Source organism: Juglans regia, chromosome 6, assembly GCF_001411555.2.
Source record: "Juglans regia cultivar Chandler chromosome 6, Walnut 2.0, whole genome shotgun sequence".
In the NCBI taxonomy this organism is placed as follows: Eukaryota; Viridiplantae; Streptophyta; class Magnoliopsida; order Fagales; family Juglandaceae; genus Juglans; species Juglans regia.
In genome coordinates, this window is record NC_049906.1 from 12,311,497 (window position 1) to 12,383,585 (window position 72,089).

Below are 72,089 nucleotides of genomic sequence, written 5' to 3' on the forward strand. Positions count from 1 at the left end.
GTCATATAGACAAACCTGGCCATTGGTCTAGAATGAAAGCAAGGGACATATATAGCAACGAAAGCGATGCCCTTTTGTTTGAAGAAAAATTTTACTCATCATTCTCACATCATATATCATATTTTTTTTCTCTTATTAAATGTGTGGTATACAAAATGATGAATAGAATAACTCAATTAGTTTAAAAAGAATAAAAAATAAAATAAAATAAAATAAAAATAAATGTAATGTGATGTATGGAAATAATGAGTAGAAAAACTCTTTTTTTAACATTTTTAACCATTAAGAAAAAAAAATACACAATTTTATTAATAATCACTTCATTAACCATTTAAGTGAAGGAAAAAAAAATACGAGGGGTCAAACCAACGATACAAATTGGTTGTCTGCCTATTATTTTCCTTCATTGAAACCAGAAGATCACTTTGAAGTTGCAGCTAACATGCGCCCCAAAGTAAATGTTATCTTACATAAAAAATTTATCTCATCTGTATAACCAAACAAGATCTAAATATTACCGATAGATAATTTGAACCCGGCCTTATTTACAACAAAGTCTATATATTGTGTAAAATTGAAGAAAATCCTCATCCTTGAGTCTTACATTATCGATTACAAATTTATGAGTGGCAATATATGACACGATCTGTAAACCAAATACGAACACGACATAAAATTAGCGAATTTGAGTTTGATGTTAAATGATTTTTGTCAAAATGAGTTGACCAGTTAAGACACGATTTATAAACAGGTCATTCCACTTAACCCAAAATCAATCCGTTTAGATTTACTTCAAAATTACAATTTTATTATTGTTGAGTTGTAATATTAATAATTTCAGTATGCTTATATTTTTATTATTAAGATTGTAATTTTAAACCTATACTCATATTTATTATTATAGAATTTGTAATATTGATTTTTTATTATATATTAAAACTTGAAAAATGTTGATATTTCTTATTAGAGGTGTAGTCTTGTTTTTTTTTAAGATATTGTAGTTACTCATAAATATAGATTTTCAGTTTTATGTAAAATTATGTTAATAACATCAAATGAGTTATGTGTTAGTTTTAGGGGTGGGCAGCAGGCCCCGCCCCGCCCCACCTCCGTATGGGCGGGCGGGCTACTCCGCTCCGCCCATGCGGGGGCGGAGTCCCCCGTCCCGCATAGAGAGGGCCTAACAGGGCCCGCCCTGCCCCCCGCCCCACATATAAAAAACTTTTTTATTTATATATATATAAATAAATATATTGTATATAAATATAGATATATACAATTTATTAAAGACTTAAAATTATATTCAAGTCATTGGATCTACTAAGTCCCACATTGCTTAAGGATGACTATTGTATTGCCTTAACCTCCTATATAAAGATTGGTCTAGGAGGCCAAATCAATCCAAAATCTAACTCTAATGAGTTTAAGTTTTTTTTATATTTATAAATTTTAATTTATTATTTAAATTATATTATAATTTGAATCTAAAAAAATATTTTTAGACCAAAAAAATTTTTTTTAAACACAATATGGCGCCTAGGCGGGAGGCGGGGCGGAATTGAATTTTTTCCCCCACCCCGCACCATGTGGATATCAACCCTAGTTAGTTCAACCAATTTACATTAAACAAGTTTAAATGAGTCATATTGTATTGACATATTTCTAATTCATTATTAAACATATCAAAATGAGTGACACGACCCATTATCTAAATATATTAGATTAAAATTTAAAAATTTGACACATTTATCTTAACGAGTTGATTTTGAATTGACTTATATAGTCAGATATTCATGACTTGACCCGACATGAACACAATCCGAAATAACGATTTGCCGCTCCTAAGTACAATCCATGAAGAAAGCCTTGTGAGACAAAGGATGCAAATGGCAAGACATCTATATAAATGCAAAGCGCAATAACAGTTGGAAATATATATACATTTCAAAAACCCACTTCCCAGAGTCAGCAATACATTCAACCAACTTTAGAAAGAAAGCCACAAGGGCTTCTTTAGAGGTCCGGTCACCGTTATACATATATCTACATATATAACTAAGCTACCAAAAAGTAAGAACCTCTATAACTTGGAACAAAGTAAATACTAACCTACTAGAGGAAATGAAAGACATAGACAAGCCAGTGATAAATAATATGTTACAGAAATCACTAAAGAGGGAAGTGGACATTTAGGTTCCAGTAGTATCTGTTAGCATAGAAAAGCATATTCATAGCTCTCCATCTCTTCCCCCCCTTCATTTGCATACAGTCTTGAGTCTCTTTGCAGCCTGGACAAACCCGACAATGACTTGCAACTCGTCCATTTGCTTCACAACAGGAAAAAAGTCATTGCATTTGTCAGAGCAGGATAATGCTATCTAATATCCAAAATCTACTAAATAAACAATGCTCAACCAAAAGAATCAAAGGAAACAGGAAACAAATTTGCAAGCACCTGTGACATGAAATGCCTCTGAACAAGATCTACCAGTTGCTCTTTTGATGGATTGGGGATAGCATCCACCTATAAATCAAATATGTTAGTAAAAACAAAATGTATCCCACAGCTGGTAATGGAACAATATAAATATCTCCCCTTTAAAGAACTCACAAGATTAAAGTGTCGCCAATATCTCCTCAAAGCAGCCATCTCCAGTTTGCTCAAGTCAACCTTCTGTGAAGAAGATGTTTCAATAAATAAAAAACTTAGCAGTACATATGTTAAATAAAGAAAAAACAAAAGATATTTATTTGTCACTTTTTTTGGTATGAAAGCTAGACAGGAGTACGAAAGGGTAACAATAAAAGCTAGCAAAGGTCACATACCATGGACCCACGAGGAGTAGAAACAGATCCCTTAGATTGTGAGTCGCAGGAGAGTGATCTGCTCATAGTCCTATGTGATGAGCCGGATGATTTATGCATTCTGTGCCTTGATCTGTGGGACTTTTGAGTGTCATCAGACGCTGGATAACCAGAAAAGCACTACCAAGTTTAAAAAGTGTTGCGGGTCCAATGAAAGGATAAAGACATAAGCAACAAAGCTTTTGAAAATAGGAAAAGTAAAAGCTGAAGGCACAATGGATCCTATGTATAATGCTCATTCACTTTTCTCTAGAAAGCATTCTGTTCCTAATCCACAATTACAGAGGCCCAAACACATAATCACATTGAACATAAAAAGATCAATGTTCACCCTATCCAAGGCCATGGGCATGCACTGAAGGTGATCAGTGGCAGTTACTGGTGGATAGCACTGCCACTAAAAGAAATCTCTGTTTATGTTCCATACCAACGCATTCAAAGACAATCATGTCTTTACAAAACCCATGGTCGTGAAATCATTCTATCTTTTCCAAACAATTCTCAGGAGTCACATAACAAAAATTTGCTGACCACAGCACATAAGTTACCATCCAGAACGCATTATGCAAACATACCCATATCCGAACCATTCCATGGCACATTTTCGAATTCAAGGTCATCATCTTCCTCATTACCAGTAGGAGCTTCAATCACACTGAGGGCATTTCTCTGTAGCTTTACTTCTATGCCATTTGTGAGAACCTGCAAATTGTACGGTCAAGTACCAAAATCAAGGGCGTTAAGATACATTACTTTGGATGATAGGAAGTGAACAGAAAAGAATAAAACTTGCAGGAGATAGGGAAGTAAATAAAAATTGCAAGAAAGGAAAGAATAAAATTCAAATCAATTCAATCAGGTTGCATCCATATTTGAGGATTTAGAAAAAAAAATAAAATAAGTGACTCAGAGAAGTTGTAGTATAAATCGCAAGATATGAATTTTAAACACAATGGATTTGAACTTTGCAGATTTAGCTCCAATAAAAACACATGTTATGAATTTGAAATAACACCGTCCAAATTTAGAGCCAACAATATATCTCACCCGAAAAAAATATCACTTTCGAATTTTTTTGCAAGTAAAATATCAAAATTAAAATTTCTTTAATGGGTGAGATTCATTGATAAAACTTCTGATATTTGCTGAAGCAATAAAGCTAAAAAACTAAAAACCAAATCTTTGTGTTGAAAGACTTCCATGCAAATGAACCACAAAGTAATTTATATGGTGACAATCAGTCAAAGGATAACTCGATCAGATATTAAAAAGTGAACAATGAATTCGAAAGCAGGCCAGAATTACAAAGAAATCAAACAAAAAATCTAACCAGTTACCCGCAAAACAATTGCACTTTAAAATCACATAATTGACTACTAGAGAAGTAAATAAGCAAAACAACAGTAACAATCAGAATATCTTTCAAAAAAAAATTAGCAAAAATATTATTAGACCGATTGGGCAAAACAAGTGGTAGACAAATCATAATGTGATAATTTCTGAGGGTATCAACCTCAAGGATAAACATGGAAGTACTTCAATCAATCCAATCACGAAAACGTGAATAATACCAACATCCAAAAACATCAGCTAACCATCTCCAATCTATCCATCCTAACAATTCCAGAAATATCCTCTCCCATTAGCCAATTATGAAAAACTGCTAATCAATCTAAATGTAAGGAAAAATTCCCAAAGCCGTGACCAAAGGTCCAAAACCCTGAAAGCACGCATATAAAAATGGAAAGTAGAGATGAAAGAAAAACACTTAATAGTTATACAGCCTAGGCAATAACGCAAATTGTAAACCCACATTATTAAAAAAGCAATCAAATCTCCAGATCGATTGATAAAACCAAACATGCAACCAAAACCCATATCCAAAAGCTCAATTTTGAAACTTTCCATCCTCATATATCATCAAATTCAGCCAAAATTGCATCAGAGAAACCGAAATTTTGAAAATTTGTATCCAAAAATAACATGCTAGACCAAGTCAAAAAATGTATTCGTAACTGAAAAATGGATTTTACTTAATAGTATCAACGAACAGAGTCAAAGAATGGCTGAGTTCATATAAGTAACCAGTATGGTCAAATAATGGTGTAAATAATCAAATTGACCCACATTGAATTATTTCATATGAAATCCCCCAGCACACAAAATTCTAATCCAAAAATTGCAAACAAAGCAAATTACAAACCGAACTCAATCTCGGAAAACCCTGCACAACCCAAATCATTTCCCCAAAATCCGAAATTGACGAAGACAATTACCAGCCAATGCCAGCCGCCTAGCCCAACGGCCTTCTTGACCACACCTTGAAGACCCACAAGCACCGATTTGGTCCTGTTATTTCCGGTTACCACCACCTTGGTGTGACGCGGCAGCACGGAGAGCTCTTCCTCGCTACTGTCTCCACAGCTCTGCAAGTGAGAGAACCCGCCATTGACGGAATTCTCAACTGCCTCGAGCATTTCCGGTCCAACTCAGTGAGTTTCAGGATCGAAAAAACTCTGAAGAAACCCGGGAATCAGGACTCGAAACTACATTAATTGGAAAGATCATGCATTGCTCATCACTTATTCGTGGGTTTCGGAGGCAAACGAGAGAGAAACGGAAGAGAAATTTGGGAGTTTGCAGAGAGAACAAAACACAGAGTTGGAGAGAGAAAGAGAGACAGATGGGGAGAGAGAGGGAGAGAGAGTGTGTTTGTGTGTGTACGAAAGAGAGAGAGAGGGTGGGAGTGAGAGTGACTGGTATTGATAATTGGCGTGTCGGTGACTCGGTATGGATCCCGAAGAAGCAGAACAGACCAACGACAGAATGCCACGCCAACAATAGTACACTTAGGTTTTGGGCAATGTTATGCTAAATACCTCCAGCGGTTTTAATTTTGAGGAGCCGTTACCGTGGGTTGACCGTTTGACCAGTGATAAGAGAGAGAGCGGGGACTGTGAGTTGACCATACAGCCCTTGAATTTCTTACATATATAATCACAATTTCTTGAATTTCTTACATATATAATCACAATTTCTTTTTTCTTTAAAGTCACATTACTTATTATTATGAAATATTATTAAATATCATTCATATGGGTTTTCTAATATATTAAATATTTAAAATTTGTTATGTTCTACTTATTTTATTTAATTATCTATATTATTTTAAATTTTAAATTTAGATAAAATTACTAAAATAAAAAAAAACCTTAAGAGCAATGGGCAGGTTGGTAATTTAAGGCAAAGGAAGGAAAGCAGAAAAAGACGAAAGAAGAAAAAGAAAAGTAACGGAGAGGAATGGAGGAAGTAACGGACACCGGAAATTCATCGGAGGGGTCCACGTGTGTGGGGGGAGGCTCTACCTGCCGTCTGTGTTGTCTTATCCAGCATGGGATACCTTCCTACCCCCACTCCCATGTTTACCACTAACAAAACATCCTTAAAAAAACATTTTTATTTTTTATTTTTTATTTTTATTTATTTATTTATGTTTTTCTTTCCCGCCACAGCCTGGAAACATGGGCCGTGGATATAGCCTCAGCAGCATCTCTTCCGTCGGATCTTTCCAGCGTAAATGTAGCCGTCGGATTTAAGATATCGGCAGTTGTGGAAAGGAGGAGACATGTTTACAGTTCACGTATACACTGTTCACATTGAAGTGACATCCTCCTTATGTCACAAAATGAGTGTTTTTTCTTTTCTTTAAAGTTGATGGCCGAGAAGAAATCATTTATATGGTTGACATTCTAAAATTTGATTTACAAGAAGATTTTGTTTTTATTTTTTTTTTCTTTTTTAAATAAACATGTTAGATTTGTAACCACGAATTTTAGAGAACTTACATTTAAATAATAAAATTTTATAAAAATAAATTTACAAATTAACGTAATTTGATATTGTACGTAAATGAATCCATATCAATTTATAAGTTAACTTTTTATAACTGTAGCATTTCTAAAAAAAAAATATATTATTTGATTTGACTTGCTAAGAAAAACTTTTGATTCAAAACATATATTTGAAAATAAATGCTTTGATCACAAAAAAAATTTATAAAAATATATTTTTATACACCGGCATAATTTAATATAGTATACCAAATTTTAAAATATATTTATTATATTATATAAAATTATATCTGTGTTTATTTTTATGAAATATTTTTCTTGTTACAATTGATTGTTGCTTATTTATTTAATTGACATGACACATTTAATGATTTGTCCATTTATTTATGTAGAATTAGAACTAAAATTCATTTAAATAGTTGATAGAAGAAACTATTTTAAATATGACGCATTGATTTAAGACGTAGAGCATAACTTCTCTAAATTGGAAATCTCATTAAGAATCATTCAACTTAAATGAAAAAAAAAATCAATATTAAAATTTTTGATAGAATATATCTTTTTAAAGAAAAATACTTTAGTTATAAAACATTATATAAAAATAAATTTTTAAAAAAATATAATTTGATGCGGTAAGTCAATTATCAAATTATTATAAATATAATAAATCATAAATTTATAAATTTATTTTTATTTAATTTATTTATGTCGGTAATACTTTATTTTTAAAATTAATATAATTCAAAATAAAAATAAAATGATGTCCGTCTTTAATGATGAAAAAGTTGAAAGAGTGCGCGTACCTTTTGGACGCCTCGGCCCTAAAGCAAAAGGATAGGGATGATAAAATAAATATTAATAACTTTTTTCAAAAGAATTTAAGTGGTGGATTTTATCTGGTGTACAGCACACGCATCGTAAATGGTGGTCCAGCGGTTCATCTCAGCCGTCCATTTATCAACGACTACGTGGTGCTGTCAAGTGATATGGGGCACCGAAGAGGTGTTCCACTGTTTCTTTCTTAAGACCCTTAAAAATGAAAAAAAACAAAAACAAAAACAAAAAATCTATTTTCATATTTATTTTTTGACAATATTAATCAAATGAATCTCATAAGTACGAAAAAACATTAATATTTTATTTTCTTATAATTATAATTATAATAAAGTATGCACACTAGAGTTACAAATAGTAAAATTAAAAAATCACAATCGGATCACAAATAAATTTTATAAAAAAAAAATTTATAAACTAACATGGGCAAAGGAGTAGGGACTCAATGATAAACCACCATTTTTGTTTATTGAGTCATTATTAAATATTTTGAAAAAATGGATGTATGATATTCTTATTCTAAATATTGTATGGTTAATCATTGATATTTATATATAAGAAGAGTGTTACAGATACAAAAAAAAAAAAAAAAAATTATAAAAAAATAATCTCACAAACTAACTTGATTTCACGATCATCATCTGGCTCTCGCTCTTTCTCCCTACCCTGCTCTCCAAATCGACTATTCAGTCACTCTCACGAAACTTGTTTGATATGAAGTTGTGGCCTTTTGCTAAATCTAGGCAAACATAAGGACTACTTTCTATATACACCATTGACTTGTGGGTGCTGATGATCGGATCAAAGTGGGTGTGATCAATAAGAACCCTAATGATCTCCAATAAATACTAAAGAAAGTATTGGGATAATCACGTAGAAATGCATTCGGATCTAGTACTTTTTGAGTTTGAATGTCCTGCCTAAATTGGGTGGTCTAATTCGAAAAGAAAGTCGTGTCATTTGGGCCGTATAATATTCAGTATAGTCTAGGTAAAATCAAAACTAAATTTATTAAATATAAAATTTGATGAGATTATTAAATATCAAAACCAAATTTATTAAATATAAAATTTGAATCTTATAAATCAAATTTTATTATTTAAGGTCTCATTTGGATTCAGAAAGTATCTCATCTCATGATCTCATAATTATAACTTTTCCAAATCTCCACATAAAATATAATACACAATTCAATTTTTTCAAATTTCAATTCAACATTTTTAAATCTCAAAATAATAATAATATTAAAAAATAATATTCAAATAATATTTTATTCAACTTTTATCTTGTATCTAAAATTATCTCCTCTCATTTCTGAATCCAAACCAGCCCTTAAGTAATGTGAATGATATTCACTACACACCAACTTAAGAATAGAATAATTATTTTTTACGAGTTCTTCTACTTGGAAATTGATGTGCAAAACACACCCTTCATTTTATTGATGTTGCAAGACTTGATTTATAAGAAATTTTAATTTTAAAATTTTCTAGCAAATCAAATTTTACCATATCAATGACGTGGAGGGTGTAAATAATTTTTCTTTTATAATAGATGTACATGATTTACACAACTCATCCTGTTTGGATAATAAGATAATCTATAAATAGTAGTTAAATAATTTTTAAATAGTAATAAAATAGTAGTGAATAACTTTTAAATAATAGTGAATAATAATAAATTAATATGAAAATATCTGACAACAGTTTAGTTTCCAAACATATCCTAAAATTATATTTATAGTAATTCTTTTATTTAAATACAGTAGAAAAGACTATGGTTCTTATCTAATATATTTTTTTTCTCATAAAGTAGCATGAGAATGTTGGACTCATATCAGTATTTATTTTGGCGGGAAAGCGATGATCCTTGTGGGGCCACCAAGCAAGAGAAAGTCCCGAAAATTTTCAGGTGGGCCATGATAATTAAAATTAGGGCGGTAAATAATTCGGTCTGGACCGGCAAAATTGATTGGATAGAGATTTTCGGTCCGGATCGAATCTAATCGGATCGAGCTTTTATATATATATTTTAATAATTTAATATATTATTTTTATATATTAATTATATAAGTTAAAAATATAATTTTTATTTAATTTATTATTATTGATCATATAAAATATAAAATAATATATGCTATTAATTAATAATAAATAATAAATCCTGTGATTACTTTTGTTATTATATATAAATAATTAATACATCATATATTCATACATATTTTACTATTTACACTTAATTAAAATAATTAGGTATTTTTTTTAATACCTAAATTGCAAGCAAGCATGAATAATTTATATACAATGAAATTATTTGATATTCATTAATCATATATAAAATGTATGACATTATTAATAACTATACATACTAAAGAGTAAAGTCTAAGTTAGTAAGTAATAACTATCAACATCATAAATTAATTATAGTAAAATATTTTTTAATGAGTTAGTTATATAATTTACATTAATAATTCACTTAATTTTAATTTAGTAATTTAAATAATTTTTTTAATTTATTTGAAAAAATAATGAAATAATTCGCCCAAACTGGCTGGACCGGACCGATAGCTACCAATCCGGATTGGTCCCTATGGATCTTCGGTTCGGTTCGGTATGGAGAAAATAAATTTTCAATCCATCACTAAACCAGACCGAACCAATTTACACCCTTAATTGAAATTGCCAATTGCATTACCATTCCAACTTATTGGTCACCTGTACTCAAAAAAAAAAAAAAAACTTATTGGTCACCTCTGTCTTTCTCCATCCTCCTTTTTTTACTTATTTATTTTCTTCTTCTTCTTTTGTCTAATTAAAATCTTAAGAGGTGGGATGAGTCATTAATTAATATTTTAGACTTTTTGCCTGAATTCTAGATTTTGAATTTGAATTTAAATTTGTAAATATACAAAATAAGTTTTATAGTGTTTATTGAACATTAAAACATTGTTCAAAAAATTAAAAAAAAAAAAAAAGATCTATAAATATTATATAAGTTATTTATGTGATTATTTCTCTAACTCCGAAAGTTGGCATGTAAGTTCTAAAATGTCCTAATTCCTAGTTTGCAATTGTAACAAATGCCATATCATCATACTTTTATGATTGATTACAAACAAGTCAATATATTTTTTTAACAGCTTATTTTTTTTTATATGAGAAACGTTTATATACTTGTTTTTTTCTACGAGTTAAATTAGGCTAAATATACAAAAATGTACATGAATTTTGAGAGTAATGTTAGATATAGTTTAAAGTGTGCAAGTTTCACGCATTTTCTTTAAAAAATAATAGAGATCACTATTAAAAAATGAGATTTTTCATGCAAGTTTCGTATTTATCCACTATTTTTCAAAGGGAATGTGTAAGGCTTGAATATATTAGGACTGTACAAATCATTTTCCTAGTATACACTTGAACATTAAATGAGAAAAAATGATGCTTAAATTTGTATTCAACTCATACAAGTGATAGCATTGAAAGAGAGAGAGCGATGATTTTATAACTGGAAATTAAGTCACCTAATTAATTTGGTTAGCATCAATTTCAGTTATAATGGAAGTATCCAAACATGAAATATTATACTCTAATAGATCTAGAAATTTCGAGGGTTTCTATTTCTAGAATTGAAATAGATGTTTTTAGATGAAAGATAAAAGTTAAAAAAAATATTATTAGAATATTATTTTTTAATATTATTATATATTATTTTAGGATTTGAAAAAGTTGAATTATTTATTATATTTTATGTAAAAATTTAAAAAAATTATAATGATGAGATGAGATGAATAGAAAGACTTTTTATATCCAAATGAAGCCTAAAAGGCACATAAATCCCTCCATTTAGAAGAATATAACATCCTAAATTAATTCTTATAGATCGAGATAGATGCGTCATTAAATTATATTTTAACTAGAGGACCTCTATTTAGAAGAATATAACATCCTAAATTTTATTTATTATATGTTGATCACCCAAACATGAAAATAAGGGATAAATTAGGTATTTGCTCCATTCATATATATATATATATATATGTATGTATGTATGTATGGTAGTGCATTAAAAAACTGATATTCTATCATGTCAAAAAAGAACAAAAACAAATAATTTGATGTGACCAAATAAAGTAATAGTACTATTGATAAAAGGAAAATTAATTTATATAATTTTAGAACGTGTAAATCTCGATATTTAAAAAAAATTAATAGATAAAAGTGAAATTAATATAAAAATAAAAAAATAAAAGCTTTTATATTTTTTTAAAAAAGTGCACTAGACTTGAATATACTATAATTATTCTTAGGATCTGTGAATAGTAATAAAAATATAATGATTAAATATCTTTAAGAGTATGTTTAGATATTGATGTGATTTTAGATGATCTGTAAATAATTATAAAAATATAATAATAAAATATTAAATAATAGTAAATAATAAAAAAAAATATTAAATAATAGTGAAGTATATTCAAACATAGAATAGGTCAAGATTGGCGGATCCAACTGTTGAGGTTTCCCACCACAAATCTAACAAATTGGTCATTATAATATATATATAATATATATATATAAATATAAGCATGTTAGATGCTCCTGAGTAGGGAGCTTGACTTTCAACGACAAAGTTTGGCAAACAACATTAGAGTACTAGGGATTATTTAGGTCAATGGCCACTTCTGTTCTCCAATTATCTTCTTTCTTAGTGTATATTGTCGATCGTTTGTTGGGAATTTCATATATTTTATTCTCGAGAAGATAATGGATGATAAATAGACCCTTTACCTTTTTTTATTTTTTTATTTTTATTTTTTTAAATTTTTTTGTCATACCCCAAAAGTAATATAGTTTCCAATTTTGTATTGCTAAATTTTAATCATACTATAATTCATCTAAAATTAGCAAAACTGACAAATTTCATCCTATATTTTCTAAAATAAATTAATAGATAATACGTCATTACAGATATAATTGATAATCTAATTTAACATATTGCAAAAAATTGCAACTTTTTGGTAATATATATAATTATATAATATATTAGTTTTGATAATTGAAGGGGAAAAGTACAAAATACTGATAATTTTTTTATTTTAGGCTCCGTTTAAAACTTGGAGAGTTTAGTCTAATTTTAGATTTCAAACACTCAATTCTCAAATCATTAAATCCATCTCAACTAAAAACCTATTTATACGTAGGACTCATAATCTTTTTCAACTCAATACCTCTTACCCATGAGACTCATAACTTTTTTTAATTTTTTATAAATATATATAAATTCATTTTAGCATTTAAATATATTTAAACTCATTTTAAATGGGGTTCATAAAATTCACTATTATTCATAAAAAATTCAACTAATCTCAATTTAACTCATCATCTAAACAAGTGGTTTTTATGGAGAATATTATGAATTTTTTTTTCTTTTTTTAAGTTCATTAAATCATATAAACAGGGTCAGCTAACATGGGATAGCAGAATTTGGCCCAGTGGGCCTCTCTTTCTAATCATTATGGGCCCATTCATAACTTTTTCTCTGCGGAGTTGTCTCTGTTCAGCAACCAACTGAGGGACAATGCTGGCCTCAATACTACGAGGAAAGACTCCAAACAATATAGAACACAACACTACCTGAATATCTTTCCAAAAAATTAAATACAAAAGAAAAAATTATAAGTAAAAGGGATGCTGATTATCTGACTTTGAAACTCTTCAGGGTTGTGTTACATAAAACTAAGAAAAATTCTTCACATAAATCAATATTTATTATCTCACATCCCACACTCTATGAAAAATATCTCCATGCTCTATGAAAATAAAAAATTATAAGTGTGGAGTATAGGAGTGAATAGTAGTTGATGAATGAGTAGAATTCCTATAAAACTAAACTTTGAAAGTTCCTAAACTTGTGTAAATATTATTTTAAGAGTAATGCGAAGTACAGTTATGAGTTTTACAAGCGTCGCGCACTCCTTTTGAAAATGAGTAAGGTCCACCATTAAAAAAATTAATTTTTTCATTTACATCTCATATTTATTCATTTTTTCAAAAATGAGTGTATGGTGCGGCACTTGTGCTGTTGCGCATTTTATGAATGTAAATATCATTTCTGTTATTTTTAGTATCCTCTTTAAATGTATATGCTTGTTTAAAAAAATGTGTATGCTTGAATAGATAATGTAGGAAAGGAGATTAGATCGGGGAAAGATAATGCATGTTAACGATTAAGGTGGGGTTTGAATAGTAAGCTGAGATGAGATGGTTTTAGATAAAAGTTGAGAGTTGAATAAAATATTATTATTATTTTAAAATTTGAAAAAGTTAAATTATTTATTGTATTTTATGTATAAATTTATAAAATTATAATGATAAAATGAGATGAGATAGGTAGAGATGGTTTTGGTATCCAAACTAAGCCTAAATGTAACAAGCAAAGTTATCATACAGCCTACAATTGAGACTTGTGGTAGTTGTCACAACAATTGAGATATGGCATACAAGCCAATAAAGTGGAAAAATTATAATCACAAGTGAGTAGAAATTTAGACTGCATTTGGATGTTGAGTTAATTTCAAATGATCTCAATTAATATGTAAATAGTAATATTTTGTGAATTTTATTGAAATATGTTTGAATATAAATAAGTTGAGATATGTGTTTGAATATATGAAGCAGGTTGAGATGAGCTTAAACTTGTTATGAGAAGTTGTAAAAGAGTTGAGTCTCATCAATTATTAGTTTGAGATGGATTGAGATGATCTTGACATCCAAACATAACCGGGCTTGTTTGGGGCCTCAGATGAGACAGAAAATTCTCATTTGATCTTATCTCATCTTATTCTCAACATAATTTAAATACAAGATTTTCAAACTAATCATTACAACTTTTTCAAACTTTCAAATAAAAAATAAAAAACAATTCCAACTTTTTCAAATCACTAAACAAAAATAATATTAGAGCATTAGCCTTGGATTGACCATCCTATTCTTCAAACTTTGAAGAATATGTGGCTTTTTTTACTTTTAGCTAATCATTTAAAACTTGAAGTTTATATTGAATTAGTTATCACACTCTCTATAATAATAAAATATTATTTATTTTTTATTTTTAATTAATTAATTTTTTCATAATCTCCTATAATCTCTAACAATCATATTCATTTTCATTTTCACAATCTAATAAGCAAAGGAATATTATTATATACACGAAATGCTTTAATGAAAAATGAGAACAATATGAAGAACAATTTATACCATATCAATATCCAAATATAAAAGTTTCATCACTGTCCATAGTACGACATTCATATATAGTTGCTGCCCACATTTACAAACACTCATATTTGTGATTCAAAAAAATAAAAAACCACAAAATAGCATAGGCTACAACCCCAAAACAAATACAACCCCAAGATAAAAACAGTCTCAAATCACTACACCAACAAAAGGCTACACATCTTCAAAAGATGAATATAGAGATGAAGATGAAAATCGCTTCATTGATTTCTCGCAAAACCTCTTTTTGAAGGTTCAAGAAATACTTTTGTTGCATTTCATTCATGCCAGCAAGATCCATCTTCATAGAGTGGTAAAGAATGGATCTTCATCAAATGTGGTGTTCATCCTTGATTCAAGTATAATTGTAGAAAATCATGACTAGACTCATAAACAGTGCTACTGAACAAACACCACAATCTCAAGTATTCACACATAATCTCATGCAAGCAGGTCTAATATTGCATTGCTTAAAGACAATACTTCATTTAAAAAAAAAAAAAAGGTCTATTAAACATTACAAGCAGGTCTAATGAATAGTGCTATTGAACAACAACCATAATCTCAAATATTCACACATAATCTCATGCAAGCCTCTAACCAGAAAGTAAAAAGAAAAAAAAAAAGAGTAATATCAGACAAACTCAAATTGATGCCAAGTCATTCTTGATCCTTGGTTAATCTAGGCAACAAATTAAAACCAACACCAAAATTCACATCATTCTAGGTGCAAAAGACTTACTACGGTGTTGTTCTCTAGGAGATCCACAAAAATGATCTTACCAAAAAAGTCCCAATGGAAATAGTGCAGAGAAGATTTAACTTCTAAAAATGAAATATAACATGTTTAGTTTGATGCCACAAGAAGGGCAAGCTTGCCTTTGGACACATTAGGTTTTAAAAGGAAGAGAGGAACATAATCTCAAATGATTGGAGTTTCATAGAATTCTTAATTGAAAGACTCATTTACCATAAAGTATTTGAAAAGGAGTAAAGCTCACATTAGATGTAGGATAATAGTATATCTTGCTTAAGGGGCAGCACAAGAAGTTTGTAAAGGGCAAACAAAATTTTTCATCCTCGTCCCAATCAATCTTGTACTTGTTTCTCTGGCAATGATGTCTCCTCATACTTTAATCACGACCATGACAATCAATACAACATTAGAGGTTACACTAGTAGTTGGAAATTTGTTGGTGAATCATTTAGGAGTTCCATCGTATAACTTTGTAGGACACATGTAACATCCAAAAAGACTAGTCAGTATTATAATTGGAGCCCATTGGAATAATTACAAAGAGCAAAAACTTTCCCCCTCCCAAGTAATATGGGATCTCATATACCACCTCTACTCCTCACTCTTCAGTATGGGATATCAAAACACATATTACATAAATGTAACCTACCTATAAGATGCTTGTGTTTTGGTTGAAAGAGATAGACAACTATACAAAAGGTATCAAAGGCATTGATTATCTTTCTCCACAAGTTATTAATATGCAATTATTAGTGTGTCTATTTGCCCTTCCTTTGTTCTTATTCGTTCCTCCATGCCTCATACTAGGTTTCAAATTTCCAATATGACAAACAAACAAGGGAAAAAAATGAATAACATGATTGCTCTGCTCTACCTTGGCAAAATTTTCAAAATTCCCTATGTTGGGATTGTACTGGCCTCTCATCCTCATGAACAACCCAACAAAGGTGTCTTCTAGTACAATAACAATTAAAGTTACATAGTGAGTGAGACACTTGATCTAGGATTTCCATGTCAAATAACAGATGAAAATGAGACAGAGATACGGTAGCTACACGAGTCAAATAAAGAGCAATACAATAAAATCAAGAGTAAAATCAAGGCTAGGGTTTCGAATCAAATCCAAATAACATCAACAAAATCAAACCCAAACAATAAAATCAAGAGTAAAATCAAGGCTATGGTTTCAAATCTTACCGTATTATTGCTTGTCATGCTGGAGAGAAGCTGCCGCGGTGCTGTGCTGGAGAGAATAGTCGTGGGAGAGAAAGATGGAAACTTTTTTAACCGTGGGAGAGAAAGAGGGAAGAAAAAGAGAAAGAAAAAAAAAACTAGAAGAAGAGAAAGAAGGAAGAGACGCGAGAGAGAAAGAGGGAAGAAGAGAAGGAGAGAAAAAGAAAAGGAAGAAGAGAAGAAGAGACGCGGGAGAGGAAGAGGGAAGAAGAAAGAGAAAAAAATCGCGGGAGAGAGAGAGCCGAAATTAATAAATAATGCATTTGGACTTGATACAGTTTTTTTCATCTTTGAAAAGAAGATGAAATTGCTTTAGATCATATTTTGGATGAAAAGGGTTTGGCTAATTCAATGTGGGCCAACTATTGATAAAATTAGTTAAATTTGGATATGAAATGTTGTTTGAAGAAGCCGATGCGGATGCTCTTATAAAATTATATTTTTACAATATTTTAATTTTATAATATGTTTATTCAATTTTTTTTCTCTCATTTCTCAAAATCTAAAAAATACTCAACTCAAACTATCTCATCACTATTCACAAACTATCTTACTATTATTTACAAAATTTTTATCTCATCTCGCTTCTCAAATCTAGAATGGATGGGTGTAGAAATGAAAATGAGTCCTAGAATGTAAAAAGAAAAAGAAAAAAAAAAAATCTTAAGATCATCATCATCATCATCTTTCTTCTTCCTCACTTTGTAATTGAGAAAAAGCAAAAAAGCCTCTATTGTAAACTATATATTTTCATTGTGGAATCTGGATTTACATCCCTAAATCCTGTCGATTTCCCCTTTATATGCTCATTTATATGATTCCTCCGTTGCCACTATTTACGAGCCATCCAGCCACCATTGAACACATGATAAAAGTATGGTTTTAATGGACAACAACTAATAAAACTAGATAAACATAAATTCAGACGTCTTTTTTTTTTTTTGCTCTTGTTTGTGAAGAGAGAGTAATGCAACTTTTGGAAATAAATTGACTATATATACATTGTAGAAGGATGTTTAGAGGTTTGGTAGATTTTAAATAAGAGGAATTCTATGCATCGGTCACTATTCATTTTCATACTTTATACTTGTAATTTTTTTTTTTTATTCTATATTTGTAATTTTTTTTTTTTTTATAGAGTGTGAGGATATTTTTTATAATGTGTGAGGTATAAGATAGTAAATAGTGGCTGATAAAAATAATTTTTCTTCTAAATTATGGATTGAAGAGGGAAAAGATGCTTCTTTCAAAGGATGCAACTTGGGGTAAGTTAGGCCCAAGCCAACGAGGACTTCTAGAGAAGTTGGGCCACAATTTTAAAGCATGAGTTTGGTTTGAACTTTAGAATCAAAGTTCTTACAGCCCAAATTGAATCTATAATTTGAACCATCCTGCTTGGGTCCACAGAGAAGGAAGGGGAGAAGGAGGGGGAAAGAAGCAGGACAAACGAGGGAGGCTGGGGATGAAATTCATGTCACCTCTAATCTCATTGCAAAACCCATGCAACTTTGAAAATCATCATGCATGAGCCATAGAGAGAGTGGATCGGAAAAGAAAAGATGAAGAGCTACTCGAGAAAGAGCAACTAAGAAATTAGAAACTATTCTAGATGAAATTAGGAAGTGCAATTCATGCATAAACCATCCCTTCTATGCTCCACATTCGGTTACACAAATGAGATGAAATAAAATGAGAAGTATGTAAATAATAGTGAGATAGTTTGTGAATAGTAATGAAATTGTTTGAGTTAAGATGTTTTATAGAGTTTTGAAAAATGTGAGTGAAAAAATTAAATATAAATATTATAAAGTTAAAATATTGTTAGAATATTATTTTTTAATATTATTTTTAGTTTAGGATTTGAAAAAATAAAATTATTTTTTGCGTTTTGTTTAGCAGTTTGAGAAAATTATAATGATTAGGTAATGATTAGATGAAAAAGTTCTAAAGTAAAAAATTTAAAATTGAAAAATATTTATTTTTTAATGATATTTAAATGTTCAGATGAGATGAGATAAGATAAAATGGAGCGGTGCTACTCTGCCGCCTGTAGGTGCCAGTTCGTTGTGCCGCCTAGTGCAAATTGCATTTTTTTGTTTTTCATTTGCTTTTAAGTTCAAACATTTTTAAAACATGTTTAAATATTTTTAAAAAATAAAAAAAATACAAATACACTAATAGTCACTTTTTTAACTATTAAGAAAAAAATTTAAATATATGAACAGTTAAAATGAAGAGGTAGATTGAGAAGACATAGTAACATTATTCATCAGTGAAACCAAATGGGAACAACACTCAAAACAAGTCAAAACCATATTACCCAATTTTACCAATTACGAGCATAAGAGAACAAAGAAACTCACAAAGCTGAAAACTACAGCAATAAAGATCGATGTGCTTCTTTCCTTCTCCACGAACCTAAAATATGGAGCATAAACCATCTCTTTCCCCTCATTTATTACACCCACAGACACACTCTCTTTCTTCCTCTTTAATGCTCAAAGGTGGCGGCCCATGGAGGAGGGACGATTACAGGAAGGATTAGAGTTTGAGGAGCGGCAACAGAGTCTGCAAAAATGAGAAAGCATGGCTGAGTGAGAGATGAGAATCTGAGGTTGGAAAGCAGAAAAACTCTAAACTAACAGAACAAAGAGATGGTATCTTTGTTTTACCCAATATTGTTTTTTTTTTTCCCCTTTTTAGTATTAAATATATTTTATTTTATTTATTGTTTCCCAACGTGATTAGAAAATTAAATAAAATTAAAAAATCATTCCTTGTTTTATGCTAAATGGAATCTCCATTTTAAGTGAAATTAAGTAAGATAATTTTTTTAATTGGGCGGGGTGGACCGAACCTCGTGATTCGTTATAAATGAATAATGCTAAATACAAATTTTAAATATACATGTTTCGTGCAAATCTTTTATAAAAAAAATGAATTTTACTAATAAATAATAATTTTTTTTATAATTTTTTAATATGAGATCTACTTTTTTTTTTATATAAATATTTGCGTGAGACTTATCTATATAAAATTTATACAAATTATTTCTTTTATAAAATTGAGTTGAGCTTAAAATTATAAATTGGCTTGGGCCGTGAGGTTGTATACAATATATATATATATATATATATATATATATATATATATATATATATCTACAGATACATTCATATATTTTGCTCAATATTATATGTATACAGAATATCAATTTGTCAGGTGGTTGCGAATTGATATTATCCAGTTCTCAATACACGACTCGAAGACCATGACTAAGCAGTTCAAAAAAAGAAAGCGAAATTCTATTATCAAGCTAGTATATAGAATATATTTAATAAAATATTTATGTGACATAATTTGATTTAAAAGATAAATTTTAAAATTTAAATCTTACAAATTAAATCTTATTATTTAAGTGATATGAAGATGTGTTCTACACACCAGATTAAGAATAGAATAACTCAAAAAGAAAAATTATTTGATTTTCGCTGACTTCAATCTATCCCAATCATAACATTAGATTGTGTTTGGATAGTGAGATATTCTCAAGTATTCTGTGAATAGTAATAAAAAAATAATAATATAATATTAAATTATAATGAATAATGATAAAAATTAGATAAAAATAATTATAAAATAATAAATAATAATAAGATATTTTTAGATTTTCAGTACACAAACTAGGCTGGCCCATGTCTGGGGCATTTGGCAAGGCTGGAAGTACTCACTCCAATGCTTTTGTCAGCAAGGCATGAGATTTGCCCTCTCCCCTCCCTCTCTTTTTTCCCTCTTTCTTTCTTTCTTGTAAGTAGGTTTGTGTTTGTTTTCTTTTCTTTTATCTTCCTTGCAAACAGGCACCTTTGAATAATGGAGTTAAGGCCGCATACGGACTCCTCAACAAGAGAGTAGAAGCTGTGAGCAAGGTTAGGCAGCTAACCAAAGCTGACATGAAGCTCAACAATGCTCTTCTTATAATGTTCATATTTTTATACTCAAAACAACACCGCCTAAAAATAAAAACTCAACCGTTCAAATTTATCTGTAATGAGTAATACTACTCATCATCTCTTTCACCATCGTTCCCCATGATGTAGTATTAAATAATTGTAGACTATTTATTATGTTTTACTTGTGAGCTTATTATTTAATACCACATTAAAGGATCTTAAGAGCATAATGATAAAAAGGATGAGAAATAGATTTTATCCATCTACAAAACGGGCACAAATATCTCTCCCTGATGTTTTCATGTGTCATTTTTACAGGTTATGTTTTCCCTAACTTGGCCAATTCTGAAGGAGAACACAAGAAACAATGTACATTTTTTCCCCTACTTTATAGCAATAAACAATATTCAAGTACAGAGAAATTAATTCCTTGCCCCTAATAAAAAAGTACAAAAAAAAAATAAAAATAAAAATAAAAATACATAAACCCTTTACATTCAAATGCAACGAGTTCAGAAGAAATAACAGCTAGCTTACAAGAAGAAAACGGCAGGAAAAGCCTCTCCATTGCCCTTGAATAATGGAGATGATGAGTATAATCAGCTTCATACCTTTGGTTTTCCTTAAATTAGTCTCTTATTCCTCTGCCTCAGTATCAATTTCAACCTATATGCGTGTTTCTACCTTTATCTTGTCGCCTAACTCACTCATGGTCCATGGTGTTCCTGATCTTGGAACCTACTGCTTACAAATGCATAACTTGCTACTACAATGGGGGTTATTATTATACACAAATGCTATCTGTGTTTACCTGTAAGGAGGCTCTAAAATTACATAAAGAAGCACAGATACTTCTTAAACCTTTTCTTTCTAGCAGCGGCCGCTTTTTCTCCATTTGGTGCTGCCGGACGGGTTTTGGATGATTGGGACACATTGTGAGAACTTGACGATGGACCTTCATTTCTGATGTTTGTCCTCAGATTTCTGCTGGCATGCTTTAAATTGTTGCTATCTAGGACACGACCACGTGCAGCTGATTTGGGAATGGAGCAATCCGTTTTGATGATTTCTTCAGGTGCCAAGGTTTTTCTTCCACTCCTAACAAGAGATCCTGCAGAGTACATATAAAATAAATTGACTTGCGTATATGTGCACCAAAATTGTAGAGATCACAAGAAGCAACGAATGTGAGTAGAAGAATTCTGTGTGTACAGCAATAAAGGAAAACTTCATAAATGCAGAGATGTGAGCATGGGGTGTCAACAGACCAGAGTGGTATGATAATAGAAGACAAGAAATTCAGCACTTAGTAATAGATAGTTTGCACTGCAATAGATCACACTCGCCTACTGAGCATGTGTAAAAGCAACTGATGGGACTTAAAATCCTCATGTTACTTTAAAAAAATAAAAATAAAATAAAATAATAATTATAATAAACAAGAGAACAAATAATGTGAAGAAACAGTGAACTGTTTAAAATGTTTACAGACCTGAAGTGGGTAAAGATATGAACCCCTCATCCGCTTTGGCTGATGCAGATACACTCAACTTAAAATCTACATCCTCCTGATTCTTTACGGGCTCCTCTAGTATTTTCAAAAAAGCCTCTGAATCAAAGTATGCATCTGATGACATGCTCGTGCAACCAGAGTTTTCTGAACTTGAAGACAATGCTGGATTATCAAGTTCCCATAGTCCCAAGCCATCATCTCGAGAGGGGTAATCTGGCCAATGATCTGGAAATGTATCTGCCAAGTTCAATCTGCTCGTGTTGTTATCCGCACTTACCTGCAAGACATAATTATGCTTCATCATACAGAGAGAACCTCCAACCCAAAAAGAAAACGCCAACTCCGACAAACAGAAACAAAAGAAGGGATAGACTCTTTATCAAATTCCAGTAATAACCAACAGATAAGATTGTTCTAGACTAATTTTCTATATGTCAAACAATGCCTTATGTTCTACACTTTATCAACCAGAATTCTCCTTGTCATGAGAAAGACCTAGTAGAGAAATATACTCACTAAGTTGACACCTAGCAATCAAGAATATTTTACCTGGTATAAATTTTAGGCTGTAGAAGGCCCAACATAAATTCAGCTTAGATATGTCTGATTCTGAGGAATGAAACTCATATAATCTCCCAATTTACTATAAGAAAAAGTCCCTAACCAACAATTTCATTGCTTAATTGGTTAGCCATTCTGGTATTGAGAAATCTCAGAAATGCATTCAAGATCATATGAAGGCAAACAGCAAAACTATTAGGCCCCAATATAGAAGCCATATTTTTTTATAGAGAATGGCTAGGTCTTCACAAATTTTACACAAGAAAGTTTAGAAACTGACATGGGTTAGGTCCCGTTTGGATGTTGATAGGGTCCCAATCCATCTCATCCCATCTCAATATCCATAAAATCACTCAAATATAGACACTTTTCAATTTCAATTTTTCAACTTTTTCATCTAATCATTATTTAATCACTACAATTTTCTCAAACTTCCAAACAAAACATAAAAAACAATTCAACTTTTTCAAATTCCAAAACAAAAATTATATTAAAAAATTATATTCTAACAATATTTTAACTTGATAATTTTTCTATTCAATTTTTTATCTCCTTTCCCAAAATCTCATAAAACATCTTAACTCAAACTATTCCACTACTATTCATATAATATTTCACAACTATTCACAGGTTTCTCATCTCACATCATCTCAATATCCAAACGAGACCTTAATGTGATATGTCATATCTACTTTACAATAAAAAAAAATTTACAATTTAATGGATCGCATTAAGCCAAGTCAGTTTGTAAATTTCCTTGTGTAAGATTTCTGTGTAGACCAAGCATTTCTCGTTTTTATAAATATATATAAAAGCCAAATGACTCAAAAGATTATTAAAATGAATAATAACAATTATATATAATGCAAAATCGGCTGCTCATCAACTAGTGTCAAATAAATATATAAATATCAATGTTTTCTACGAGTTATAAAACTGAGAAAACCATACCTGTGGCTTGCTTGTGGAACCTTTTCCAATAAAATTGTCGGCAACAACTGATTTAGTTGGGTGAATGCGGTTTTCACTGGCAATATCAGTGCCAGCTGGTTTCTGCTGCTTTTCACAGTTTTGGCTTTGCTTACAGCCACGAAAGAGTCTACAAAGGGAGCTCACTTCCTGCACATCATCCAACCAACTGGCAGTTGAATGACAGGTTTGGTTCAAAATTGTACGAAAAGACAATACATTAATAGTACTAATGAATTCCATAGAATACCTGGGCCTTGTTGCTTTCATAAGGTTTTCCCTGAACCATCCTGTATTCCTGAATCATCCAATCAGTTTTATGCCCATAAGTGTGGTCTTCAAAGAATTCAAATGTAGTGCTCCAACCAGTGATCACAGAGTTCGAGTATATTTTACAGGCCTCCCCTTTGGCCTTCCAGAACCCAAAGTTGTTGGTATCTTTGTTTTCCTCAGAGGGTATGAAGTACCATCCTTCTGCATATATACCCAATTACCAACTAACTTCGTAAGCTTCTTTCATGTTATTGTTTATACACAAAGACGATATGGAAATTCCCAAAAGAAATCTAACAGCATGCTACAAACAGTATCTTCAAGACAAAGTAGCATGCTCAATTTCTTATTAATTATAAAAAAAAAGTAGCATGATCGATTTAAGTGGCAGTCTATCATCTAAAAGACTGGTTGAAATGGGGGCCATACAACATCAAAGATCATTATTGCAGCGAAGCCAAAGTCATGATTACAAATAATATAGTAATAAAACATAAAATATAAAACTAGAAATTAACTTCTCGGACATAGAGATTGACACTATGAGCACATATGCATAGGATTGGATTACTCAACTTCTTACAAAAGAAGTAAACACTCTATTAACTAATATATCCAGAAATTCTTCTTGTCCAACAAGTACATGTGTACCAATACACAGAAAGTAGCAGAAAGTCACGTCTTACATACACTTTTCATAAATTAGACATCAAGGTCGGTCTGTAAAATCTGTCTTCAAAAGCTCAAGATGCTGTTTTGGTTGTGTATTTTCAAAAACTTTTGCCACTTCAAAACATACACATTGCAATACAAGCATTTATAAAGAGTTTATGCCTGCTGATACCTCAGACCAACTAAAATTTATTATATTAAATATGAGAGAGCTCAAATAGGCATTCAACAATGGGTCATCTCGTGGAGAGGAAGGGGTATCTTTTAAGGTACCAATAGTTCACACATCATTCGGAGATATGATAATCTTAAAGTACATAACACTTACCAGGCAGATTTGAGGGTTCCCAAAGGAAAGGATTCACTTCTGTTATCACATTGCCTGGGAACTGGGATCTAGTCATTTTCAGAAAAGAAGAAAAGATCTCCTTGTGGGTACAATCTAATCTTAAATCTCCAAGGGCGGTAGCTGCTGAAGGAAACATTGTGAAAGTCCAAAAGAATATAAAACAAAATCGGGACCAAAATCTGCCTCTGAGTAGATTGCAGAAGAAGTGTTCGTCAAGCTGGCAAAGAGAAAACTAATTAGATGCGGTGGTCAGATATCAAGAACCAAGTTACCAATTACTAATAGCAAAAGAAGGAAGTGAAATATTGTGAAGCTGGGAAAACATCTGTTAGTTTCAGTGGGCAAGTAAACCTCAAGATTCACTACAGAGAAGATGTGGAATCCATGAAGATTTTCCATGTGGGGTCAATATTGAATGAAAGAGAGAAAATAGCAAAACATCAAACGACAATACCTGAAATTTTTTCAGAATAGAATTTGAAATAAAACATCAAGTATTGATTTTTCATCAAACTTATTTTTAGCTACTATTTTTTTATTTTTTATTTTTTTGATATGCAGTTTTTAGCTACTAAATAACAGCACCTGACCTGGATAGGCCAAAAATAGCAATATGCAGTGAAGATTTACATTTGTAAGCAATAGGCAAAGATGAGTCATTGAGAAAAATTTATAACATCTCAACTAAACAGCAGACATAAAGCCCGAAAGGCCTTTTTTTTTGGTATTCAAGAAATGTCATAAAGGTCAAGAACATAGGCTATAAAATAAAAATCAACAACTGAATGAGTAATGAATTAACTCAACACGTTTACATTCAGATAATAATCAGGAACCAAAGTACATGACCTGGTACTCTAACATGATTGTTAGATAACAAAAAACAAAGCCTTTTGGGCTTTATGTCTGCTGTTTATTTGAGATGTTATTAACTTATCTCAATGACGGATTAACGGATTGATTAAATGAAAAATTCTAACCCACTGAATTTGCAAACAGGAAAAAAACAACCTTCCGCTTCCACAATATGTAAAAAATTAGAAATTCATTAAAATCAAGTGAAAATCGACTATAACATGCCCAGGAAAAATAAAACAAAAAAAGAGAGAAAGAAAACAACGGATCCGAACAACGAATCGCAGTTCTAATGAAGAAATCAATGAAAACACAGAAGATGATGGAGTTTTATCGCAATCAATAAACAATGAATCATAATTAACAAAGAATAATTGTAATTAAAAGCTACATCGTCCACAATATGTAGAAAATTAGAAATTCATTAAAATCAAATGATAATCGACTATAACATGCCCAGGAAAAATACAGAAGAAGAGAGAACGAAAACAACGGATCCGAACAACAAATCGCAGTTCTAATGAAGAAATCAATGAAAACACAGAAGATGATGGAGTTTTATCGCAATCAATAAACAATGAATCATAATTAACAAAGAATAATCGTAATTAAAAGCTCCATCGTACTATCCTTTTCTTTCTTTCTTTCCGCCTTTTCTCATCAAACAGATGGATTTTTCCCGAAAAAGGAAAAAAACACGGATTAAAGAACAACGGAAACTTTAGGACAATAGATAAAATAAAGATCCGAATCGAACCTGCAAGAGAACTTTCAACGGATGGGCGTAAGTCGATCAGTGACTGCTACTACCAGCAGTCAGCTTCTGCGCCCCTCCGTTTACGCGCACACTGAGGAACCACGATCGAGGAAGGTTGTCTTGGCTGTATTTATAGGCGTTGATTGTGGTTAAGATCCAAGGTTACAAAACCATGGTTAGGTTGTCTCTTTTGCACAGAAAATGATAAATAATCTCTCAAAATAAAAATAAAAAATCTTAAATAATATGAGTAATTCTACATACAACCGTGAAGTGCGTAACCGCCGCGTAATCGCTTTGAAAAAGAGTGGAGTCCACTATTAAAAAATTAAATTTTTTCATGTGGATCCCATGTTTTATTTATTTTTTTCAAAGCGATTACGCGGCGGTTACGCAATTCACGATTGTAAGTATATTTTCTCAAATAATATAGGGCTGCGCAACTCTCGTTTACTTTTTTTTTTTTAAATAAATTTATGACTCATATAAAAAAAAATTATATTTTAATAGTAAATTTAATTTTTTTAAAAAAAATAATTTTAAATTAAAATATTATATCAAATCACGTTAATTTATAAATTTATATTTATGAAATATTTTTATGTTTAAAATGTTTTTCTAAAATATATATATATATAGCTGATATACTTGATAAATTATTAAAAGTGTTTATAAATTATTTTTGTCGAATTATAATAAACGAGAATATTAAATATTCATATTTTAAAATTATTAAATAATGAAAAAAACCCTCAGTATTATTAATATGATTAGAATTTTTCTTTGAATAATTAATTAACCATGGCCACCAGTTTTATCCGCGTCATCGTTGGATCTCGTCATCCCTTCGGCAACTTGTGTTCCCTACAGCCTTTTGCCACGAAGCTTCCTTTGTAAGACTCTTTCTTTGAAGGATTCCTTTGTAAGACTTAAATGTGAAGAGCTGATCATTTGCTTCGGGGAATAGTGACGTGGCATGTTTAGGTTGGTCGTGGTTAGTGTTCTAGTAACAGTTTGTTACTCCATCCACCCTTCTTTATTTTGAATTGAACACAAATCATTTCTTCTTCGGGAAGCAACCTTAGCCTTGTTTGTTTGTTTGATGTTTGTTTTTACGGATTAAATAAAATGAATTGAGATTAAAATTTAAATTAAAAATTAAATAAAATATTATTAAAATATATATTTTTAATATTATTTTTATTTTGAGATTTGAAAAAATTAAATTATTTATTTTATTTTATTTAAAAATTTTAAAAAAATATAATAATTAGATTAGATGAGTTGAGTTGATAGAAATTATAAAAATAAACTAGACATGAAATGTAAAATACATAACTTTCGTGGAATTATTTGAAAAAAAGTAGAAATTATTATAATAAATAAATTCTTTTATATGGATATAATTTTTTTTTTCTTCAAAGAACTTGCACGGAGTTCCCATACTTTAAAACTATATAAATAATTATATTTTTAATTTATAACATCAACTATCACTTACGCATAGATCAAGAGTTTAAAGGTTTATTAAATTAATATTTCTATATAAGAGATGTTATCTCAATTTATGATTGCTCATACATTCAAGTGATAAACACAATATGAATTATATTATATACTTTATTAGAATTTACTCATATTTTATTGTGTTAATATGGCCTTATTTATCAATCCTTAAATTAACTCTTATTTTTAAAAAATTTCAAAAGTGGTGGACAGTATTACCACATTAAAACAAGATAAAAGTATAAGAAAATTTTTATTATCAAGTCAGTGTATAGAGCACACTACACATTGGTAAAGTGCTTGCATGATATAATTTGATTTGAAACATAGATTTTAAAATTTGAATATTACAAATCAAAGTCTTACAATTAAGTGATGTAAATGATGTGCTTTACAAATCGGCTTGAGAATGGAATAATTCAAAATACGATGAGAGTTTAATATAGAACACTTTCCATACTATGATTTGCTTCTAAATTACTTACATTAATTATAGAATGTTAGCTAATAAACTCTAGTACACCTACACATGATACACCAATGATATTTTAAACCATGACATGCTTTAAAGGTCACGCTCTATAGCTTGTCGACGTATTATTAAAAAAAAGGTTGTGGCTAATAGGGCTATGATCTCGTACACTGCTTGCCTGCAACGACGATGGCATTGAAAAGGGAAGACCTCGATGCACGACGGTACAGGTTAGTTAGTGTTAACTCCCTAAAAAAGACTTGTTGATGTATGTTCTTCCTTTGGTATTTTTACTTTTGGATATACAAAAAGGGTTAAATCCCAAGATGGTTTTCTATTTGATGTGGCGGTGCTTTCAGCAGAAGTTGAGGCTGAGGTTTAGCCTTGCCGATAGCAATGAGGGTTCTTAGCTGGAACTCCCTTAGGCTTGGGGTTCGAGTCCTTCGGGACTTAATTCGAAAAGAAGATCCTGATTTTGTTTTTGTGATGGAAACTAAATTATTAGCTTGTAATTTAAAGGTTGAAATTTGGGTTGGGATTTTTTTGGATGTTTAGTAGTTAGTTGTGATGGTCGTAGTGGTGGGTTGGGACTATTTTGGCGTCGGGATACTGATCTAGATCGGGTGTCTTATTCAAAGCATCACTTAGATGCTTGGGTGATTGATGGGATATCGGGACTAAAGTGGTGACTGACATCAGTTTATGGGCATTCTGAAGTTGCAAAGCGATGTGAGGTGTGGAAATTATTGAACTTTATTTATGCTTCTGTTACAGGTCCAAGATTGTGTTTTGGGGACTTTAATAAAATTTTGGTTCAATCTAAAAAGCAAGGAGGTCGTAATCGTGTAGCTAGACAGTTGACTGCTTTTAGAGAGGTTGTTGATTATTGTGGTTTTAAAGGCCTCGACACTGATGGATCTTTGTTTACCTGGTCTAATATGCGGGATGGGGTAGCTCATATTCAAGAAAGACTGAATCGATTCCTGGCTAATGCAAATTGGTTGTCTTTATTCCCAGGATTTCGATTAGAAATTTTACTACTTATTCTGACCATATTGTTTGATTCTCAATACCATTAGCTCAGTTCAATCTCGGAGACGAGATTCTAAACCTTTTCGGTTTGAGGCTATGTGGGTGGGGGCTAAGGGTTTGAGGATATTATTAAGAAGTCTTGGAAATCAATAGAACATGCTAATGCAGTTTCAAAATTGATGAGTGCTATCTCTTCATGTAATCAAAATTTGAAGCTTTGGCAAGGTAATCAATTTGGTAATCTGCAATCTTAGCTACGATCTAAGCAAAAGGAATTAACTCGCTTAGTAGAGGGCCCTCCATCTTTATTTTCCAAATCTAGCTTGAACTCCCTTAGACATGACCTTAATCTTTTGCTGAAACATGAAGAGTTAATGTTGAAACAAAGGTCTAAGGCTTTATGGTCATACTCAGGGCCATAATTCTAAGTTCTTTCATTGGAAGGCTTCTTAACTGCGTTCAAGAAATTTTATTTCTTAGCTTAAAAATGACTCTGGTTGCTAGACTAAGGGTAGTGCATTGGATTCTCTAGTGTTATTATATTTCCAACACTTATTTTGCACTTCTAATCCAACATGTATGGAGATTGTGCTTGAGGTTGTCAATCCAAAGGTCACAACAACAATGAATGATGATCTTTTGAAGTCCTATTCAACTGATGAGGCATGATATGCTTTATTTTAGATGCACCCTCTAAAGGCACCATGATTGATGGTTTGTGTCCAATGTTTTTCTAAAAATATTGGCATATTGTAAGGAGTTTGGTTATATGGATAGTCTTAAACTCTTTAAATCGTGGTCTAATTCCATATACTCTAAATGAGACTTTTATTGTTCTTGGACTAAAGAAGAAGAGGCTTGAAAAAATTCAAGAATTTAGGCCTATTAACTTATGCAATGTGATCTACAAAATAATTGCAAAAGTTATTGTTAATAGGCTAAAAACTATTTTACCCCTAGTGGTGTCAGATAGTCAAAGTGCTTTTGTTTCGGGTAGACTTATAACGGATAATGTTCTTGTAGTATTTGAAACTATGCATTGTATTTGTGAAAGGATGAGAGTGCATAGTGGTGTGATGTCATTGAAGTTGGATATGAGTAAAGCCTATGATTGGGTCGATTGGAGTTTTCTTGAGAACATCATGTTGAAACTTGGTTTCAATCAAAGATGAGTGACTCTTGTATTATTATCTTGCATTAATTCAATCTTTTATAAGATGCTTATTAATAGGGTGCCTACTTCTTCATTTGCTACAACTCGGGGTTTGCGTTAGGGTGATCATTTATCTCCTTACTTGTTTGTTCTATGTGCTGAGGGGTTGTCATCTCTACTTCAAGTTGCTAAACAAAGGAAATTGATCAATGATGTCCGGATTTGTCCTATAGCTCCCGATGTTACTCATTTATTTTTTTACAGACGACAATTTATTATTTTACCAGGCTACTCATTCTCAAAATGAAGATTTGAAACAATTATTACAAGTTTATGGGTTGGCTTCGGGGCAGCAGATAAATATGGACAAGTCTAAACTTTTGATTAGTCCTAACACAAAAGCTAAGGAAGTTGATAGAACTATGGCCATTTGGGATGTGCATTCTTTACAATCTCATGATTGCTATTTGAGTCTTCCTTCTTTAATGGGATGGTCAGAATGTAATACTTTCAAGGATTTAAAAGATAAGGTATGGAACAAGTTACAAGGTTGGAAGGAACAATTGCTTTCATTGGCGGGTAGATAAGTATTAATAAAGGCGGTTGTGCAGGCATTACCTAGCTACACCATAAGTTGTTTTTTTTTTTTAATTTTATTATTACCAAAGTCTTTTTGTAAAGACTTAGACGGATTGTTTGCTAAATTTTGGTGGGGACAATGCCAATCTAAATAGAAGATACATTGGCTTAGTTGGTCAAAAATGTGCTCTTCAAAAATGCGAGATGATATGAATTTTAAGAATCTTGAGCTTTTTAATTTGGCTTTGTTTGCAAAATAAGGTTAGCGGTTGGTTCAAATCCTAATTCTTTGTTGTCTCGGTCTATAAAGCTAAGTATTCCTTTCCATAGATTTTTTCATTCACATTTGGGTAATAAGCCTTCATATGTATGGAGGAGTATTTGTATTGCTAAATTTCTTTTTCTAGCTGGGGGTATTTGGAGGATAGGGAATGATGCTGATGTTAGGATAAATCAAGATAAATGGCTCCCAATTTTTTGGTTACCTGAGTCTCTTCCACCTAATCATATCATTCATGATGATTCAAAAGTTAATATGCTTATACATCAACCTAATGATTATTGGGATGTGGGTTTGATTCAATCTATATTTTCTCCTTTTGTTGCTAATGCTATTGTACAACTTCCTTTATTGCCAAGGGGTTGAGATGATAAGTTTGTATTGACAGACACTAAAAATGGCTTGTATTCACTAAAGTCAAAATGGCTTGTATTCACTAAAGTCTAGATATCATCTTGTTGTGACATTATTTGAATGGGTGGTTCTGATTTTCAAGGTTCTCATCCTTTTGGTGTCAATTCTGGAATTTAAACCTTCCTAATAAAGTTAAGAACTTTGGGCGACGAATTTGTAAGAATTGTCTTTCTACAAAAATGAATTTGCTAAAGAGGGGCGCTATTTCTAATGTGGATTGTTCTATTTGCTCATTAGTAGTGGAAGATTGTTGTCATATTTTTTACGGATGTCCAGATGTGAAAAAATTGCTGGCTGTACATTGTCCTTTTGTTATATCTTTTCTGGGGATTGTTGGTAATTATTACTATCTCTTGGGATGTTTGTAAGTATAAGAATATGAAGTTATTTAAGAACTCTAACTGTATGCTTAATGATGTAGTTGATAATTGTTTGACATATGTTGAGAGGTACACTACCATTAAATTGCATCAGTCAATTGTAAGTAAGAATATTATTCTTTCTTGGAAACCTCATTTGCAAGCTACAATAAAACTTAATTTTGATGGTGTTTTGTTCAGTTCTTATGATTTTGGGGTGGTGGGGGCTATTTTAAGGAATGATAAAAGTGATGTTTTATTTGCTTTGTGTCGAAAAGAACTTGAGCTATTTGAAGTAGATGACGCTGAGGCTTTGGCTACTTTGAGGGTTTACAGATGATCTTGCATTTGGGTTTCTTTAGTTTATTATTGGAAGGGAATTCTTTGTCTGTAATTGAAGTTATTGGCTCTAAAGAACCTAACTTTTCTAGGCAGGGGAATATAATATTTGAGTCCAAAAACTTTTTTCTTCTTTTGAGCACTCTGACATACTTCATGTTGGGAGATAAGATAATGAAGCAACCATTTACTTGCGAGACATGCTCGTCTTGTGGATAATATAGTTTAATTGTGGTCTCAATGTTCAAATTTTATTTAATCTAGAGTCTTACAAGATGCTGATGTGTAATTACGTAGTTTTATCATTGTAACTATTAATGTTATTATTATGAATGAGATTGTTCCGTTCTTAAAAAAAAAAATCATACAGAATTCATTATATATGCACATTAATATTTTTTTATGTTAACCGATATGAAATACTTTTCATAAACAAACTTGAAAATATAATATATATATATATATATACATTTTTTTTTTATCACAATATGTCTTTCATCGACCATATGCAATTGAAATTTAGATTAACATTTGTGGCCAACTTTATACTAACGTGGCAATATAAATATGAGTGAAAGGTGATGGTCAACAAAATAGGATCCATGGATTTGGATCAAATTCCTATTTGTTTTGTTATGAGGCTCTAGAAGCTCAAAGTGGCCTTGAAATGACCTTTATCGCGCGATGCTTTACTCGTGACTTGCGCTTCAAGCCTATAATATTCACCGCACATCACCCTTTATTGTGGCCGACTACATGGTACATTATTAATATTAATGCAACTGGAAAACATATATTCCGGTAATTGTTTTTTTTATTTTTTATAAGTGGGTATGTAAATATAATGTTTATTGTGGGATTTATTAAATTATTAAAAATGTTAAAATATAAGTATTTTTTTTTAAATGTTATTTATACTTATAATTCTTACTTACATAATAAAATGTGTTGATATCTCAGTTACTGATATGCTAAAATTTTGAAATTTGAAATTTGAAATTCAAAAATAAAAAAATTGATAAAATGGGTCTTCTATGTAAAATCATAAATACATGTACATGAGTGATTTATTTTTTTTAAAAGAAATAAAGTTATAGTAAATAGAAATAGTGCTATGCGAATGAATAATATTATGAGAGAATATATTTACAACTGCGAATTGTGTAATCGCCACATAATCGCTTTAAAAAAGTGAATAAAATATGATACCCACATGAAAAAAATTAATTTTTTAATAATAGACTCCACTATTTTTCAAAGAGATTACGCGGCGGTTGCGCACTTCACGGTTGTATGTAGAATTACTCTAATATTATACATACTAAATGGTAGGCCCTATTTTATCAATGTTTTTTTTTTTAAATCTAAATTTTAAATTTTCAAGATTTTTAATAGTTGACACATCATCACATATCGTTATTTAAATAAAATTGTAAGGACAGGTTTGGGGATGGGATGAGACACAAAATTTCATCTCATCTCATTTCATCATTATACATTTTTCAAATCCTCATACAAAATATTATTTATAATTCAATTTTTTCAAATCTCAATTCAACATTTTCAAATCTCAAAATAATAATAATACTAAAATATAATATTTTAAACACTAAAATAAAATATAAAATTCTCATCTCACTCTACAAATTTGCCCTAAGTGTAGTCTGAATAGCAGTTTCTTAATAAGATATTTTCACCATTATTGGTGATATGCTAAAAATTTATTATATTATAATTAGCAGATAATTTCCATTGATAATTTGATTTGTCAGAAAGATAAATTTGCCATTATTATAATTATTATATTATAATGAGGAGATAATCTATTTTTGGATTAAAGTTAAATAAATTTTCAGTACATTCATGCATATATTTTTTTAATCTTTCAATATCTCTTGTCTAAAAGAAAAAAAAAAGTTAGACAAATTATTAATACATATATGAAAGTTCTCGTCATATATTATATTATTAGATTCATAAAAGTTGTGACGACAAGCATAAGTGACACCTAAGAATTGTCTAGCTATTACGAGTAGAGGTGGTAATATGTGATACGATCCATTACTTTAATATGAACTCGATACGATAAAAGTGGGTTAGAGTTTAGTCTTAACAGATTCAGGTTAAAACGGGTAATCCGTTAAGATACGATTGCTTAACGGGTTGATAATGTGTCAACCCGTTATGACCCATTATAACTTGTTATAACCCGTTAAGAAAGTTAAATTTATAATTATACCTTTATACCTAAAAATAAAATTGTTAAAATTTTAATTTCGATATTTTTATTATTTGGATTGTAATTTTGGACTTATAGTTAGTTTTCTATTTTTTTTTATAGATATTGTGATTTTAACATTTGTATCAAATTATACTAAACTTAATTAGGTCAAATGGGTTAATTTCGAGTATGTTCAACCCATTTACATAAACGAGTCAAAAATGGTTGACACGACACGACCCGTTATGTTAATAGGTCATATTATGTTTTGAGATTTTGACAACATAAGGTTAACGGGTCGGGTTAGAGTTGACCTATATAGTATAATATACATATCTTAACATGATACGAACACAACCCGTTAATACGATTTGATACTCTTAATTACGAGGAACCTATTGTGTTTGTCTATCACTTCACTACTATTTATTATTTAATTTTTACTTTTACTTATTTTTATTATTTTTTACTACTATTCAATACCATTCAATATTTTATTATTATTTTTTCATTACTATTCACATATCATCTAAGATCACCTTACTATCCAAACATACCTTTAATTATCGACGTACCCAAATTTTAGTAATACTAGATACAAGTTTCAAATAGATAAATTTCGTGTAAGTGCTTTATAAAAATATGGGTCATACTAATAAAAAATAATTTTCTTACACTTTATTAAGGTAGGATTCACTTTTTTACAAACGCTTTGTATGTGATTTGTTTATTTGAAATTTGTATAAATTATTTCTCTTCCTTGTAAATTACTAAAATGAATTGCTAATGCAGAACCTCTTTGATATATGCATTAGGCACTCTTGAAAGGAAACAAGGTGATATTTTTATCATATCATCACATATTATGTAATGAAAACTGTTTATATAACATATCCTATAATAATAAGAGGATGAGATACTTTGAAACTATCTAATAATTATTTTAAGATGTTATTCTGATAAGTTATTTTATACTCAAGCCGGTGGACAGAGTAATAGATTCTATTGTGATTATTGCATACGTGAGCTTTGTAGCCATTGTTCATCCATTTTATGTCAAAAATTTCATTGACATCGTGAGGATTTAGATTGGAAATCTGGAATAATATTTCAAGAGTGTAACTTCTTTTGGGTATACTTTCAATTTGTTTATTAGCATTTGTACTTGTAGTTGCAGGTTTCATTTGTAAGGCTTATGAGGATCTTTGTTTTTCTTTTGACATTCCTATTGTATTTGAAAGGGATAAAATATACATGGCCTAAAGTAATCTTACTAGGCCTAATCTAAGGAGGATGTCTCATTATTAGAAGACAAAGGAAGAGAGAGGATTGGGAGACAAAAAGGGGATAAGAAAAAAGATAATGTATCATGAGGAAGGGAAAGTGAACACTGAAAGAAAGAAAAAAAAAAACAGAAAGGAAAGGAAGATGTCAGACACACAAAGAAAGGCGACAAATCCTCACCATTCCTTAGGGACATGCAAATAGAGGGAGTATATAAAATGAAATGACCAGAAAATTTCAGGGAAACTTCTTTGACTTTGACTTATTCTTTAGTTTTTTCAACTTTTAAAAAGGAAAAGGAGCTCCAGCGACAAGATTTACACAAAAAAATAAGCCTATGATATCCATTGTACAGTGATAGCGAGATATTATGAGGGATTGTAAATAAGCTTATTATAGTGCATATTCCCTCCCCAAAAATCTCGTAGACGTAGACTTTATGCCGAAACACGTAAATGCATGTCTATATCTGTTTTACATTCGTAGTATTTATTTTCCATTTACTGTCATAGATGTACGCACAGCCTCACCGGATCATGCCGGGGACTTTAGATTTCACCGTTTGAGGCCCAGATCATCATAGCAGGCCAGGAATGACTCTTTTTCACCTTCTAGACTATTGTGCATTTGGCATAAACAAAATCAATGTCTCAATTTCTTGTTTTCTTTATGCTTAAACAAGAAAGTCTAACTTGGAATATAGATGCTATATTTCAAAATTTTCTTAATAAATTAAGGTTACGTTTGGATAGTAAGGTGATATCAGATATTCTATGAATATTAATGAAAAAGTAATAAAAAAATAATGATAGAATAATAAAATAATAAATATTAGTGAATCATTCTCAACTAGTTCTAGATTTCCGCCATGTAAGTTGGCATGAAGAAGTAAATGGTAAAAAAGATGTGTTCTCCACCTCAGGCAGTTTACAGATATAATTTTTCATTTTTAATAATTCTTTGCACCGAACCGCCACCATCGACACATGAGCTCCATGCACTAGCTCAGTTGCCTATCTTGTCCATTTGCTGTCAAAGCTTAGATTAAGCCGATTCTAATTATGCTATAGCTTTCCCTAGTTAAGAATTAGGGAAGGAGGAAGTGGAAGTCGAAAGCTCCATCAAGCTTACCAAAAACTCTGCCTACTGGTCAGACTACAAGCAATCATATCTTTAAGTGGTCTCTCTCTTTGACTAAAGACTAATGATAGAGTTTACAAGTGTCGCGTATTCCATTTAAAAAATATTAGTAAAAATAAAATTTGTATAAAAAAATTAATTTTTTAATAATAAATCTCACTATTTTTTAAAATGAATGAGTTTCACTTGTACAATTCATGCTTTATCTAATATTACTTTTGACCAAATCAAAGGAACATGAATTCAAACCGATTTGTTTGGTCCATTACAATCTTTTGTTAACTATTTCCATTACTCTTATATTTAAATGAATGCATTAAAGATTAAAAAACAAACGACAAAAGTGTTAAAAAATTATTTTCTTCATGCATCACAAATTCTCAATCTTAAGTATTTTCATATATTGGATGGCTTGTGAGACTCTTATAATCATCTTGGGGCCCACGATCCATCGCTAGTGTTGGCTTTTTAATGGCATGGAAAGACACATCTCTTGTTGAATATCAATCAGTATAAAGGAATTAAGACCGGCTGCCCTTTTCAAAGGGGAATGAATTGACATGCTTTAAACAAATCAATCCACAGCTTTCATAACAAACCTAGAATTTTCAACAATGTTTCTCAAACATCAAACCATTTTTCTTTTCCCAAGCTATTACAGAGTCACTTTAAACCCCAAAAACCAACTAATCATATAAAATTAAGTAATGGAACTAATTACAGGAGGTGCAATGAAAACAGAACAGCAAGCATAAGGCATCTGTCCTAACAATAACTTTTTACAAACTGTATGCTAACAGCATAAAGATTAGCAAAAGATGTGTGGAGTTTAAGGTGGAGTATTCACTGTCAAACAACATCAAAGGATAACTCCTCGATAGCTAGAACATATACTATATGGTTGGGTTAAATGACACTCAAGCTGATGAAGAAAGCAAGCTATAAGACCATGTAGATCAGTAGATGCAAGCAAATGTAAACCAACATACTTGCACCCGTTTCTTCCTCTCCTCATTGAAACTTAAATTTCCTAATTGACTAGATTTGTGTTATTAGTCAGGGACAAACTTCGGCTTAGGCAAATTGTTCCTGGGATAAGCATGTATTCTCCAAAGCTTTGGTTAGTACCTGTGTCTCCTCAATCTTGGGTTTCAAATCCTTTTGGAGATTTGCATTGCACTCCTGGTACCTGAAGCATGTTAAGAGATGATCATTAACTATTCCTGCAACTTGCATGAATGAATATACAACAGTCGGCCCCACACAACGGAAGCCTCTTTGCATCAAATCCTTGCTTATGAGTTCTGCTTTTGGTGTCTTGACTGGTACTAGACGTGCATAACGAAACCCATTTCTTATTGGCTTATGGTTCACAAAGCTCCAGCAGTACTTACTGAAGGAACCAAACTCCTGCTGAACCTGCAAGAGTAAATCATATAAAATAACTAACTTCAGAACCAGATCAATCCTACACTTTCTTTTACAATCTTGACCTTATACTAATTATCCAACATCTTGAGTTAGAAGCATAATTTTATAGGAACCAAAATAGGCATCAAGATAAAAACCCAAAACCTTGCATAGGGAAAATAAAGATTTTTTCCTATTGAACTTGGCCGTTTGCGTGCTTTCAATCTAGAACATCAGAACAATTTTGATTGATTGTTTGGGGGAAAAGTTTACTCTTAAATCTAAAATCCATAAACTAGAAATTTGAGGTGGACATCAAATGCATTAACAATGCTAGCTAAATCCTTATGCCTTTACCTGATTAATTAAATAAATGTTTAACTTTTTATAAGGGCTTGATTGATTTATTACCTTCAGCATTTGTTTGGCATTCTCTACGACTGCACGGAGCTTTGGTTCAGAGAGTAACAGGCTGCCATCTACTTTCAAGGACATCAATTTCTTCTCTGTAAACTGTGCGATGGATGATGGGTTAAAATTTTCAAAAAGTTTCCTGTCAAATGGATCAAGAAACAAATATCAAGTATAGGTATGCACCCAAAATTTCCCCTGTTTGAAATTTAAGTGAACAGAGTAGAAGCCAAAAACCTGAATATATCTCTCTTGTTAAGAATTGCGGACCAGGTTAGTTCTGCCAATGCTTGTGAAAAGACAAGTAGCTCAAACAACTTATTATCGTCATACACTGGAACACCCCATTCCTCATCATGGAAAAAAGTATAATTTGGTTCTGTCACACAAAAGGTTCCAAATATGTGAATTACTTCAAATTAGCTCATAAATAAATTAAGTACTGTAATTACAACTTTAATAACTCAAATTTTTCAGTGAATTAGATGCATAACTAAAAACCCAAAATGTAAGGGTAATTTAGAGCAGGTTTGGGGGGTGGGATGAGACACAAAATTCTCATCTCATCATTACACATTTTTCAAATCCTCATTCAAAATATAATAAACAATTCAACTTTTTCAAATCCCAAAACAATAATAATACTAAAACATAATATTTTAAATACTAAAACAAAATACAAAATTCTCATCTCATCCTCAAACCTGCCCTAAATCTAACACTAAAATGAAGCCCTTTTTTAACTTTTTCAAATGACTTTATAAAGAAAAATGAAAAAAAAAAAAGTAATGTTAAAGCCATAGATAGAAGATCATTCATTTCTCAAAAGACCTTGGGTCTCTTTAAGAAAACCTGAGTTTTTTTTTTGATGGGTAAACAAAAAGCATGATTATTGCTGAATGAACATGCTGAAATTACTCACGTAGAGTTTGATCTATCACATATACATCCTTGGTATTGATAACCATGTCAATTCTGGTAGTGTTATGACATACTCCAAACATATAAACCAATACTATGCTATGTCCATCAAATCAGACAGCCATTGGTTTACTCCAACTATTTGAATGGACAATGAATATGCTAAACTGCTGTTCCAACCTGCCATGAGGTTGGGAAATGAACCCATAACAATACCATAATGGTTAGGAGGACTTTTTCAGGCCTTGCTTGTAAGTAGTTTATTAGTCTAGTCTCTTTTCTAAGTAAAAGTTTCATACCACTACCTCCAAAACGAGATGGTATTCTAGGCGTATGAAGTATGCAATCGATCAGGAATTAATTCCCCATGACACGGATCTAGCATAATGATTCAAAAGGAATGCTATTCCATGTGAGAGAAACACTACCATCCATCTTGCCAAAAAAAGATACTGCAAAGACCTACAGCAGATTTATAGCAACTGTCACAATTTATAGCCAGTTTAAGAGGTGAATAGCGCCAGCTAATTTATTGGTGACATTGAAAAGCAACTTCATGCTGCCCTATTAGGAAGAACTTTGAGGGCTCGTTTTGTTTGGTCATCATAAACGGATTTGTTTTTTTCTTCTTCTTCTTTTCATTACATTCGTCATAAAAACATCAGGAAAGCATGTTTGAAAACTAGCCCACTTTTGTTTCATGTTTGTCTCTTCCCTCTCAAAAAAAAAAAAAAAAAAAGGTTTACTAAGTTTCTGGGCGGAATTTTTTTTGCTGCCGGAAAAAATGTTTTTTGTTGCATCAACCCCACACCAGCACACACTCAACCTATTAAGTGTAAAAAAAAGTAATGTGAAGTGTGTGCTGGTGTGGGGCTGATGCATAGCATTTTTCATTATAACCCTCGAAAATAGGATAAGAAATTTGAACGTGAAGAGAATAATTTTTACACAAAGGGTTAACAAGCTTAGCACATACTGACCAGAGTAAGGTGTTATCCAATCGCATCGTTTCGGCGGACCAGAATTCTTCGGCGACGACAATGCCTCACCGTCGACACCATGCGGGACAACCTTAACAGGCTTAAACCCGGTGCGCCTCACCGTCCTAGACTTCACTGTTTTCTTTATCGAGGAACCGCTCGAAGAAGAATCCGAGGAGCACGAGCTGTCAACCGAGATATTGTTCCGCACGGCCGGTTCCGGAATTTCGGAAGCCGGCTTTCTGAGCTGCTGTGGCCTCTTAACACTCTCGGGCTTCCGTTTAGGTGGTTCTTCGGAAACCCTAACTCTGTTCCCCGCCGGACCGAGAATGGCTCGGGGTTCGGACACCGGTTTAGCCGATAATTGAAGCTTAGCGACCACAGACATTGCTTACGAAAATTCAAGCGCTCCAAAAAAAAAAAAAAAACACCTGTTCAGAGCTTGATTACACCTCCAAAAATGACTACGGTCAAGCCGAACTTCTGCTCACGGTGGACTCATCAAACACGGGCGAATTCTCTGGAAAATCAGTGGTGAGTGAGGGAAATTAGGGAATGAGCGGAGGGTAAAAACGGGACAAGATTTTTGGCGAGAAAGGAGATGGAGTCTTGAGGTTGAGGAGCAGAGAGAGAGAGAGAGAGAGAGAGAGAGGAAGAGCTAGGAATGGCGAACAAGCTGCCGGGTTTCGGGAGGTTTTAAAAATGAGGAAGCTGAATGTAAAGGTACCGGTGACAGCCGGTGACAGTGCTGGCGTGTGGATGACCTTTTACCGTTTGGTTTTCGAAAGAGATGGAAAGTCTTACGAAATGCCGAATTTGCCATTCTCGCTTATTTGAAATTGCATTATAGTCCTCTCGTTCCTCTAAACTTTATTCTTATATTTTATTATTTTTAAGATTTGTTTTTCTCTCTATTACAATATTATTGTTGTTAATTTAATTATGTCAACTCAATGAAAAAAAAAAATCAATGATAAAGAGTTGAATTCTTGTATCTATCAATTTCTTAAAAAATACAAAAATTTTATTTTTTTATTTTAGATTTTATTAATTAAGTTGTATTTATTAGTATGATACATTTTAATTGATTGCCACATTTCAATGTTAAACTTATAAGATTATTTAAAATGCGTCGTATCAATAAATGCAATTAGAAACAAAAAATTCCACCATAAAAAATACATAAATGTATCAAAGAGTTTGTTTGCATACAATTGTTCATGCAAGTCTATATAGCTATATAGTTATGTTTAAAAAAATTTAAAATTACAATAATATTCTTTTTAAAATGATATTTTTTCTCCTTTTATCCTCATTCATCAATGGGAGACTGCACACGCAGTCTCATACTCAAGATTACAAATAAAATTTCTCTATATTCTAATCAACAAACACATCAAAGATAATAATTTTTTTTTAAAATGAATAGTGATATTGATAAAGAAAAAAAAAGTAATTACATCAACTCAATTCATATCTCCTAAAGAACGAAGTTCGTGGTTTAGAATGAGATATAATTATAAGGTGCGTTTAATTCCCTATCTCTTGAGAGAAGAAAAAAAATTCAAGACATCTCAATTAGCCATTAAAAGACATGCATGTTTCTTTATTATGTCTTGTACAAAACAAAATAAATAAATAAAAACCAAAATATTCATATAAACATAGGAACTATTAATGTCAAACATTCAAGGTGGTAACTTTGAACACTTAATGATGAGCCGTGTGTTTTACCTATGATCCTATTTTATATGGAAAACATGTATGATTACTAAATAATTACCACCGTCATTAGTATTCCCTTCGAGAAATGAGCCTAATCAATTATTCAGTAAATCAATGTCTCACTTTTGAAATGATTATGCCTCTATGGTCACCGTATCTACACTTCATGTAAAAAAAAAAAAAAAAAAACCCTATGTAGATGAATTCTATATATCAATCACTATTTAATAAAAATAAGATGATATATATGACATGCAGAAGAACCAAGAACTCTTTTCACAAAATCAATCGAGACATTTTTTATAAAGTGTGGGGTGTGAAATAATTATTAGTAACAGATGAGAAGAATTTTTTGACATACAATACCACCATTTTGCATCAATATTTTAGATGGAATTAAATAAAATGAATCTTGTAATTTAACTTTTGAGTTTTTACTATTTGCAAGTTCGTTGGTTTAAGATATTATTTACAATAAAAATAAATTTACAATTTGGCATACTGCATGAAGATACGTCAATTTGTAAATTTATTTTTGTAAAATCTATTTGTGACTAAAAAGTTTCTGTATTTATTGTGAGATTTATTATAATTATAAAAAAAAATTAAAACATCAATAATCTTTTAATAATGTGAACCCATTTTAGTGATTTTGAGATTACTTTTAACGGATTGAAAGGAAAGAGAACTGAATTTACATGAGAAAATATCTGCAAATAATAACTCGGAATACAAATAAAAAATTGAGGGTGAGAAATATCTAAGAAGTAGAAAGGGTATTTAGGGTAATTCGATGAGGCGAGCGAAGGTTTAGGCTTGGGGTCATATTCAAGTTGGTATGGGGGTGGGGAAGTTCCTTTACCGTTAACAAAAAGAATCCAAAGTTCCTCACCAGCTGGTGGGTAGCCAACGGCTATATAATATTATGACCTTGTCAACATATGGGCCGGGCCATCAAATACATTTAAGATGGGCCAGACAATCTATATTCTCCACAGATTTAAATGTAGGCCCAATGGAGAGATAACCGGGCTTGGGTCGGAATAAGTCCACACTTTGCTCTTCAGAATTGGAACTACAGCAGCTAAGGCCTCCTGACTGGAGCATGAGTTTTGCCATTTTAGGTCGAGTTCTGCTACTTGATGTTTTGTTCGACCCAAACGTTAATGGTGTGTTTGACCCCAGGTTGGAAAAAACGGTTCAATTCAGATAAGAAACTAAACCAGTTTTAGTGGACTTTTTGATTTGTTCAATGAGCCACTTCAATAGATCGATTTAGGTCTATTCAGACCAATCGTAACCGATTTTGGACCGAATCGAACTGATTCCAATTAATTTAAAATTTTATTTATTTTTAAGTTGTCTAACAACTGATTTTTTTAAAAAATTTATTGTACAAAAAATGATGGAATTAAACATATATTAAATTTTTCATCATTTTATTCGATAAGAATCGCAGAAAAACTCGAAGATAAAACATGTAGTTTTTTTGTTTTCTTTAGTTGAACAAAAAATCTAAGAGATGGATGAGTATATATTTTATATTAAATTTGCAGTTGTGTATAAAGAGTAATGCTACATACAGTCGTGGAATGCGCAAACGACGTACAGTCATTTTGAAAAAAAATAGTCTACTATTAAAAAATTAATTTTTTTTTTTCATATGGGTTCTATATTTATTTATTTTTTTCAAAGTGACTGCACGGCACTTGCACACTCACGACTGCAAGTATCATTTCTCATGTATAAAATACTATATTTGCCATGCACTTTAACTTAATGGTCCTTATCTTCTTCGTATTTGAGGCAAAAAAATTTCTCTAATTGAGGTTAAATACATAAATTAAATGTTTATTAAAACTAATTGGATTCATATCATATTTTTAATAAAACTAGTTAATAAAATTTTATTTTATACTCCTTTATACATGATATTAAATGCTTAAATTGCAATTGATATACTTTTTAATATTTTTAATTAATATTGAAATAACCGATTCAAAATTGTTACGAATCACCATATTCAATTTGTTGAGTCATCCGATCAAATTGAATGAGTCTTTAAAGGATTCCAATGTACCAAAGTATTAATAAACAACCTTACAAATATATTTACTCTTTTATGAACAAATGGTACAATTAGTCAAGCCATTGCCTACCCATTTCCAGCAGTCATCAACTGCATGAACTAAAACAAAGTTTCCTTTTGCTTTCAGCTCATCCTCATGCTTTCAGCCAAATTGTTTGTATTATTCACTACTGAGTTTTCTTTCATGAGAAAAATATCTTGATCTCTACCTATCCGCTTAAACTTTTAACGATAAGATAACCAATAATCTGTATTGAACATTCAAACCCTAACAAACTACCAAAAACTTGAATAAATCGACTAGTGAAGAATGTGTTAGTATTTTTTAATAAATAGATATTGTAATGTTTGTTTGGGTAACGCTAGTGTGCTGTCCAATTTTGACCGCTGGGCGTATCCACTAGCACAAATTTCTTTTTTTATTTTTTATTTTTACATTTTTTTAACATATTTAAATATTTTTAAAAAATAAAAATACACCAATACACTAATAGTCACTTTCTTAATCAATAAGTGAAATTTTATTTAAAAAAAAAAAACTAAATGCATGAGCGGTAAAAATGAGGGGGCAAAATAAGGTGGCATAGTAGCATTATTTTTTTTGTTCGTTTGTTTTTGCAGATGAGATGAGTTAAGATTAAAGTTAAAAGTTAAATAAAATATTGTTAGAATATATTTTTTAAATATTATTTTTATTTTAGAATTTGAAAAATTTGAATTGTTCATTTTATTTTATATAAGAATTTAAAAAATTGTAATGATTAGATAAAATGAAATGAAATGAGATGAGTTGAGATAATTTGTGAAAACAAACTAGGCTAATAGTGATATTTGAAATTTGTTTTACTCATTAAGACGGAAAGCGGAACTTAACATGCTTTTATTTTCTAGTTCTCAAACTTTAAAAAAGCTTTAATGCCTTGTTGGTTAGTGCACTTTTAACTCTATACTTTGTTAACATTTTTTTCATTAATTGGGTTAGCGTCTTAGTTGGTGTGTGTTTCACTTTTTGGTTCTAATGTCATTTCCTTCCTTAGAGCCCGTTTGGATTTAGAGGTGATATAAAACTATTTTATCCGATTTTATCTAATTTTAATTAAAAATTTTATTACTATTCACAAACCATCTCAATTCATCTTTAGAGGGACAACCAATCTCATATGGTTGGATTGCCGCTCCAATATTTTTATTATTAAAGGTTTTTAAAGTTTTATCCAAAATTTTAAAATCCATTCCGTTGACCATTTTGGTTTAATTACTGAAACGAAATATTTCAGTAGCGATACGTTTCAATGTACCATTTTTGGATAGATAATAATTATATATATACTATATTCTAAATTATATTAATACATATCTTAAAAACATATGCAACAATATTTTTTAATACAAATTTTAAAAACACATATATTTAAAACACATATTTATTGATATATTTATTTTATTTTTAAAACCATAATACGTAAACACATTGTAAATTGAACTTTTGTGGTCCAAATTTTGCCAGGTTTGCCAGGTTACTAGATGTTAAAAGATGGAACTGGTTGGAACTTGGTCCATTAGATTAGGTGTTGCAGACATGGATGATAACATTGACAAGTCAAACATCAAATTTGAGGAGTGTTTTTACTATTTTGGCCTTTTAGAGATTTCTAGAAGGAGTCTCAGGAAGGGGATATCCAAAGATGGAAGTAGTTGATTGGAGCATAAAAATACAATTTTGTCCCTTATTCTTTAGCTTATTTATAAAAAGACTTTGATTTAACTTCATTTCTGCGTTCAACGTAATTTCGGACTAAAATGTCCATTCCAGTCGAAATATCAGAATCCGGTTGGAATGGACCGAAACTAGCCGGAATGGTCGAAATTTGAGCCGATGTGGAATAGTGACCTATCCCATGCTGGTTACTTTTCCGGTATGAAAAATTTCAACCGTTCCAACCAGAACGGAACGGATTTCAAAACTTTGGTTTTATCGAATATGCTATTAATGTAGAGTAATTAGACGTCCCTATAAAGTAAGCCTATTTTTTCATATGTTTGTTTTGTCTATCTTTGGAACACCGAGAGAGTTAGTTTAAAAAATGCGTGGATACTCTTGACAATTATTTTAGATAAGAAAAAAAAGAGGCATTTTTTCTAGTGGAGTCTACTGTATTGGTTCATTTAAAACTTTATCTATAGCAGAAGATTTGAATGTTTTTAAAGAGAGCGATATTTCGTGTCTCAATATAAAGTGGTTTCGTTTAAATATCTATTTCATTGTAATTTTATTATTGTGTATTTTTCCAACAATCTTAAGAAAATTCTATGATGCCCCCAACCCAACACCCCCCTTGCGCGCGCGCGCTTGGGATTTAATAGGAATTCAAGTGTTTAGACATATCACGTACATGATAAATAATATGCAATGCAAATGACATGTTTCTAACAGTATGAAATACTCTCAGCGAAAGAATAAGTTCAAAATAAAAAAATTGTACTAAAATAACTAATATCCCAAAGTTAGAATATAACCATAAACATACTCAAACTTGTTTAATATCCATCAAGTAAGGTATGGAAGACAAAACATAAAGCATTGTATCAGAGTGGCACACTCCTTAGTGATAATATTGCGTTTCATATAGTTTCCATACTACAAACTTAAGCAAACTAAATAGATATGAAAAAAAAATCTGTGCGCACCTCTAGTTATCTTCACCACTTAATAGGTAATGCCCCGCCAGTGGCTGTCTCAAGAGTACTCAAGCTTCATGTAAATGTCATTCACTTAATGTACTCTCTAGTCTCCACCAGTGGAAAGACATACATGCCCTCACTCCGGGATCGTTACTATCCTATTTGAGGTTGTTGATTGTTCTCATTAATCCAAGAGATTCCACTCCACATTCATGCACTCCAGAGTGGACATATGAGCTCCACTAGAATAATCCATCATCTTAAAATGGGTTGTGACAAAATATTTTAATACCTGACTTATGCTTCGTGACATTTACATATGATTCATGATTCATGACTGATGACAATATAATCATATTAGGAACATTTTGGAGACATCTTTAAAAAATCTAGAACATGGATAATCATCAATGTATAACATTTAAGACATTGATACTATACATGAGTAAGTTATAGGCCAATTTAAAAACTTTTCCTTAAGTTAATAAAGAAAATATCCAAAGGCTGAAATAAATATATGGTATGGTTAGAGACTTCCTAAACAAATCATAAAACTCATAAACAAATTTTCTGAACTTCCATAATTAGCAAAAATTACAAATTTGTCCTTTAATCCTTAAAAATTGCATATAAGCCCCTAAACTTTTAATTTATACAATCTAGCCCAAAATCTCACAAAACTTCATAGACCATAGAAAAAAAAAAAAATATATCACACAGCAACTCAAGAAAACTCCAAATTTGAAACTTATGAAGATAAACATTTCACTAAGTGAAATTTAAGCTTAATCTCAAGTTTGAAAGCTTTAAACCGAATATATCCCAGATCAAGTCTCTAGAACAGAACTCCAAAAGCATGTTTACGCCCTAAATTCACATTATAAATGCTCAAATTTACAATAAACAACAACTTAGCACAATTGTGATCTTTAAAAGCATTCCTTGTTCTATTTGTGCATTTGATGCTTAGATAAGAAAATAACCTGAGTCTTTAAATATATTCATGTCCAAAATCATCTCTTTAAAGGACTAAGATCAAATATTCATGTAGAACCAAAGTGTGCCTTGAAAGAAAATTATGTACACACTCTAAAACCAAACGGAGACATATGACCAACAAGCCTTAAGCATAAAACTAAATCAGCTTCCAATGTATTGCTTTTCTTGAATATCTAAACCATGAAAATCATCATCAAATCCTAGCGAAGTCCAAACTTAAGTCATGAAAATTCCAGATTTCAAAGATTACAACTAAACAAATAGCATTAGACTCCAAAGCTTGCACCTAGACTTTCAATCAACAACATTAATAAACAATAATTTACTTCCAGAAATTAAGCTCAACAATTCACTAATATAACCATCTTTCGATATTATCAAATGGTAGATGGAAAGCCCAATGTTGAGCAAGCAAAAGATTCTCAAATGATTGTAGCAGAAGTTAGATCCGATGTCATCAAGATTGGAGAAAATCTAATTGTTTGTGGCATCATTGATTAGCTACCACTCTTGTGGAGAGAGTTTCAAAAGTCTACGCACCATAGAAAAAAAGGACACATCATTGCAAACCTTAATCATATGTATTAGCATATATGAGGAAGTTAGAGGTCAATATGCTTTGATGATTCAAAATGGCAATGAGGATTCTACGACATAGGTAAATTTGATGGCTTGCCCAATGGCCAGAATTAAAGAAATAGTCAATTAGAGTCGTGAAGAAAAAATGTCAAAACATTTAGTACACCTCACAGTCAGGGCTTTTCAAGTCAAAAGAATAAGAACCAAAGACCCTTTTTACAAAATAAGCTTGCTTTGTCTCTGGCAAAAGATGACACTTAGCTCAAATTTGTAAGTTTTGGAAGAGAATATATTCTAACTGAGGAGCCATGTTGTGAGAGACATCGCCCTAACTGGCATTTACGGAAGAGTTCGTATGAATCTCTATATATAATGCGTGACCATCTAATGATGTTAAGTCGCTGAGTCTACGAGAATTGGATTTTTTGAGTTTATGAATATATTCTCTAAATATTATAATACATCTGTATCTTGAGTCGGACTTCATGGATCAAGTTGAGTTTGGAGGCTTTGAAGTTTGAACGCTTATACAAACCTCAAAATAAAGTTGGCTTGATGCATTGTATGGCGGGATCATGGGTAAATTTTCTCTCGGCTCAAAGCGTCAGGATCCTCACGATATCATCATTCAAAATTTTATGAAAGAGACAAAGACACATTACGCGACCATCTAATGATGTTAAGTTGGCAAGTCTATGAGCATTGAATTATATATAGAGATTCATACGAAATGTTATATATGGTGTGAGAGCCATGCTCCTAACCTACATTTACTTAAGAGGGAGATTGGACTTACAGTTTAGTGAGCAAGGCGGACAAAGATATGGGCTAGTAAGCTAAGAAAACACGCATAAGCAAGTCATTGGCAGATAAATCATGATATGAGCTACCATTGAATAGGCAAATACCTCCTAAACTAAAGTTGGATGGACATGATATAAGACGAGCTAGTAAAACACGAAAGAACATTGGACAAGAGTTAGGCGAGCAATGCACATGGCGGGCAAAGATAGGAAGCGGACCATATTTTTATTTCGGGTGATAAAGAATAATATGAGCAATACAACCAAGAAACGCAATCAAGCTTACTTTGGGGATGAGACATTATTTGTTCTCGAAGCGATTTGATTCTCTCATCAATCTCCTCTACACTTTTATTGATGAGCCATCCCAACTGGTTCAAGTCTACAACACCCAGATTCTACAACCATTTATCCCCAACCAAGCTCCTGTAGATGATTTGGTCATCTCCCTCTCTCGATTTTCTCTCTGCTACTTCTTCAGTTGCTCCTCCGATTTGGCTATTCTTTACCTTAGAAAACTTTTTTGGTTCACCGATCTTCTGCTTTGTTCTGCCTCAAGCATGTTTTTAAACCTTGCAATCACATTTTATGCCCCCAAGGGAAAAGGCCAAACCTCAGGTTCTGGGTCATAGGGACTGTAAATAATTGCACTTGTTTGGATTACACAAAGGGTACTTAGCTCACTAACAACCCTTCTTCCCTTTCTTGAAAGTGGCCTATCTTGCACTATCATTTGCTATGTATAAAAAATTTACTTTTTTTCTCGTCATGACTAGATTTATGAGGAAATGATTTCTCAAGAACAATATGTATGGGGTTAATGTCTGGCAATTTCTACCCCAAAAAAGCACATGTTATATATAGAGTGAAGAAGGTGCATGTATTAATGTTGTATATTGTATATTTGATTAATAGAAGATACGAATTGGTTGGGCAATTGATTGTTTTTTTAAGATTCTCATCAATGATTGGACAAGTATTTGGGATTTTGAATATATTCACTAGACATTATAACTACATCTTTATATTATTTCAGATTTCATGGATGAGGTTGAGTTTGGAGGCTTTGAAGTTTGAACTTTTATACAAACCTCAATATAACGTTGTCTTGATGCATTGTAAGATGAGATCATAGGTAAATTTTCTCCAGGCTCAAAGCGTCGGGATCCTCGCAATATCATCATTCTAATTTTTATGAAAGTCAAAGACATAATGCGCGACCATCATCTAATGATGTTAAGTTGTCGAGTATATGAGCATTGAATTACTCATAGAGATTCATACGAACTATTATATATGATGAGAGAACCATGGCCAAACCTGCATTTACTTAAGAGGAAGATTGGGTTTACAATTTTAGGCAAGCAAGGGGCAAAGATATGGGCTAGTAAGCTAATAAAATATGCATAAGCAAGTCCATGGCAGACAAAGCATGATATGAGCTACCATTGAATGGGAAAATACCACTCGAACTAAAGTTGGATGGACAAGATATCAGACGAGCTAGTATACCACGAACATACATCAGACAAGAGTTAGGAGAGCAATAACATGGCTGACAAAGATAGAAAGCGAGCCATATTTTTATTTTGGGTGATAAAAACTAATAAAAGAGTAAGAGGAGAGCAATAGACCCAAGAAACACAATCAAGTTTGCTTTGGGAAGGAGGCATTATTTGTGATCGAAGTGACTTGATTCTCTTGTCAACCTCGTCTACACTTTTATCAATGAGCCATCCCAAGTCATTCAAGTCTACAACACCCAGATTCTGCAGCCTTTGATCCCCAATAAGCTCTTGTACATGACTTGGGTCATCTCCCTCTCACGATTCTCTCTCTGTTGTTTTTCAGTTGCTCCTCTGATTTGGTTATTCTTTGCCTTAGGAAACTTTCTTGGTTCACCATTTTTCTACTTTGTTCAGCCTCAGACATGCTTTTAAACCTCACAATCACAATTCCTTAGGTAAGACCAAACTTTAAGTTTGGGGTCATAGGGACTGTAAATAATTGCACATGTTTGGATTGCACAAAGGATACTCAGCCCACTCATCTTCTTCAAGAGCCATTTCTTCCTTTTTATGAAAGTGGTCTTCCTTGCATTATCATTTTCTATGTATGCAAGATCTACTTTCTTTCTCTTCATGGCTAGATCTATGAGGAAATGATTTCTCAAGGAAAATATGTATGAGGTTAATGTCTGGAAAATTTTTCTCCAAAAAAGCATGGTATATATAGAGTGAAGAAGGTGCTTGTATTAACGTGGTAGATTGTATATTTGAATAATAGAAGATGCAAATTGGTTGGGTAATTTATTGGCTTTTAAGATTCTCATAAAAAATTGGACAAGTATTTGGGTTTCTGAATAGAGTAAATCCACTCAGCCTCCCCATCTATTCTTACATAGTGCTAACTTAGCCCTATTAAAAAAATCGCATGCCGCCTCTACCACATCCTCCTTCACAATATCCCAGCACGATGTAAAAAATTCTGAACCAAAACCATCCGGTCCAGGCAAGCTTTGGCATGGGATTGAAAAAAGCGCAACCATAACTTCATCTTCCGTAGGAGATGCACAAAGCATCTCATTCTCTTCCTACAAAATTTCGAACTCTAACAAACCAGAAAAATCCACAACATGGACCGTCGGCATCTTGGAAAGAAAGTCATGGAAATAATCCATAGCCCTGCATGAACTTCCTCAGGAGTGTCCAGCACAGTACCATCAACAAGCTGCATGTTAGAAATGGACAAAACTTTACGTCTTTGGTTGACAGTTGCATGAAAAAATTTGGTGTTTTGATCCCCCCTCTTGTAGCCATTTTTTCTTTGCTTTTTGAGCTAACCGAGTTTCCTCCCTATTCTCCCATTCAGCAAACTCCATTTTAGTGATAAAAAATTGCACTTTGACTTCAGGGGTATACTCAACTTGCAGCTGATGTTCCAGGACTTCCAGCTTCTCTTCAAGTGACTTAATATTTTGGTCCACCCGACCAAAGACTTGTACATTCCAAGATCGCAAAGCCACCTTCATTTTTTTTTTTCAGTTTAGCAGCCAGGCGAACTAGACCAGAACGAGGTTTCGGTTGTTTCCATATGTCTTTCACACACGACAGGAAACTAGAATGTGAATACCACATGTTCTGAAACTTAAAAGGCGAGGGCCCATAGGAAACTCTCGGCACATCAAAGAAAAGCACTATAGGACTATGATCAGAAGATTTTCGATGCAAGTATTCCAAGTAAGAAGACCCAAACGTATGAGCAAAAGCAATGTTCATCACTGCCCTATCCAACTGAGCCCACTTACAAGGCCGACCCTCCTGCCCATTGCACCACGTCATTGAACGACCTTGAAACTGCATCTCAATAAGACTACAAGAATCTAAACACTCATTGAACTCTGTCTTAGGTGATAAAGGCTAGGGGTTGCCTCCAATTCTTTCACCATCAGACCGAATAACATTGAAATTGCCAATCACCCCCCAAGGATGTTCCTCCGTATGAATATTATTCAATTCATGCCATAGTCCTCTACGTTCTACCTGAGTACATTTTGACTAAACAAACGTAACCAACATTTTAGTATTAGCCACACTTAACCAACCAAATTAGGATTGGTCTGTTAAGCTAGAACACACAAAATCATAACCATCATTCCATAGCACCTAGACCTTGCCACCAACAACTGCATTACTACATAAATTTGGTAGACCCAAAAAAAGAGCCAAGGTAGCCATATTCGTCGCCTCCTGAAAAGGTTCTAGGACCACTACTACGACAACCTTTTTAATCTTCACTAAACTTTTTAGTCTCCGTCTGGAACGTCTCAAACCTCTGACATTCCAGACCAAAAAGGTTTCAATCATAGGTCCAATTTTGATGAGCAAGTGGACACTTGCTGAGATTTTCTCACACTATTCTGCAATTTATCCTGCCGATGGTTGTCCTTACAAGAGTGCTCAGGCTCTGAATCATAGGCCTTTTCTCTAGCAGGATTTGGAATCTGTCCCTCCTTCTCATCCGAAACATATGAGATGGCCTTCTCTTTCCCACATCCACATTACCACTCCATTAATTCATTAACTGCACCTCTTTGGCCACCTTTGAAACCTGTATGAACAAACACATCTTCAACCACCAGAACCTCATCACTAACACTTGGTCTCCCCCGAATCAGCTCCCTTGCCATATTCACCGGAACATGACTCCCATTCTCGGTTGCGGTATTACACTTAATCTCTTTACATTCCTCATCCTTTGCCACATTTACGTCCACCAACAAAGAACTTATTGTCCCGACCTCGGCCACCTCAACTTGGACATCATTTGGAGCCTGACTAACTATAGGGCCCTTTTCTATATCTTCGCCTACTATATTCTTCCCCTTATCCCCTACTGTCCGTCACCATCATCGTGTCCCCCTTCTCCACTCTACTGTTCGTCACCTTCACCATCTCCATGGAATTTTTTTTTTGTTTATCCTACCAAATAAGTTTCTGCTTATGATTCCCCATAGCCTGTTCCCTCTCCTGCCTCTTCGAACCCAGTCGACACACCACTGACTTTTGCCCTTGTTGATGGCATTTCATACAATAAAATCCATGTTTCTCATACTTAGCCACTTGCCAAATCTTTCTAGTAGCCGAAACAACAATAGGAAATCCTTGGACAGGGTCTTCCGATAAATCATTCTACGCATATTCGAGTCCCAAACGCGCTAGTTTTATGCAAAGTAGCGTTGTCTATGCCTAAATACCATCCAAACCTCTTCGTCAAAATTTGTAAACAGTCCATCCAATACAAGTGCATTGGCAGGCCTGGCAGGAATATCCAATGCAGTGTTATAGGCGATTATTTCGTCAAATCAAAAATTCCTTCATCCATTTGAACAAGCGGAAAGAATACCCACCAATCATACGCCCTTCACGTGCCCATCCATGCACAAAATCATGTTCATTTTTCATATGTAGCAGAAAATAGTGATCATCCATGAAACTAAAGACACGAACTTCCATAAGGCCCCATGATTTAATAATAGCATTCCTGATTTCATCAGTAGCCTTAGCCATTTCCACCTATGTAAACACGAATCCTGGTTCACAATCAACTTCAATCGGGTATCGCATAGGCAAACGAAAAGTAGATTGTGCCAAAGAATTCGCCATTACTTGAGCATACAATTTCTTGCCAGCGTCCTCCGAAGACAACCCCGCCGAGGGTGGAACCAACGGTGGAGCCATGGCCGCCGCACCTCCAAACCTTGCAAACACTTGTGAAACCTGTTATATAATTGATGATCAACTCTTCTAGGAAATATTGCAGTAAAATATATTTGCAGATAATTTTTTTTCTTTTTACCAGATCTTGTTGGCAATTGATTTGGCCTTGGACTGCAAAAACATACATGCAGATCTTTGGTACAGAGGGAGAGTACATGGCACATTATATATGCGTGCTCATGTACATAAAAAAATAAAATAAAAAGTTTTTTTTAAAAAAAAGCACTGGCTGATCTATGGTGGATGCATGACCATTAGTACTACTTGGTGTTGGCGAAGAAGAGTTCAAGTGACGAGCCCGAATCTTGTATGTTGCACTACGTACCTTATAGTTGTAGTGTCTATTCCGTCCATCGGTACAACAAAAAGAGCAATGACACTTATACAATACATTTCACAACATATTTCACAACACATATTTTAAAGTGAGGATATTTTTATAAAATGAAGTTACTTTTATAAAGTACTTTACTAAACTACCCTTTATTGTAAGTGAAGAATTAAAAAAAATATATATATATATTTATAGATATCCATATTCCTATATATGTCAAAATCATTGGTCCTCCCTCGAGACAACTAAATAATATTATCTTCATGGCGTGAATCAATTCATTCGACAGCCTTCTGGGATTTTCAACATCAATCCTCTAGAAATTTGGCATGACTACTAATCCAACAACCCTGATTGATTAATTACAAGATATATAAAGCTCCAAAAATAAATACGGAATAAATACAAAGAAAAGGATAATGAACAAACCTAGCTACTATAACTTAAAACAACCTTGTACAGATCAGAATATACACAATCTTTTTTTTTTATATAGAAAAAACAAAGAAATAAAAACAAAACGAACAAAACAAGCAACAGTATTACTGCACTCATTGAGAGGTGAGTTTATTATTGTACAACTCGTTTTCCCTTGTCTTGGAGCATGGATGTGGGATCAAAATTGGGTCTTGTTACCGATGTTGTCTCATGATCTTTATGGTGGTTTTGCTTATTGTAGTGCCTTATTGTTTCCTTAAACTCAACCTCATTGTGTTGGTACAAAAGATGGAATCCACACTTGTGCACTCTCAAGCTTGGGCAGTCACTACCAATGGAGGCCTCTATTTGAGTGCAATGGTTCAACCACTCTTGAAGTGATCCTTTTGGTATAAATGATAGCCACATTATCACACCTTAAAGTACCAAATTGATTTCTTCCTTTGCAAATGTCAGGTTTCACACTGCCAATGTTCGTATCCAAGAGACATAGGAAATTATGAGGATTTCCTAAATCTAACATTTTAACATGGGCAGCCTTATCATCCCTGTATATCCAAAAAGAAGCACACATTGCAAGCCCCAACCAATTACTGTCATTATAAAAATCTGGAGTTAACTCAAATCTCATTGAGGGCTCGTTGTTGTGATAGCAGAACCATTCCGTCATTCCACATGGAAGGAAACAAGAACTGTATTCAAAGTTTCTATGGAAGACCTGATAAATAGAAACACAAAATCAATCTATTAATCAAAATTATAATAAAATATTATAAATTTAATAAAATATTATACATTAATATAAGTGAATAGCAATATTTTTGGAGTATAGCAAATACATTCTAACTATTTAATACAACACTATTAAAAAAACACTTCTATCTATTACATTTTTACCTAAAAAACACCAATTAATTTTCTTTTTGTTTCCATCACAAATCCCAGTACTGGGAGCACTAGAACAAAGCACAATCCCCCCCTCCCGCCCCCCAAAAAAATAATCCTAAATCTAAAAGATTGAACCCAGCAATAACAGGTAAAAAAAAAAAATTTGAAACGAAATAAATGGTGTAGAAGAAAAGAATATGAAATAGCAAGTACTTGAAAATATTTTTTAATCAATTTGGTCTAGTTACAGTGACCACCAAATATAACCATCAATTCCAAATTACTGTAGCTAAAGTCATATCCTTTTGAAGTTGCATAATTCAATGTAAATTATTTTTGAAGTCAATTAGCCAAACCCCTAATTGAATTTGTATTCGTAAAATTCAATTAGGATACGGTAAAACTGCATCGATAAACTCTTGGAGAGTTTGCTCGTAGACTAGTTGAGCCCCCCACTTTTCCACCTTCATGAATGGATTGCCAATCGTAATTGAAACCTCAATGTAACTCCATGTATCCACCTCCTTTGTTTCTTTGTCAAACCAGATGCGTGGTACATATAACCAATGTCATGCTGGCGTATCAATAGTATTGGGGAATTTCTGGAGTGTATTGAACTTTAGGAGGGTTTTGAGAGGACCTTCATCGGTAACAAAATGAAACACAAGCTCCTCATAATCTAACCTTGTAAAACGTGTTGACTCCCAACTTTCAAGGTCATTGATTTCATAGGATACATTAAGGGTATATCCCCACCACATTCTACCATCATCCAAATCAGGATGCAATTGGACTGTAATCGAGGAACCCATACTCTGATTCTGGAACCACGTTGGAATTCCTATTCCTCTTGAACCACTTGAGATGACTCTGGAAAGATCACTGTGTGCCTGTGAAAAATAAATTAAATTAAGAAAAAGAAGAAACAAAAAACTAACTTTTTATGGTTCAACTAACAAGGTATATTAATATGATATTTTGTCAAGTTAAACCATTCAATATCCATGATTTCAGTCCAAATTACTGTTCTTAAATTGCAACTTTTATTACTCATATAAGTGGCTTCCGTTAGTAATTAATCTTGTTGGCACCGTCCATTTTGTGAACTTGAGATGATATTATAAGTGTGCTTATCTTCACCAAGTGTGGTAAAAAAAGCACTGTAATTTGACTGTACGTATAACATTTAAAAGTCTATACATGATATTTCACAAAGGATTTGAGCAATTTGAAATAAAGCTCAAAATTTGTGCAAGAGAGAAGATTTGTGAAAATATAGTGTCCAAGGCTTTTGTGAAGGCGCTGAAATTGAAGACTGATAAACACCCATAGCCGTATAAGATTAGCTGGATCCGAAAGGGGGCTGAAACCAGTGTTTGCAGTGTTTATCGTGTCTTATTTTCTATCGGTAAGCACTACTAAGATGAGGTCGTGTGCGATGTCGTGGACATGGATGCCTGTCACATCCTACTGGGGCGACCATGGCAGTTTGACGTGGACGCCACCTACAGGGGATGTGATAACATATATTCCTTTTGGTGGAAGGATGAGAAAATTGTACTGATGCCTACTGGAGATAAGATTCCTAACTCACACCAAGCTAAAGACAAAAACGCCTTTCTCACCCTCAGTGAAGCTCAGTTTTTAGAGGAAGCCAAACAGACTGGAGAAATATGGACCTTGGTAGTAGAAGGAAAAGAACTAGACGTAGACCTTGTAGTACCCCCACAAGTCCAATATATCTTGACATAATTTGCAAACATCACGCCCCAAGACTTGCCAAATGAACTATCTCCTATGTGAGACGTCCAACACCATATTGATTTAATTCCTGGAGCCAGCTTACCCAACCTACCACACTACCGGATGAGCCCAGCAGAACATGGGATTTTACAAGGCCAAGTAGAGTCACTTCTACGCAAAGGATTAATGAGAGAAAGCATGAGTCCATGCGTGGTACCAGCATTAATCACACCAAAAAAAGATGGAAGTTGGCAAATGTGTGTAGACAGTCGCGCCATCAACAAGATAACAGTAAAATACCGTTTCCCCATTCCTCGACTAACTGATTTGTTAGACATACTTGTAGGGTCTAAAATTTTTTCAAAGGTTGATTTGCGGAACAGGTACCACCAAATACGAATTCAGCCAGGCGATGAATGGAAGACGGCTTTCAAAACCAAAGAAGGTCTATATGAGTGGCTAGTAATGACGTTTGGTTTCTCTAACATGCCAAGTATTTTTATGCCCGTCATGCACCAAGTCCTCAAGCCCTTCAATGGAATATTCATAGTGGTCTATTTTGACGATATTCTCATTTACAGCCACAATGAGAGTGATCATTTGAGCCATATCAGAGAAGTTTTATCCGCCCTCTCCCAGCATAAGTTGCTCATCAACCTGAAGAAGTGTCACTTTTTGAGTAGTAGTTTACTGTTTCTCGGGTTCGTGGTGAGTGCCGTAGGGATACACATGGATGGAGAAAAGGTTCGTGCAATCCATGAGTGGCCAACCCCGACCACCATCACCCAAGTTCGCAACTTCCACGGCTTGGCTACTTTCTACCACAGGTTCATACAGAATTTTAGTTCCTTGGCAGCCCCAATTACAAAGGGCATGAAAAATGGACGATTTGATTGGGGTCAGGAACAAGAGGAAAGTTTCAACAATCTCAAAGAAAAATTGTCAACAGCTCCTGTGTTCGCTTTCGCCTGCTTCGACAAGCTCTTTGAAGTTGCGTGTGATGCATCTATTGTTGGCATAGGTGTTGTCCTGGTCCAAGAGGGTTGACCAGTGGAGTTTTTCAGTGAAAAACTAAATGAAGCACGATGCAAATGACCATGTACGAGCTGGAGTTCTATTCGGTCATAAGGGCTTTGAAGCACTGGGAACACTATCTCATTCAATGTGAGCTCATCCTTCACAGCGATCATCATGCTCTAAAGTTTATCAATACCTAGAATAGCTTGAACCAAATGTATGCAAGATGGATTGGTTTTATGCGGAAATTCACTATGGTGCTCAAGCACAAGTCAAGACAACAGAACCGAGTAGTTGACGCTCTCAATTGACGTGCATCCGCGCTCACCATTATGAGGACTGAGATCATTGGTTTTGAACAGCTCAGTGATTTATATGCCAATGATGAGGACTTTGCTGAACTCTGGAAGCATTGCACTTCTGGACAGCCCAAGTCAGATTTTCATATACAAGACGGCTATCTCTTTCAGGGAAATCAACTTTGCATCCCTCGCACATCACTACGGGAACATGTCCTATGTGAGCTACATGGGGGTGGGCTAGGAGTACATGTAGGCCGAGACAAGACCATCTCCTTAGTGTCTGAGAGATATTTTTGGCCCCAGCTATGAAGGGATGTGGGAAGTTTAGTTTAGAGATGTCCTATTTGCCAAGTGAATAAAGGCCAAGCTCAAAATACAAGGCTGTACACGCCCCTTCCAGTCCCTCAAAACATTTGGGAGGACTTGAGCATGAATTTTGTACTTGGGTTGCCGTGAACTCAACGAGGAGCTGATTCCATCTTTGTGGTAGTGGACCGATTTTCCAAGATGGCACACTTTATTCCTTGCCGAAAGACATCGGATGCATCTAGCATTGCACACCTGTTCTTCAAAGAAGTTGTTTGTCTACACAGCGTCCCTAAAACCATCACCTCCGATAGGGACACCAAATTCCTTAACCATTTTTTTTTATCACATTGTGGAGGAAGTTCGAGACATCACTTAAATATAGAAGCACTTGTCACCCACAAACGGACGGCCAAACTGAAGTGGCCAACATGACGCTTGGCAATATGTTGCGCTACGTGTCTAGAGACAAGCCGAAGCAATGGGATGTGAGCCTTCCTCAGGTGGAATTCACTTTCAACAGCATGAAGAACAGGTCAACAGGAAAGAGTCCCTTTGAAGTAGTCTATACGACTCCCCCACGATATGCTCTTGATCTGGTTTCCCTCCCAAAAACTCCTGGAATCAATGTCCCAGCTGAGAATTTGGTAGAGAAAATTCAGGAGGTCCGAAATGAGGTACGCAACAATTAAGAGAATGCTAACATGAATTACAAGAGAGCAGCGGATAAGCACTGGTGAGCCAAAATATTTCAAGAAGGAGACTTAGTGATGATCCACTTGCGCAAGAACCATTTTCTAGCGGGCACCTATGGCAAACTTCAAGATAAAAAATATGGTCCTTGTCGCATTCTAAAAAAAAAAAATAATGATAATGCATACGTTGTCAGCTCCCAAAAAATGTGTCAATCTCCCGTACCTTCAACGTGGCTGATTTATTTGAGTATCATCCCCCAATGAGCAACTCAATGAAGACCCCAACTTAGAGAGGAGTGTTTTTCTAAATGGCGGGGAACTGATGCAGGACATGGACACGGACAACAACGTGGCAGCTGAAGGCTCCAACTCCTAAACAACCAATTACTAGAAGACATAGCGGACTCTCATGCATCTCATGCATTATGCCTCAAGTCACGTCAAAGATCTTTCCGATTTTGGATTGCTAAGATTTCCGTCCATTTATGCTAGTTTATTTGTTTCCTTTCTACAAGTTACCATTTTTGCTAGTTTATTTGTTTCCTTTCTGCAAGTTATTTCCTTACAGAATGTCCATTTTCCTTTCATGAGTTTTATATATTTGGATGTCAATGTAATGAGGGGATAATGTCATTTTTGAAGAAAAAAGTTACGAGTATTATTTTCCTGCAATTTTCATCTGTTTGGAAGACACAGTTATTCCATTTACTCTGTTTTGCAAACCTTTACTCTGCTCTTTAATTTTCTCGTCTTCCGCTATGCTAGTTGTCTCATGATCTTTATGGCGGTTTTGTTGTGCCTTATTGTTTCCTTAAACTCAGCCTCATCGTGCTGGTATAGAAGATGGAATCCACATTTGTGCACTCTCAAGCTTGGGCAGTCACTAGCAATGGAGGCCTCTATTCGAGTGCATTGGTTCAACCACTCTTGAAGTGATCCTTTTGGTATAAATGATAGCTACATTATCTCACCTTGAAGTACCAACTTGATTTCTTCCTTTGTAAATGGACGATGGGAATGTAGATAGTGTTTCGCACTGCCAATGTTCGTATACAATAGACACAGGAGATGATGAGGATTTCCTAAATCCAACATTTTAACATGGGCAACCTTATCATCCCTGTATACCCAAAAAGAAGCACATATGACAAGCCCTAACCAATTACTATCATTATAAAAATCAGGAGGTAACTTAAATCCCACTGAGGGCTCGTTGTTGTGATAGCTAAACCATTCCATCATTTCACATGGAAGGAAACAAGAACTGTATTCAAAGTTTCTATGGAATACCTGATAACTAGAAACACAAAATCAAGTTCATTAGTGAGAGACAGGTTGAGTGGGGTGGGAAGCAAATGGCGATTCAGAGAATCTAATATTCTTTTTTTTCAAATCAATCTCTTTTCAAACTCTCATGATCACGAAAGTCATAATGATCATGTATAATCGCCCCTTGACGGTATATATTTCAAAGCAATTAATGCATACTTATATAGTTTATTAGGCTTGCATCCCGAGCCCAAAGTATTGGGTCTGTACCCAATCCGACCCGAACAGTCCCATCCAAGGCGCCAATCCAACCCGTACCGACCCTGCCAAAATAAAAGCAGGTCGAACCTGTATGACTTGACTGCCAAAAAACTCTCTTTCTTCTTCATCGACAGAGGGATTGAAGCCAGGGTTTCCTCTTTCCATCGGGCTTCTTACACAAGCCTAGTATCAATTTGTTAAATGAGAAAAGTTACAATCATGCTTTAGGGCTGCCAGACAGAAAAGTTACAATTGAAATCAGATCTTGGAAGAGGGACCTCACGAAACCAGTCATGCTTTAGGGCAGCCTCTGCTGCAAAGACAAGAAAGTCTTGATAAATTTCAGGAGCATAAAAACCCCCTGAGTTGTGGAATCAAATTCTACTTCAAGAATTTGCAAACACAATTTACCTTTTTCGGGTCGTATGCTAAAAGGTTGTTCAACAAGTCAAATCCCAAATCAGAGAGAACTGGCGATCTTGTGAAGGATCTTGCAAGAAACTTGGTCCGCAATAGGATATGCCTGAAACAAATTCAATAATTACTACTACAGGAGTGAAAATATGCTTATATCCAAATAGTTTTGTAGAAAAGTTTCACAAGCTGAGCAGGTTCGGCAAAAGCAATGGAAAGTCCAACCTCTTGTAGTACCTTGCTCTGCTCGAGAGAAACCCAAAAGCTTTGCCCACATCCTTGGCTACCGACAGATTGTTGAGATCGACCTGGGTGAGATTCATTAGGAACTTGAGGGAATCAGAGTAGTTGGAGAAGGTGTAGTTGTTAATGGAGATGCAGACGTATGTATGCAACGAAGAACACAACGAAGGCTAGGTTTCGCAATGGGAGAAGACTGTCCAAAATAGGTTTCGACGGATTCGACGGATCCGACGTTATGAACCTGTTTTTAAGTTTTAATCCGATGAACCTGACTTTTGTCGGGTGAGCCCAGTCGGGTCGGGCGGGTTGCGCGGCCCATTGGGCTTCTTGCACAGGCCTATAGTTTATTACCTCGCGGTTTTGGTATTGAAAAGGTGGGGGTAAAGCGCTTGAGAAATGTTTCCTCAAACTCTTCCATATCTTGACAGTATAAGAGGCGAAGGCTATAGTTTTGCATTGTCAAATTAGGGCAATTACTGCCAAATAAAGCCTTAATTTGACTACATGGGTTGCACAAGCCATCTCTTAGACGTCCATGTGGTATATAGGCTAGCCAAAGGAATCCATGTAGATAAAACCACATGCATTTTTCTTTAGTAAGGCAAATGACAATGCGACGTATCAACCCACCTAAATCAGTATCCAATCCACAAATAAGCTTGTGAGAAACATTGGAATCAGGAATTTCATGAGAGATTAGTTGAATATTGATCATCGTGGATTGAAAAGGCAGCACATAGAGAAAGCCCCATCCAATTCCTAGCATTCATGACATTTGGAGGTAGCTGGATATTCACAAATGCCCTTACTTTGATGTTGAACCACTCCGAATTTTTGTCTGAGGCAAATAAGCAATACTTATATAGGATGTGGCGAATAGATTAAAGGAATGTAAAACACAGAACGTGGTTCTAATGTGAGAGAGAGAGAGAGAGAGAGAGAGAGAGAGAGAGAGAGTCCCCGGGTGAGGAAATAAAGTTCCGTGACACATTTTTGAAAGAAGTACTCAAAATCAATTTTCAAGGAGAAAACTAAGTCACTTGTGTAGTCTAGATACCCAGGTGGTAGAACTATTTCAACACCATTTCCTAAATCAGTGTTATTTGAGTCTAGGGATGCTAAGTGGTGAGGTTTCAAACCACCTTCATTGCTATCCAAATGAAGAATGCAACTGGTAGGAGTTTTTGGATTTGACTTGTTCGGAGAGTCAACTGGGCAACCCAAAATAACACATACATCAAATCTCATCCAGCTCTCGCTATTATACAAATTCAGTGGCAAGTGGATTTAGATTGAGGGCCCATCATTTTGATTACTGAACGATGGTGGAATTTCACCTTGAGGAAAGAAATATCCATGATAATCACTTTGTAGTCCTTGTAACATAAAGAATTATGGAGACTTAATGTTCAATCTTTGTGTGTGTGTGTGTGTGTATGAGAGAGAGGAGAGAGAGAGAGAGAGAGAGAGAGAGAGAGAGAGAGAGGAACCTGGAAGTGATTTAGAACTAAATTCACATGAAAGGCTTTTACAGGATCTCCTTTGCTGAATTCATTCAAATACATTGCTCCAACATGAATAAAATTAGAACTCAAATCTTATGAAACCCTTCCAGCAATTGTTTGAGTCAGGCATTTCTCATTTGATGGAAGCCTTTTTGTTCTTCACTATTTGATCGAAGCTTTTCTGTTCTGTTCTTCACTATTTGATGGAAGCTTTTCCGAGAATTAATTCTTCCTACATTTTTCCAGATCAATTAATAAGAAATAAAAAAAAAAAACATATCAGTTCTTAAGAATATAAAATTAAAGTTAATGAACCTGGCTCAAGATTCATTGCAAAATTAAATTGTTTAAGCAAAAAATTAACCTTTCCATTGAGAAGTAACCAAAAAACATATCCCCATAGTGCTCGACCAACGTGGGCATTGGTCTTGAAGGGTGTGGGTATGTTATGGTCCCACATTAGTTATGAGTCAAATGGTATGTGTGCATATAAGCTTAGGGCACCTCCACCTAGCAAGCCAGTTTTCTAGGATGTGAATCCGTGGCCCATATATGGACATATAACTGAAAGCTCTGGAATTTGAAATGCTCATTTCCATCGCAAATTTTGAGAGTCATTTTTTTAGCATTAGCATTAGATTATGCAAATGCAAAATTTGCATAATATAACATGATTTTGCATTTGGCTATTCTACTCAAAACTTATTCCCACGTTAGATTATCCATCTATTAATTAAAATAATAATAAAATATTATAAATTTAATAAAATATTATACATTAATATAAGTGCAGAGCAATATATCTAGAGTGCAACAAATACATTCTAACTATTTAATACAACACTATTAAAAAAACACATCTGTCTATTACATTTTTACCTAGAAAAACACCAATTAATTTTCTTTTTGTTTCCACCTCAAATCCCAGTCCTAGGAGCACTAGAACTAAGCACAATTCCCCCCTCCCCTCCCCCCCTCCCTCCCAAAAAAAATCCAGAATCTAAAAGATTGAATCCAACAACAACAAGCAAAAAAAAAAAAAAAAAAAACTTTGAAATGAAATAAATGGTGCAGAAAAAAAAAATTGAAATAGCAAGTACCTGAAAATATTTTTCAATCAATTTGGTCTAGCTACAGTGACCACCAAATATAACCATCAATCCCAAATTATTGTAGCTAAAGTCATATCCTTTTGAAGTTGCATAATTCAATGTAAATTATTTTTGAAGTCTATTAGCCAAACTCCTAATTGAATTTGTATTCAAAATTCAATGAGGATGTGGTGAAACTGCATCGATAAACTCTTGGAGAGTTTGCTCGTAGACTAGTTGAGCCCCGCACTTTTCCACCTTCATGAATGGATTGCCAATCGTAATTGAAACCTCAATGTAACTCCATGTATCCACCTCCTTTGACTTTTTATCAAACCAGATGCGTGGTACATATAACCAATGTCCTGCTGGCATATCAATAGTACTGGGGAATTTCTGGAGTGTATCGAACTTTAGGAGGGTTTTGAGCGGACCTTCATCGGTAACAAAATGAAACACAAGCTCCTCATAATCCAATCTCGTAAAACGTGTTGACTCCCAACTTTCAAGGTCATTGATTTCATAGGAAACATAAAGAGTATATCCCCACCACATTCTACCATCATCTAAATCAGGATGCAACCGGATTGTAATCGAGGAACCCATACTCTGATTTTGGAACCACGTTGGAATTCCTATTGCTCTTGAAGCACCCGAGATGACTCTGGCAAGATCACTGTGTGCCTGTGAAAAATAAATTAAATTAAGAAAAAGAGGAAACAAAAAGCTAACTTTTTATGGTTAAACTAACTAGGTATATTAATATGACATTTTTTCATGTTAAACCATTCAATATCCATGATTTCAGTCCAAATTAATGTTCTTAAATTGCAACTTTTATTACTCATTTAAGTGGCTTCCATTAGTACTTAATCTTGTTGGCACCGTCCATTTTGTGAACTTGAGATGGTAAAAAAAGCACTATAATTTGACCGCCGTACGTATAACATTTAAAAGTCTATACTATTTGACAAAGGATGGAAGCAATTTGAAATAAAGTTCAAAATTTGTGCAAGAGAGAACAAACTAACATACTTTAGTGGTTCTTTCTTTCAATAGGTCACGTTGTCCATTTTTCAATCGACGTGGCATATCGGTACTTTTTAGAATAGCTAATCCAGTGTCATCTGCTACCCATGTATGAATTTTATTAGAACATGTTTCCAATGAGATACAATCTTGAGCATCAACGTATACTATACTTGACGGAAGTTCTGGCAATGATCGAAGCCGACTACAGCTTCTCAAGAAAATAACATAAAGCTTCGAAAGTTGAGAGATGCTTTCAGGTAAGAGCGTGAAATCGTTTCCACTTAGATCTAGAGCTAGCAGTGATGACAATTCACTTAGGTCATTGGGAATTGCTCCATCTTTTAAATGGCAATTACTCAAATCTAAGTTCTTCAAGCTGCATAGAGTACTTGACAACGAAGTAGGCAATACCAAACCAGTGTCGGGGTTCCCCCAAAACCAAGTTACTAATCGTTTGAGAAACAACTTAGGTGGCAAACCTGAACATCCTTGGAAGGACAACATTTTAAGATTTTGTAGACGTGTAATGGAGGATGGAAATTGCCTTATAGCGGTTTCACTTATATCGAGCTCCTCCAGATGTTCCAAATTCCCTAGTCCCTCTGGCATTTCCTCAAGTTGTGAACAACCAGAGAGAGCAAGAGTTTTAAGAGATGTCAAACCATAAATAGCACTCGGAAGACTCAAGAGGCTTTTGCAGCTTCTCAAACTAAAATAAGTGAGGCCAGTTAAGTGCCCAATTGATGATGGAAGTTCTACTAATGCAATCCCATCCAAATCAAGTTGCCTCAAACGATTCATGTTTTCCACCATTTCAGGAAACTTCCAGAGTCTCGTACAGCCAGAAAGAATCAAAATTTCTAGGGAATCCCAGCTAATGTTACAGGGAAGGCTAGTAAGAGAGGTGCAACCTTTCAAATTCAGAAAAATAAGGCATTTTAGAGCTCCAACTGATGAGTGGAGATTACGCAATTTTGTACAGCCTTGAAGAATCAGCCTCTTAAGATTTGGGGCATTAGTGAAGTCTGGGGTCTCCACCAAGTACCGAGAGTCACTAAGGTCAAGATGCTCTAGCTTGTATAAACTCTGAGATATAACAATAAATATGGGAATTAAATTTGATGCATACATTAATTTATTAGTTTTTTAGAATTCCGAAAAGAACACTTTTATTCAAGCAAGCATCTTACCTTAGTTCCCTGCCACAGTTGCTGAATGTGGCTGTAACACATAGTGAGTTCAACGAGTTTATCAGGTGGGAAACTCATTGGCAGAGATTTTAAAGGATATCCATGCCACTCCAAAACCCGCAACTCTGTAGAAAGATAACCAAGGCTTTGAGAAAGGTGCACATTACCTATGATCTTGAGCAATCGTAAGTTCTTCATCTCTGAGAAGACGCCAGAATTCAAGTGTAGTTCTTCTTGTGGAGGAGAGTTTAGGACTATGCCTTCGATCCTGTTTGTTCCCTTGAGATCACCAACGAGAACAAATTAGTGCAGTGCATGATATAATCAAGTAAACTGAAAATTTTAATTGTATTAACATATGCAATTCAATGAGCTTATTATTCTAAGATCCACTTACATTATTGTTCTTCAGTACACGAATGATATCATTAGTAAGCCACAACCTACTCTGTCTGCCAGGATCTCCCTGAGATTGGCGACGAACAATTTCATGACCCATTTCTCTGAGTAGATCATGCATCCACAGTTTTCCTCTCGAGATTGTTATGAGAGACTTACTGATAAGAATCTCTATACCACAGCTTGGGTGATAATCACAGCTTTCTAGTATGCTTTTGACTCTGTCAACATACATCTCCCCTTTGAAGTAACATGCAATATCTAGAAAAATTTTTTGCTCGTTTTCCTCGAGTCCATCAAAACTTATTTTAAGTGCATCAACGATTTCTTTCTTGGGGTTTTGTCTTAGACTTTTCAAAGCACTTTTCCAAAAGTCTACATTTTGCCGACACAAGAAACGACCCAAAACTTCAAGAGCTAAAGGAAGGCCTTTAGCATAATGTATAATTTGCTTGGAAAGCTCCACAAAACCATCTAGAGGGAGGTCTTTCTTGAAGGCTTTCCAACTAAAGAGTTGGAGAGCTTCATCATCATCGAATTCTTTAGCCCTATAAATTTCATCTTCAGCCAATCCACGTTCTATCAACAGATGCTTATCTCTTGTTGTTATAATGATTACACTCCCTCCACCAAACCAATCGCGCTCAATTGCTAATGCTTCTAATTGTTGGGTTTGATCCACATCATCCACAACAACAAGAACCCTTCTATGACGTAGTCCATGTCTAATTTTGTTTTTTCCTCTGTCGACATCCTTTATGTCACTGCTCTTATGCTTGAAGAGATCGTATAGAAGTTGTTTTTGTAAATCAACTAGACCACCATTTCCTCCACTTCTTTCTCTAACATCGGCAATAAAGCTACTAACTGATTGAAGAAATTGACTAGAAATTTTGTCATAAACAGCACGTGCAAGAGTGGTCTTCCCAATACCACCCATCCCCCAGATACCTAGAAAGCAAACTTCATCTTGCCTATTATTTAAATATAAATTCATCAATTTCTCTAGACGAGAGTCTATTCCAACAAGCTTCTTGGAAACAGTCGAGAATGTATAATTCAATTTAGCAAGTATCTCTCCTACAATGTCTTCAATAACTGTTGACTCATCTCTGCCAAAATTAAGACAATTGAAATTAATGAAATTAAGCCAACTAATTATTTAAATATATATATATATATATATATAAGTGGCTGCTCAAGGGTAACACATTTCTATCACAATTAAACCCAACAAGAATATAATTATTAGCATCAAGCTAGCCATGGCCTTGATATCGCTAGCTGATCGTGATGCTTGGCTAGCTCTTGAAGCCTGTTTTTCACACTGTTCTAAGACTCTGGAGATTCAATTGAAAGATGAATTCCAGCTAATGCAATGAGGCTCTCGTGGTGTTGTTGAATATGCCCGTTCTTTTCGCTCTCTATGTTATCAGCTTAGTGCAATTGGCAAACCCGTTGATGACATAGATAAGGTACATTGGTTTCTTCGTGGTCTTGGATCTGATTATAAAAACTTTTCGACCTTAATGTTGTCACAATTGCCGCTGCCTTCTTTCGCCAACTTGGCACCGAAAGCTCTCAGCCATGAGCTTTTCTCTCGGTCCCTTCATGGTGACTCATCCTCCCAGTCGACTCTTGTTGCCCAACGGGGTTCTTCTTCTTGGGGTGCATCTTCTGGTCACCCAAAGCCTGCCTTCTCTTCATCAGCTTTTGGAAATCCAAGACTTCAGGCGTAACTTGTTAGTGGTGTGGTAAAGAGAGGCACACTGCCAGAAATGTCATAAACTTGGCAAGTTATTGAAGAAAGCCAAGGTGGATGGTTTGATTGAAGCCTTTGCTGCTACTTAATCGATGAACTGGCTGATTCTGAGTAGTATACAGATACTGGGGCTACTTCGCATATGACGAATGATGTTGCTGCACTTGATAATTTCGTTCCTTATACTGGTAATCATTGGGTGTATGTTGGTAACGGTACTTCCATGCCTATTTCTCGCATCGGTTCAATTTCATCCATTTTTGCTTCTCATCCATTACCTTTGTTTGATGTTCTCCTTGTGCCTAGTCTTACTAAAAATCTCTTGTCAATTAGCAAGCTTACTCGTGAAAACAATTGCTCAGTCACTTTTTCTTATTCTGGTTTTACCATACAGGATCTAGCAACAAGAACGGTGGTGGGAGTCGGGCAATGTGAGAAAGGGCTCTATGTTCTTGACAGTGGCCATGTAAGTTTTTTATCTAGTCTTTCTAAATGTACCTCTCGTGCTTTATCTGTCACTTGGCATGCACGACTAGGACATCCATCTTTTTGCATTGTTTCTTCTTTAAATAAGCATGGTGCTATTACCCTTTCTCATAAGAGTATGATTCTAAAGCTTGTTTTGGTTGTCAATTGGGCAAAAGTCATTGTTTACCTTTCTCCAGTTTAGATCAACATTGTGCCTCTTTATTTGAAAGGATACATTGCGATTTATGAGATCCTTCACCATTTACTTCTCCTTCTGGATATAAGTACTATTGTGTTTTGATAGATGATTTTTTCTGCTTTAGTTGGTTTTATCCGTTAAAGCTTAAGTCAGATTTTTTTGACATATTTGTTCAGTTTAATAAATATGTCCAAATTTAATTTGACTGAAAAATCAAATCTTATCAATGCGATGGTGGTACTGAATTTACTAATCATTGTTTTTCCTCTTTTCTTCGTAAGAATGGTATAGTTCAGCGTATCGCTTGTCCTTATACACCAAATCAGAACGGTATCACCGAAAGAAAGCATCGCCACATTACCGAAACTAGTCTCACCCTCATGTTTCATTCTCATGTACCTTTACGTTTATGGGTTGAGTCTTTTACCACGGCTTGTTATCTCATTAATCACCTCCCATTACCGGTTCTTCATGGTAAGTCCCCTTACGAAATTTTATATGGTTGCCCTCCTCCTTATTCCTTGTTACGTACCTTTGGCTACCTTTGTTTTCCTTTTCTACGTGATTATATGCCTAATAAATTATCTCCAAGGTCCCTTCCTTGTATTTTTATTGGCTATAGTCATCTTCATAAAAGTTTTCGTTGCTTGGATAAGAAAACTAATCGGGGCTATATTTCTCGCCATGTCCAATTTTTCGAAGATTATTTTCCTTATGCTTCTAGCTCGACTCTTCCACCTTTGGATGGTGCTGATTATGTCACTTTTGATGGCCATTCTGAAAATTTTCTTTCTAGTGATACTTCCTTCTCAGGTGTGACTTCAGCTCATCGCACGGAACCCACCTTGTGTGTTCCTTGTGTTGATTCAAGTATTCCTTCACCGCCTCCTGAAGATTCTTCTCAACCTTCATCACTGGCGATAGCATTGTAAGTCATACCTCCTGTTCCTTCTTCCTCTAGTCAATTGCTGACTGCTACTCACCCTATGGTTACTCGTGCTAAGAATAGTATTGTTAAACCCTGCACTCTTCATTCATTTTATGATTTGTTTGCTCCACTGTGGTTTCAGGTACATCTTGTTGTCAAGGAGACTCGTGGATGTAAGTCGGCTATCAAGCATCTTGAGTGGCTTTCTGCCATGGATGATGAAATTGTTGCTCTC

General features: G+C 33.5%; 5 protein-coding genes across 6 annotated transcripts; all 5 read right to left on the bottom strand.

Annotated features, from left to right (window-relative positions):
* Positions 1-1,883: 1,883 nt before the first annotated feature.
* On the bottom strand, positions 1,884-5,621 carry LOC108995573. Of its 2 annotated transcripts, none has more exons than XM_018971161.2 (6): positions 5,142-5,597; positions 3,441-3,567; positions 2,827-2,966; positions 2,612-2,674; positions 2,456-2,524; positions 1,884-2,327 (listed from the first exon to the last, which is right to left on the bottom strand). In XM_018971161.2, exons 1-6 carry the CDS (start codon positions 5,340-5,342, stop codon positions 2,256-2,258), a joined length of 672 nt encoding a protein of 223 aa, XP_018826706.1. In that variant the 5' UTR covers positions 5,343-5,597; the 3' UTR covers positions 1,884-2,255. The 2 variants fall into 2 exon arrangements, with proteins under 2 accessions (XP_018826706.1, XP_018826707.1); XM_018971162.2 differs by having other exon boundaries at positions 1,920-2,327; positions 2,612-2,671; positions 5,142-5,621.
* A 15,490-nt stretch (positions 5,622-21,111) lies between these two features.
* LOC109017642 (NAC domain-containing protein 79-like) lies at positions 21,112-26,816 on the bottom strand. The gene is made up of 6 exons (XM_018999855.2): positions 26,714-26,816; positions 25,081-25,318; positions 24,058-24,281; positions 23,790-23,957; positions 22,257-22,554; positions 21,112-21,875 (listed from the first exon to the last, which is right to left on the bottom strand). The coding sequence occupies exons 2-6, from the start codon at positions 25,235-25,237 to the stop codon at positions 21,595-21,597; spliced, it is 1,128 nt and encodes a 375-aa protein (XP_018855400.1). The 5' UTR covers positions 25,238-25,318; positions 26,714-26,816; the 3' UTR covers positions 21,112-21,594.
* Positions 26,817-38,062: 11,246 nt separating this feature from the next.
* Positions 38,063-41,873, bottom strand: LOC108995526 (DNA-3-methyladenine glycosylase). The gene is made up of 4 exons (XM_018971104.2): positions 41,215-41,873; positions 39,551-39,692; positions 39,314-39,455; positions 38,063-38,911 (listed from the first exon to the last, which is right to left on the bottom strand). The coding sequence occupies exons 1-4, from the start codon at positions 41,600-41,602 to the stop codon at positions 38,567-38,569; spliced, it is 1,017 nt and encodes a 338-aa protein (XP_018826649.2). The 5' UTR covers positions 41,603-41,873; the 3' UTR covers positions 38,063-38,566.
* A 24,180-nt stretch (positions 41,874-66,053) lies between these two features.
* LOC108995536 (disease resistance-like protein DSC1) lies at positions 66,054-68,176 on the bottom strand. Its single transcript, XM_035690664.1, has 3 exons — positions 68,099-68,176; positions 66,912-67,994; positions 66,054-66,560 (listed from the first exon to the last, which is right to left on the bottom strand). The coding sequence occupies exons 1-3, from the start codon at positions 68,174-68,176 to the stop codon at positions 66,054-66,056; spliced, it is 1,668 nt and encodes a 555-aa protein (XP_035546557.1).
* Positions 68,177-68,814: 638 nt separating this feature from the next.
* On the bottom strand, positions 68,815-69,437 carry LOC108995537 (TMV resistance protein N-like). Its single transcript, XM_035690665.1, has 2 exons — positions 68,950-69,437; positions 68,815-68,872 (listed from the first exon to the last, which is right to left on the bottom strand). Exons 1-2 carry the CDS (start codon positions 69,435-69,437, stop codon positions 68,815-68,817), a joined length of 546 nt encoding a protein of 181 aa, XP_035546558.1.
* Between the last annotated feature and the right edge of the window lie 2,652 nt (positions 69,438-72,089).

What these genes read in the sequence shown, in the direction of transcription:
- LOC108995573 (XM_018971161.2), bottom strand. Translation starts at nt 5,342, where the DNA reads ATGCTCGAGGCAGTTGAGAATTCCGTCAATGGCGGGTTCTCTCACTTG. An exon ending in ATGGAATGGTTCGGATATGG is followed by an intron (nt 2,967 to 3,440) that starts GTATGTTTGCAT and finishes CTGGTTATCCAG; the next exon opens with CGTCTGATGACACTCAAAAG. An exon ending in AGAGGCATTTCATGTCACAG is followed by an intron (nt 2,328 to 2,455) that starts GTGCTTGCAAAT and finishes CCTGTTGTGAAG; the next exon opens with CAAATGGACGAGTTGCAAGT.
- LOC109017642 (XM_018999855.2), bottom strand. Translation starts at nt 25,237, where the DNA reads ATGTTTCCTTCAGCAGCTACCGCCCTTGGAGATTTAAGATTAGATTGT. An exon ending in ATGAAAGCAACAAGGCCCAG is followed by an intron (nt 23,958 to 24,057) that starts GTATTCTATGGA and finishes GATGATGTGCAG; the next exon opens with GAAGTGAGCTCCCTTTGTAG. An exon ending in GTTCCACAAGCAAGCCACAG is followed by an intron (nt 22,555 to 23,789) that starts GTATGGTTTTCT and finishes TATGTCTTGCAG; the next exon opens with GTAAGTGCGGATAACAACAC.
- LOC108995526 (XM_018971104.2), bottom strand. Translation starts at nt 41,602, where the DNA reads ATGTCTGTGGTCGCTAAGCTTCAATTATCGGCTAAACCGGTGTCCGAA. An exon ending in TTGGATAACACCTTACTCTG is followed by an intron (nt 39,693 to 41,214) that starts GTCAGTATGTGC and finishes TTTGTGTGACAG; the next exon opens with AACCAAATTATACTTTTTTC. An exon ending in ATGCCAAACAAATGCTGAAG is followed by an intron (nt 38,912 to 39,313) that starts GTAATAAATCAA and finishes TTACTCTTGCAG; the next exon opens with GTTCAGCAGGAGTTTGGTTC.
- LOC108995536 (XM_035690664.1), bottom strand. Translation starts at nt 68,176, where the DNA reads ATGAGTTTCCCACCTGATAAACTCGTTGAACTCACTATGTGTTACAGC. An exon ending in AACTGTGGCAGGGAACTAAG is followed by an intron (nt 67,995 to 68,098) that starts GTAAGATGCTTG and finishes GTTATATCTCAG; the next exon opens with AGTTTATACAAGCTAGAGCA. An exon ending in TGAAAGAAAGAACCACTAAA is followed by an intron (nt 66,561 to 66,911) that starts GTATGTTAGTTT and finishes TATTTTTCACAG; the next exon opens with GCACACAGTGATCTTGCCAG.
- LOC108995537 (XM_035690665.1), bottom strand. Translation starts at nt 69,437, where the DNA reads ATGGGTGGTATTGGGAAGACCACTCTTGCACGTGCTGTTTATGACAAA. An exon ending in GGTTTTGTGGAGCTTTCCAA is followed by an intron (nt 68,873 to 68,949) that starts GCAAATTATACA and finishes GGCAAAATGTAG; the next exon opens with ACTTTTGGAAAAGTGCTTTG.